Here is a 65,735-nt window from a genome sequence, read left to right on the forward strand (position 1 = left end):
ACATAAGATAGATGAGGACAAAAGGGAAATCTACACAAATGTACGTTAAAACTTTTACATTAAAAGCTCATCGAAAAACACACATTAGTCAATTTCCCAAAAAGTTATGACAACAATGTATGTGAAAAATACGAAAACCTATGACTTTTTATAAATGATCACATTACTCCATCCGTCCAACAAAAACTATAAATAAAAGAATAATTTTACTATATTGTCTTTTGAATATAATAAATATAATATCTTGAAAAATATAATAGAAAAATGATCATAATTAATGATAAATATAAATTAAGAACTAAGCGTAAAAATTATCCATTAATTTCATAAAGTGAACAAGTATTGTTGGACATCCCAAAATAGTATAGTGGACAATTATTGTTGAACAGAGGGAGTAGTTTTTTAAAATTTTGTTTCCTCCGTCCAACAATAATTGTCCACTATATTATTTTGGTATGTCATCGAAAGCTCATCGAAAAATACACATTATATGGTTATTATATTCATGTTTTAGTTTGACTAGAAATAATAAGATAGAAGGATGGTCGTCTTGTCGAAGTGGATATAAAAAGGAGCTCATAAGATTGTGCATTAATTTTATATTTTGTTCCTTATTTTTTCTATAATTAAAGTCACAACTCATAACAATGATATCATATTATTGACATAATATATAAATATGATCATTAACTTGGCTTCAGTTGATAACTATGACCTTTAACTTTGAGTGTGCACAAGTAGACACTTAAACTTGTATAAAATTGAACAAATAGACACATTTGTATGGCGTCCTACATGGCAATTTTGTGTCCTATGTGGCGTTCTATGTGTATTATTATGTCACGTAAGATATGTGTGTCTACTTGTTCAATTTTATATAAGTTTAAGTGTCTATTTGTGCACACTCAAAGTAGAACAATATAGATGTCAGTTCAAACTAAACTAAAGGGCATATTTATGTATTATGCTTTTTTTATTTTGTACTTTATGAGTATGAATTTTATATTGTCACCAATTTATACTTTTGGTTCGATATTATAACTTAGGACTTTGCAGGAAATCGCTAACTACTGACCATATGTTTTCTTCTGCAATATCAATTAGGCATAACACATAAATAGGACTCTTAACTTGGCTTCAAAATTTAACTTTGACCTTAAATTTTCAAAGTGCATAAAGAGACACTTTAACTATCCAACTCTTAAATAAAAAAGCACTTTTTGCCAGTAATATTGGAAGACTATTTGAAAAGAAAAGCATATCTATGTGATAATATATGAATATGTTCAATTATGTTTGGAGACTGAAAAAAACTTTTGTAGTTTTGTATTCCATGTGAAATTTGATTGTGTCTGATTTTGTAGACTAAAAACTTTTGTAGTTTTCTACTCTGGATAAATTAGACTATGCAATTGATTTGAAGAATATGAAAACGTCACATAATAAATCAATGTTGTACTTTTGATTTTCTATAAACTTCACTGTTATATAGAAACAAATTGTACAAATATTTTTGTATTTATTGTTAGTATTTTAAATACTAAGTGGTATGTATATTTGTGATAGAGAAAAAATACCAGTGACTTAGAGTTTGTGATTTTGTGCCTCTATGGAATGAACTTTGACATTGTATCAAAATTGTCAAATAGAATTGAAGCACTATAATTCTTTTGTAGAATAATATTTTCAAAAGTGGTTTCATGTTGCCAATGACACTTTGATAGCAAGAGAAAAACAGATATGTGGAAAAACTATTTTCAAATACTTGAAAAATATTTTTGAGATCATATTTAAAATGTGGGGGGTTCTTTGCATATGACAAAGATAAAATTAGACTTAGTGTCTAATTTAAATTTGGAGCACAAGAAATGAAATTCAATGATACTTTTGTATTATGTTAGACCCACAAAATTCTTGGAGTATATTTGATATTGTGGTCGTTGAGTTTCTCGTTTACTAGTTTACTAGTATATGGTATGACTAGTATGAAACTACCAAATTATATGTATACTTGTTCAAAATGATTGAGTTCTTTTATGAAAAAAGTGTCACTCAAAATGTTGTGATTTTTAAAAATGTGTCACTCAAAATGTTGTGAGTTTTCATGAAAAGATATGTCTATTAAATATAACTATTTGTATAGACATGAATATTGGTGAATAGTCATTTGTCATGTTTTGTAAAAGAAGCATTTGGACTATATTGCCTTTATTGGACCCGATGAAACTTTGTTCATGGGTAGTTCTATAACAATCAAATTGAAAGTTATGGAAAGGTCCTTCCGAAAAGGACATTTGACAAGGTGATGACTCTCAACAGTGTTTGTATCACACAAAATTGTAAGAAAGAGGAACAAAATATTTGTGAGAAAAAGCTACCTCGCGGAGAGCTTTTCAAACTCAATAATCTTATTTGTTCTTACTTGCTTGAGTCAAACTGTTTGTGACATGAACACTTGGGGCATGTCAATTACAAAACCTTGTAAGGAAAACTGATCAACTTAGAAGTTTTGTCTAACTTTGAGTGCAATAAAATAAAAATGTCAAGTTTGTGTGGAATCTAAGTATGCTGAACATTCTTATAAATCTGTTGAAAGGAATTCTAATCTCTTAGAGTTGATTTACACTGACATTTGTGATATGAAGTTAATACCATCTCGTGGTGGGAAAATGTATCTCGTAACTTTCATTGACAATTGCATTAGAAACGACTATGTCTATTTGTTGAATGGTAAGGACGAAGCAATAGAAATGTCTAGACAATATAATATTGAAGTTGAAAATTAGTTGGAAAAAAGATAAGAAGTCATAGGGATGGAAAATAGAAATCTCCTTTTGCAGAAATATGTTTGGAAAGTGGATTTATACATCAAACTACTGCCCTATTTACCTCAATCTAATGGAATTCCAGAATGTAAAAAAAGCCGAACTTTTGAGGAAATGATGACTACATTACTTATAAGTTCAGGTTTACCACAAAATTTGTGTGGAGAAGCTATCCTTACAACAAAAGGGAACAACAAAAAGTTATCTTTTCAGAAAGAAAGCAATAAAAAGTTTTGTTTGTTCAGGACACAATCTATTCCATATGAGAAATGGAAAGGATGAAAATCCAACTTGAAATATTTCAAAGTGTGGGAGTGTCTAGCCAAAGTCCAAGTTCATATTCCTAAAAGGATTAAAATAGGACTTATGACTGTGGCATGTAAAATTAGACTTGAGTAGTCTAGTGAAGGGTCTAAAATACCTTGGAAAGAAAAAAGGAGAATGTACTTAATAAAGAGATTCAGAGGCGTAGTAAATGTCAAAGGACATCTACTTCCTTCGAATATGATTTTGTAATATTTCTTGTGTCTTCTGTAGACTCATCCTTTTGGAAAGATGGTGTCAATAGTGAGATTGATTCAATCTTGAGCAACCATATTGGAAGTTAATTGATTTTCTTCCAGAAAATAAACATGTGGGTTCAAAGTGAATCTTCAGAAGGAAAATGAAAGTCGATGGAACTATTGACAAATACAAAGCAAGAATTTTTGTCAAAGGTTGTAGACAAAAATAAGGTTTTGATTTTGTCGACACATACTCGCCAGTAACTAGAATTATATTCATTCAGATGTTAATTGCATTAGTTGCGGTGTATGACCTCCAAATTCATCAAATGAATGTGAAAATAATTTTCATAAATAGAGAATTGGAGGAAGAAATTTACATGGAACAGTCCGAGGGTTTTGTGGTTCTTGGTAAAGAAAAGAAAGTGTGTGAACTTGTTAAGTCACTCCATTGACTAAAACGCAAGCACCCAAACAATGACATAAGAAATTTGACCAAACCATGTTGACAAATGGATTTAAGAATGATGAAAGTGATAAATGTGTTTGCATTAAAATCACAAGGTTATTGTTTGTTTGTATATAGATGACATGTTGTTCATCAGTAGAGACACTAATGACATAAATGCTACTAAATGTATGCTAGAAAGCAAGTTTGATATGAAAGATCTTGGAGTTGCTGATGCGATCTTACGTATAAGAATTCTTAGAACTCCATAATGTTTAGTATTGTCACGGTCTCATTGCATCGAAAAGGTACTTGACTAGTTCAAATATTTGGATTTCAATATTGTCAAGACTCCCATAAATGTGAGCTTTGCATTTCAAATGAGTGAAGGCGAAAGTGACTCACAATTGGATTGTGCTACAGTATTGGGAAGTATGATGTATATCAAGAAGTGTACGCGATCAGATATATAGTATGTGCTATTAGTAAACTGAGTTGGTTCACAAGTAATCTCAATCAAACTAATTGGATGGCAATGGAAAGATTTTTGGGGTATTTAAAACATACTCAAAACTATGTCTTGCATTATAACAATATCCAGCAGTATTGAAAGGATATAGTGATGCAAATTGGATCACCGGGATCAAATAAAGTAAAATTCACAAGTGGATATGTTTTACTCTTGGTAGAGGAGCAGTCTTTTGGAAATCTTCCAAAAACGACATGTATCGCTAGCTCTACAATGATATCTGAGCTAGGTGGTCTAGATAAGGCCGCTGAACAACTTGAAAAACTTCGAAATTTCTTGATAGATATTCTTTTTGGCCCAAACCTTTGGCATCAGTATGCATACACTTTGATAGTCAAGATGCAATAGATAGGGCATGGAGCATGATGTATAACGAAAAGTCTCGTCATATAAGGCATAGACATGATACCGTTAGAAAACTACTCTCTAGTGGAATTATCACAATTGACTATGTAAAATCAAAGGATAATGTGTCGGATCCACTTACAAAAAGACCTAACTAGAGAGAAACTTGAAAGATCATCTAAGGGAATGGGTTTACGGCTTAGGACAAGTCATCATGGCGGTAACTCTATCTAGCAGACTGGAGATCCCAAGAGCTAGATTCAAGGAGAAAAACAAAGTTGTGACTAACGGTTCAGCATTGTCAACCAACTTAATCCATTCCCAAGATGAAGACAATGCTCAGGAACAAGGATACAACATTAAGGCTTGTTAATGAGTTAATAAAGCTTAAAGTTTTTAATGATTTGCTAAATTTGGCATATTTGACCAAATAGTGTATCTACGTGATAACACGTTTAGAAATCACCTATGTGAGTGTGAAGTGTAAGCTGCTTCAAAGAGGATGATTGTCAAAAGCCAATCTCTCTATACACTCATGAAACCAGGAGGTATGCATGGCTGAAACGAACACAACCGTAAGAACCATAAACGGTAAAGGATTGATTGTGTGACTTATGATTGTCTAGGTATACACCAAAGCTCGACGGTTCAAAGATATCGCATCTACCGATTGACCGAGTATATCCGACATATGTTCATTACGGAAAGTCCAAGGGGAAACCTACTTATCCAGATGCAATTAATTATTGCTTGTAAAGTACACATACTTGTCCGTTTCTTTGTCTTGGAGTCATTCTCCATTCATGCGGGGGATTGTTGGGTTTTAAAAGATGTGAATGGAAAATAAAGATGTCCAACTTTTATGAAGAGTTGTGACTTTTATGAAAAGTTGCGACTATTATGAAAAGTTGCGACTTTTATGAAAAGTTGCGACTTTTATGAAAAGTTGCGACTTTTATGAAGGTTTGTGACCTTTCTGGTAAGGCATAATAAGAACTTTTTCACACTATCCATTGTTTTCTATAAATTGAGGGATTTCCTCTCATTTTAGTTGAATGAATTTTCTTGATCAACTTCTTTTACTACTACTAAATCTAGTATTCTAAGTGTACTTTACTGCCGTTGAGTGGTTTGCTGACACCGTGATTTCAGGTACTGATACACCGGTGAGTAAGATCGTTCTATCCTGGGAGGATATATTTCATTAACCTCGGGTACTTGAGGGGAATAATTTCCTTAAGGGGACACTATGCATTCAGTGGACTCGATTTTCTTCTTCAAGAAAAATATTTTGTATATTGTTTCTAATCTGTTTTTGGTTCTATTTTCTCTACTAGTTTAATTTTCTAGTTTTGAAAATACTCTTTAAACTCTGTTGTTTCTTATCAAGTTCTTCAAAGTTGAAGTCTCTTTAGTGGGATTTACACCATTCACATAGCTAGAGGCTATTATCTTGCAATTTGATCTTTTGATAATCAATTCAATGACAATTTCGTTGCAAGCAATCAAATAATTTGAGAAAATTAGGTGGACTGGCCTCTTTCAATTGTCAATTTAGGAAATTTAACAATCTGATTCAACAGTTGATTTGAAAATTTGGAAACATGTTATCTTCCAGTGTTCTTTGAAAGAATTTACCGGTGGATATGGCCTTGAGACAACAAACTGAAAATACCTAATTAAGTGGATGTTTGAATTGACATACTTTTAGTGACTCTTGAATTTTAAGCTATTTTTTGGTTTTGAAAGATCCCAACTTATAACATTTCACTTTTAACTTACAAGTCACTTTTTTGCCCATAGTTTGAAACTACTTTTCTAACCTAAGTTGACATAGAATTGGACAACAAAATCAAGATTTCAACGCCCCAGTCTACTTGGCCAAAAAAGGAAATTTCAGGTTCAACAACAGAGACATCATACTGATTCATCACTTGACAAAATCTGAATGAAAAAATTAATTTCAAGTAAAAGAGGCAAGAGTTAAAATAGGTACCTTATAGTACCACATGCTGCTATCATCAACGTATCCCCTATAAATGTGAGACGTCCAAAATAATATTGATACATAGTTTATAACTTTATATCCCAAATAATGATAAAATTTACTCGTACAAATGGAGATTGGGTATATACAACAATTAGTAGAGAGAATCACTCCTAACAAAATCTAAGTTGAAGGCATATGCTTATAAGCTCTGCAAGAAAGCTGGAAAATGAATATAGCAAAAAATCATTTTTACTTGATATACAGTTGTATGAAATACCTATAAATGCATAACATTCGAAGTGTTTAGCAAAGCTGAAAATATCATCCAAAATGAGCCGGGACTACATATTTCACAATAGAATTCCTGCAGGAATAACCAAAAATTATTGTGCAAAGAATGAAAAATAGAGTTAATGGTCAAAAACACACATAATATTCTACAACAAACAACTCAAAAAGGCAAAAAAAAAATGCAGAATTAAAGAAGTGTGAAACAAAATACTCTACATATTGAGACCACAAAAAAAATGGAGTAAATATCTCAAAAGGTCACTCAAGTATGTGAAATTATTTGAGAAAATCACTCAACTTAGTTTTGTATCAATAAAGTCACTCAACTTATGAATTACATTTTATAAAGTCACTCAAGTTAAACTAATTTTCTAGAAAATCAATATAACCAAAAGATAAAAATAAATAATTGCATAAACCACCCCCAAGTAGTTTATAATATTTGACTTATCTCTCTTATTTTATTTTTCTCATATTTATTTTCTTAACCTAATTATTATTAATATAAAAATTTATTATTTAACTAAGTTGCCCTTTATCATATATTATTTAATTTAATTGATTTTATAGCATTTTTTATTCAATTTACCAAAAAAAAAATCTAACTTCACAAAACAAATTAATGTTTTACTCCATATAAATATGCACGCCACACTAAATAGGGATGACAATGAAGCGGGGGTGGTTTGTAAGCTATGCGTAGTGATTATGGGTTTAAGGCTATGCAGAGCGGGACGGGGTGGGGCAGGGACGGGGAGGTAGTGGGTTTAAGCAAAACAAAAGTTTAATTTAAAATGAGTTCATAATTTTATTTTTCAGTAAAATTAAAAACGTGAACAGTAAAATTTAAAACGTGAATTTGCATTAACTTATGTTTTTATTTGCTGAATTTCATGTTTGTACACATAAAAACTATTTATATATTTATTTTTTAATGTTATTTGAATTTTTTTTCGCGAAAACTAAAAATTAAGTTTACAAACTCAATTTTTCAAAATTAATGCATCACTGCCTCACTACTACAAAAAAAACTGATTACCATTTAAATCTGTTGGCTTTTGGAAAGATGTGAAATATGATTATGAACATATAATACTACTTAAAATAAAAAGATATTATCCTTAATTACATAATCTATCTAAATTTGCTGGCTTTTGAAAGATGTAAAAATAATTTAGCATTATTAAATTTGATTTAACGTTTTGTTTAAAATAAAACTGTTGCGGGTTGGCCGGGTTGGGTGCGGATTGATACGGAGCAGGGCGGGTGGGTCTAAAACACACACAAAAAAGCGGGGCGGTTAATATTTTTCGGGTTAAGGCTTAAACCGCCTTGCCTCTGCTCCGCTCCACCCTATTATCATCCCTAACACTAAATAATTCATACTCCTATTAAAACACTAGTATCAAATATTCGACCTACCAGTTAAAATGAAATTTCAATTAAAAGTCAAGGAAGCAGGACTATCGAAAGGATTATAGGTTGAAATATTTTTTTTGAAAAATTACAGGTTTATTGTCTTCTTTTATTCATTTTCACTATTTTGTTGTTGTGTTCCTCATTAGTTTTAATAGGGTAATAGTTATTGATATGAATATTTTGAAAATCCAGTTCATAATTTTTTTTTTGTTTGCTATAAGACCAGCTAAAAATTTACTTGACGAGACGAAGCCTGAGCCAAGTGCATTAATGCTTAATGCTTGGACAATTGAGTTAATATTAATTAAGTTAAGAAAATTATAATTAAAAAAAAAGAGGTAAACATAATATTCTTAAGTAAAAGGGAAGAAAGTATTATGAAATTAAACTTGAAGGGTAATTTGTGCAATTATTTCTTTTTATCTTTTGGTTATAATGATTTTGTAGAAAAAGTAGTTTAACTTGAGTGATTTTATAAAAGAAATTTCATAAGTGGAGTGACTTTCTTAAATAATTTCACATACTTGATGACCTAATTTTGAGATATTACTCCAAAAAAATGTGAACTTGGCAAACAAAAAATAGAGAAGTGAGAAGAATAAGAAGGGGAAAACGAATTTTCAAACATCCATGAGTAATTAATTAAACCAAATTAGAAATATGCAATAACAAAATTCTAGAATAACGTACTCAATAATCAGAAAAATCCTTATTCAGCAAGCAGAGGTACAGAAACGTGTCTTCTAAGATCAAATTGGGGATTCAAGTTGAAGGATTGGTTTTCAATTTAGCAGAAGCAAATGAAACATAAATAGAAATAGATTGAGAAAGAGAGTACAAAAGAGATAGAAGGCTGGTTGAGGGGGGGAAAAGTAACAGAAATTGACAGTAATAGACAACAATACATGTTGCTAATGTTTGTTGAGCAAGTTTACATCATGGGGTCTTCAAGATAGATGATCTCCATAAAAAATATTGTTCCACTTCGAGGAGCTTAATTCAATTTGTTCATTTAGAGTGAACAATTATATATAATCAAATAAAAAATGAAGGAATACTATTTAATTCTGTTATCCGAATGGTAGAAGCAACAAAAAATACAACTTTAGAATGTTTAATTTATTGCTAACTAATGAAATGCCCTATCTGAAAAGGTTGTTGCAAAACCTTGTTTGGGATGGAGTTTGCAAGCTTACCCAGGAACAAAAGAGCAACATCTATCTCATACTCAAAAAATAGATTGAGGAGCTTGGGATTGAGCAACGCCTCTAGATGATATGAAAATGCAATAAGGAATCCATGTGTGTTTGTCTATAATAATAATACACCAAAAATATAACAGTTGTTTCATTTAGATCACGAGCATATCCTATTTTAATAGTGGTAGGGCCTTTTTCCGAGTCTTTATAGCTACCAATCTTCTGTATTTCAAAAAATTATATATGGTATAGTAAGAGGTTGAGGTACCTGAGAAAAATATATAAATAATATCAGTCAATCCGGGAAGTTGGAGAATCATGCATTCAAAGCTTCAAACATTATACATAATAAAAAGGACAAATGTAGAAAATAAAATCAATAAGGTAAATACAAGTACAAATACTTACCGTGTACATCTGCAATTTTGTGACTCCTAGATATACAATGTTATCATTCTCACTATATATATTTACCAAGTAATCTCCTTTCTCACACAAAGAGTTTATACAATGCACACTGATGATACATGCAAAAAAGGTGTGTAACAAATATAATGATCTGAAAATAAAATGACCATTTACAGTGTAATTGATGACATTATAAAATCTACAATTGTGACTTCATGTAAATTTTCCTTCACAAGGAAATTAAAAAAGTAATCAAATATACATGAATATAATGCACTGGAAATTGATGATATTTTTCAATCTTGCCTAGAATTTCTTGAACTTCTTATTAATTAGCTTCTCTCATCTCTCAACATAGCATCTATAATCCAATTCAACATCCATTTACTCATAATATTTGCTAGATATATGCATAAGCAAGAATCAATATACATATATAACAGTAATAAGTAAAAGCCATTAAGGTTGTTCTCCAAATTATGAATTTTACTCTAGTAAATGAAGATATATAAAAAAGAATTAATTATACGTACGATGACATAGAATAAAAGGCATTCATGAAGAAATGAGATGAGGAATATCGTGTTCTAACTTAATTAAGAAGAGAATGAAGACAAAAAAGAGTTAAATAGAAGTCTAGCCTTGTCTATAGCATTTGTGTGTGATCCATTCTTCAATACGATCTCATATCCATGCATGTTTAGTCACTTGAAGGTGGCCGACCGACCTCGAAATTGATTAGTTGTGGACAAATTTCATGATGATATATATGCTCACTTCTTTTTATTTGCAACAACTCTCCACTGGTCTGTTCACCCTTGTTAAGCTATATATATATATGGAGAACAAAGCTTACTGCTGGAAATTGAAAAGCAGACCTAATTAATTTTGATAATTACATACATAAACAGACACCTTATATATATATATGATGCAGGATCTCCAAGAGGAACTAAAATCTTTATGCGTTACGTAAGTCATATAAAACTAATTAATTAATCTCTATACATTGTTAATATTATATGTATAATTATGAGTATATATCATAGCAACCATTCCGACATGCATGTGAGAAAAGCTAACATGGAGAAGTTTGAGACCTGCATGGAAAAGTTAAAGGTCATGAACTCTAATATAGGCGCCTAAGTCCATAATATGCAGCTCCGGTCGCGAGTCCAGTAAGAAATAAGCATCTACATGAATCACACTTTTAATATGATGGGTTCTTTAGTAAAGGAAAGCATAAAGTCACAATTACTACATTAATGTAAAAGTATGTTGAATAAGTACTTAATTTACATTGGAGAAATATGTCTTCATAGATAATAATAATAATAATAGGCATTCCACATATCCAAAATAAAATTACACAAATGACGCCTATTAAAACTGAAATTATCCAATCAGACGTACTCAACAGAAATCTTTAAGATTTAGAGTATGCCATGCCATATATAGGAAAGACTGACAGTTGGTTGGTTTATGAAACTAAACCTTTTGGGCCTATGTGGACCAGATATCCAACAATCATTAGTAGATATATAGTTGTTGAACAGATAAGTAAGAGATGCAATGGCACCCAATGAACAAATTATGACAAGGAAGAACTCATAGTATGTTTATATTTGTACTGCAGCAATCTGAATTAAAGGGTTCAGTACCGGTAAATGCCCCCATTATATTATTATGTTTGGACGGTAGTTTTATCATGATATATATATGAATCCTTGAGCCTGATTTCTTTTGGTTCTACTCTGCCAAGCACAATATTTGCATTAGCTAGTTTTTCGATGTTTGCTTGGAAAATGTTCTCCCATGTCCCGATTTGGTTATTTCGTTTACGATACCAAGCAAAGCAGAAGTATAAAAGAATACATGCATCCAGGCGAGCTATTTGGACCGAAGGATATTAAAACCCATACCAGCACATACATTCAAAATATATGTGCTAGCAATATATATGGCTAATGATTAGAAACACTTTTCTCAAACAAATGTATATGCATGTCCAGAAGAATTAAGAAGAATAACAATACACAATCGAGATAAACTGTGCAAAAACGTCTAGTATATATAGCCATAAAAAAATCGGGCATCTTAAGACTCAGAATTCAATAATAAAACGATGAACATTGATGAAGCCTTGGAAGATAAATTGAACTAGGCTAAATACCTGAAAAATATATGAAATGACACCCCTCTTTGAGACTTCTTAGAGAAGTGTCAATGAGAAATGTAAGAGAAACCACAAATTTTAGCAGTAAAGTAGCAGTATGCAGAACAATGCAAACTTATCAATGGGACAAATTTGCGGAGAAAAGAAGGGGAGGGAAATCGCCAGAAATGACTCTCGGCTTCCATATAGTACTAACCTTTACGAATTTTGCTCATGGAGCCTTTCTGTATTCTCATTGAATTCTTCTTTAATACAATCTACATCTAAAAATTGGGACAAAACAGTGAATGAGTAGACAAATATGCAAAATCAGTTAGAATTGAAGGAAGAGCGCCAAGAGCTCACAAGATTTCTGATGAGCTTTACTTCATTCTCTTTCTTTCTTGTTGCACCCATTTCATAGTGATTGGATTCCTGTTAACTTTTCCCAATTCCCAAACAAAAAACGCATAAAAAGTAAAAGAAGATTTTGACTTTAATAAATAAGAAATCAATATCTCATCAAAAAAATAATTAAACCGGGGAACGGAAAGGAAAACCCCAGAAATTTACCAATATAAAGTAGGGCCTGTAAAAGTAAAAAAAGTTTTAAAAAAAAAAGAAACAAGAAACTATTTAGTTAGTTTAAAGTTGGCATCAGTCTGCACAATAATGTATTGGTATGAGCTCAATAGGTAACCTATTTGGCTGAAAATGAGAAAAAGGTTGAAACATCTATAGAGTTGCAACTCATAGCTTAACTCAAGGAGATAAAACAAATAGCTATAATCTAAGTGTGAAGCTCAATATGAAATATAACAGAATGTTATTGCATCATACTCCGACAAAGATAGATTCAATTAACTTAGAGCAACAATAATAATGGTAGCAAAAATAGTATAGCATTAGCATTTTGTTTTTAATCTAAAATTTAATCTTGGATGATGTTTTCCTCTTCTCTAGTGAAGAACATGTACTTAATTGAATAGTTGTGCAGCGGAAGCCTCAACAGGAAAGCTAGTAACCTTCACTGCACCTTTACTCCACTCCCTGCTGAGTTGACCGTTAATTAGGAATCAATTGATTTTTTTACTATATCTCGATTAAAATTTTAATTTATATAACTCATTTCTATATAAACAACCAAGATGCTTAGAACATACATAACATATTCAATGTGCATGGCTTACACTTCTATAAAAATCATAAATAAAATATAAAGGAAAGCTTCAAACTCTACGTAATTAGTTCATATGATCAGCAAAATCCAAAAAAACTTGAAAAAAGAAACAAATTTGTACTCTCTTGCAGAAATAAGTTTGTCTTTTGGAAACAACATCTCCACGAAGTAGGGGTAAGGGTCTACGTACACTCTACCTCCTCAAACCCCACTTATGGAATTACACTGGGTATGTTGATGTTGTTGAAATAAGCACAAAAGAATAGACTCACACAAACATAGCTAAGGCAAAAGATAACTCAAACTCTGTTTTTCAAGAATCTTAAACCTCGATTCACAGCCTCGGGGGGAGGGGGGAGAGTTATCTGATGCCTATGCTCGTGAGAGGTAGCAAGTACCCATAACATTAGTCGAGGTCCATGAAAGCTAGCTCAAACACCAAAATTATCAAAACAAAAAAATCTTAAACTTGGATAACCCCTTGTAGAATTTCTACATAATAAGCCTAAATCATTACCAGAATCCACTAAAACTTCCATAAAGATCAAATTCTTATGTTCATTCTGCAACTAAAAATCTCGAAAATGAAGAATCAGATTACTCACATTGACAAAAGTGGGTTAAAAAATAACTTGAGCTTTGTTATTCAAAACATCAACAACAACTTCTTTAATACCGGAAAGTCTTTTAATTGCCTTTAAATGCCTAGCACTATTTTTTTAAAAGAAATTACTGAACAACCTTAGTGAAAAATCCTAATTCGCCATTGCATCCAACCCCCGTCCCATCCCTGGACTATCCTACACCAGCTACCCCTAAATCCTCACCCATCCATCCCATTGTGTTTTGCTGGATTACAACGCCCCCATCCCAGCCCTTGACTATCCTATACAAAATGGAAAATCTATTCTCCAAGTAGTTAGGAGACAATAATTGACATAACTATGTCATCTTATATAGGGATAAAATGAATACAATCTCACCCTATGGTCTTCCAATCTATAGTAGACAAACAGTAAGTAAAGAGATATTGTGTAAATCCACCCACTATTCATTATTTTAGAAATAATACAGTGAGTACATCACATGTTAAAGAAATAAAATTAAGTTTATTACTTTTATTCATGAACATGTACAACTCTTGAGGCTCCTCTGTTTTGGTTCTCTCAATTAGGTGCTTTAAGAAGCAAAGATGTAGTACAATGAAGATATGTTTAAAATGGAGATTGTTTGCTATTTATATACCTAAACTTGCACTCTATGAAAAATAATTAACTTATCTTACAAAGAATTCTTCATGTTAAAAAAAAGTCTCCCTTGTCATATAAGCACATTATAGCTTATGTTTATCTACATATACATATGTTAGTATTCAACATTATAATCCAACTGCATATCCAACTGGAAAATTAAATCAACTAAAGAGGGAGAAATACTGGACTTTCCACATAGGAGAAAGGGTTGTGAAATAGGGTAACTCTAATAGTTAATCCTTCCAATTATTCAAAGGCCATTATATATATGTTACCTTAGAAGCATAAACTCCTAACTTGAATGTTAATTACTATAATATCCCTAACTTAGATGTGACTTCTTCGATGAATTGTGACTTTTCGATAAGTTGTGACTTTTTTCGAAGGATTGTGATTATTCTATTAGTTGTGACTTTTTCAATAAGTTGTGCCTTTTTCAAAGAGTTGTGACTTTTTCAATAAGTTGTGACTTTTCTAAAGGATTGTGACTTCTCGAAAAGGTCATGACTTTTTAGATAAGACACAAAAAACATTTGTTCATACTACCCTTTGTTCACTATAAATAGAGGGGATTCCTCTCATTTTTCAACCACAATTTTTTTTAATCTTCTACTCTTCTTGTTCTTGCATTTTAAAACTTTTTGTCTGATTTATTGTCGTGAGTTCGAAGTTTAGTGGAATATGAGGTACCACTATTCCGATGAAGTAAGTCGTTCTATCCTAAGAGGATATATTCCATAACCTCAAGTACTTGAGGCGAAATAATATTGATGATGTAATAATATTTTTTTTGCTTAATATATACATTAGTATGTAATGTTCCAATATATGAAGTGTTAGTGTGACATTTTAATATTCTAAAATATATTAAATTTTGCAATATTCTACATAGTCACACAGATATTGATTTCTGGCCGTTGGTTGACTTCTCACTTTTCATAGGTTACAAAATGTTGGATGTAATAACAATCATAATTGTTGCATTACTGTTCAGCATTACTGCAAATGGAGTTAGTGCATATGTTACAAACTTTTTGGTGCAGCAACAAGCCGTTGGTGGCTTAGTGATTCATTATTCCATTCTTTACTCCTCCATTATCCATGTAACCTATGTAACTCCTAAGGCCATTATCTTCACTATTTACTACACCATTATCTTCCTATTCATTGCTAGGAAGACTTCTTCTAGTATAAATAGTGGTGGTCTTCATTTGGTTTGTCACACATAATACAACAAGAAAATATAAAGTGTATAAGGTTTGTCAAAAAGAGAGTTCTTATTAGTTGAAAGGAGGTGTTCTTTTTTGTGGAGCTTTGGACTCAACTCTTGTCCAGATTTGTTGAGTTATACTTTGTGAAGGTTGTTGTATCCTGGAGGGGACAAGTCAAGAGGACTACTGCTGGACCGGTGAAAACATTTGCTGCAGTGGGCTTGAATCTCCTTAAAGAGAGCGAGATATCCGCGCCTCAGTCTGAAGAGATTTATTTCTTCATTTTTATTTTCAATTGTAATCTTGTATTTTTGTTATCTTGTAAGTTTTCACTAACATGAAGTTAACATGATGTAGTCTAAATTCATTTGTTTTTGTCAAAAATTTCTCTTGTGATGTAGATATATGTTTCTGAATATCTTTTAAAAAATTTAGAGAATTGTCACGATTTGTTTTTGATGCTCAAGACAAAAGAATGACTTTATTTATCAATGTTACTTAGTGATTTAGACACTCATGAAGTTTGCTTCAAAATAATTATTATTATATAAACATTGCCCTTTTGTTTTACTTATTTACTATTTCTTAATATTTCAGTATTTTAGACGAAGAAATGTTCATATGACTTGTAATAACACCACTTGAAGTTTGTATTACTGTAATTTTTATTATTTAATTAATAGTTAATTTTATGAGATAAATATTTTCATTAATGCAAATATATATATATATATATATATTTATATTTGGGTAGGTATTTGTATTTAAATTAAAGTATTATATATGTCACAAATGTATTATCAAGTTAACAAGATCTTCTAACTTCAAAATATATTATTTTAAAATGTTCCTAAAAAAAACTCACAACAAATGTGTAAATATGTGAATATATAAAATGTAGTTGTTCTCTTCACATGTTCATATGACATCTAAACAATTTAACGTGGAATACACATGCAAAGAACATCTGGTTAGATGACAAGAAAAATACAAAATAAATATTGTCTATAAGGTAATATTAGTGAGATAAGATTAATTACATGATTGAAACTCATCAAATTGAAATAAATATATACATTATTGCATTTAACTAATAAAAAATTTCATTAACCATCTTTATAGGTTTGCATGAATAAGAGATATATAGGACGATCTACGTTGAACATTCACAAAAGAATCTGCAATATTATTTTTTGCTAAGCTTAGTATTCAAATTTTCGCTTAAATAAGCAATATTATTTACTATAACATATATTTTTGGAATTGCTAATCACTTGCAACGCAGCATGAACTCCTAACTTGAATGTTAAATTACTATAATATCCCTAACTTAGGTTGTGACTTTTTTGATGAGTTGTGACTTTTTCGATAAGTTGTAACTTTTTTCGAAGGGTTGTGATTTCTGGATGAGTTGTGACTTTTCCAAGGAGTTGTGACTTTTTCAATAAGCTTTGACTTTTTCAATAAGCTTTGACTTTTTCAAAGAGTTGTGACTTTTCCAAAGGGTTGTGACTTTTCAGATAAGACATAAAAAATATTTGTTTATACTACCCTTTGTTGACTATAAATAAAGGGTTTTCCTCTCATTTTTCAACAACAATTTTTTTAATCTTCTACTCTTCTTCTTCTTCTTGCATTTTAAAATTTTTTGTATGATTTATTGTCGTTGAGTGAGTTCGAAGTTTAGCGGAATATGAGGTACCACTATTCAGATGAAGTAAGATAGTAAGACATTCTATCCTAAGAGGGTATATTCCATAACATCGAGTACTTGAGGAAAATAATTTTGATTATTTTTTTGCTTAACATATACATTAGTATGTAATGTTCCAATATATGAAGTTAACATGATGTAGTCTAAATTCATTTGTTTTTGTCAACAATTTCTCTTGTAATGTAGATATATGCTACTGAATATCTTTTCTAAAATTTAGAGAATTATCACGATTTATTTTTTATGCTCAAGACAATAGAATGACTTTATTTATCAATGTTACTTATGTGATTTAGACTCTCATGAAGTTTGCTTCAAAATAATAATTACTATATAAACATTGCCCTTTTGTTTTACTTATTTACTATTTCTTAATATTTCAGTATTTTAGACGAAGGAAATTTCATATGACTTGTAATAACGCCAGTTGAAGTTTGTATTAGTTTAATTTTTATTATTTATTTAATAGTTAATTTAATGAGATAAATATTTTTATTAATGCAAATATATATTTATATTTGGGTATGTATTTGTATTTAAATTAAAGTATTATACATGTCACGCATGTATTATCAAGTTAACAAGATCTTCTAACTTCAAAATATATTATTTTAAAATTTTCCGAGTATTTTTTAACAACAAATGTGAAAATGTGTGAATATATAAAATGTAGTTGTTCTCTTCACATGTTCATATGACATCTAAACAAGTTAACGTGGAATACACATGCAAAACACATCTGGTTAGATGACAAGAAAAATACAAAGCAAATATTTTCTATAAGGTAATATTAGTTAGATAAGACTAATTACATGATTGAACCTCATCAAATTGAAATAAATATATATATTATTGCATTTAACTAATAATTTTTTTCATTGACCATCTTCATATGTTTGCGTGGATAAGAGATATATGACAATCCACGTTGAACATTCACAAAAAAATCTGCTATATTAATTTTTGCTAAGTTTATTATTCAAATTTTCGCTTAAATAAACAATACTATTTACTATAACATACATTTTTGGAATTGGTAATCACGTGCAACGCACGTGTCATAAAACTAGTTACCTTAAAAACATGAACTCCTAACTTGAATGTTAAATTGCTATAATATCCATAACTTAAGTTGTGACTTTTTCGATGAGTTGTGATGAGTTGAGACTTATTTCAAAGGGTTGTGATTTTTCGATGAGCTGTAACTTTCCAAATAGTTGTGACTTTTTCCAAAGGGTTGTGATTTTTCGATGAGTTGTGACTTTCCAAATAGTTGTGACTTTTTCAATAAGTTGTGACTTTTCCAAAGGGTTGTGACTTCTCGGAAAGGTCATGACTTTTCAGATAAGACACAAAAAACACTTCTTCATATCACCATTTGATGACTATAAATAAAGGGTCCTCCTCTCATTTTTCAACCACAATTTTTTTTCTGGCAAAAGTATTCATTACCCCCCCCCCCCCCCTAAACTTGAAGCTTTTTATACGGTGTACACCTAAACTAAATTTCGTTTTAATTACCCCCCCCCCCCGAACTTGTTTATTCCTCCGTCGCGTACACCTTTATTGTTCACCTGGCGTGGAAATTGACAACACACTCTACTAGGCGCGTGAGGAATTGATTTTTTGCCACATCATAACGCTACAGCGATAAAAAAAAACGTAAAATCTTCATTTTTCTTTAATATTTGGCATATTTTAAACGAAAAATAGGGCAAAATGTAAATGAAAAATAAAGGAAACAAAGATTAACACTTACTTGGTAAGAATTTCAAACAAATTTGAAATTTAATCGACCAACTTCACGTCTAGAAAAATCCAAATCCAAAAATAACAATGAATAAATATTATTCCCAACAATAAAAGTCTTGTTCTGGCATTTAATCTGAGTTCTCCGGTACTAAATATTAATTTCTTGAAGATTTTCGGGTTTAGTCTGGAAGTTTTAGTGAGAAGTTTAGTTCGAAAGTTTTAGGTGAGAAGGTGAGAAGGTTTGATATTTATTTTTGCCATATTAATTTATCTAGGTGGCTATTATTTATCCAGGTGGAAATCCACGTTACCAGCTGTCGTGCGCACGTAGTCACAATAGGAGCAGGTGGACAATAAAGGTGTACACGACGGAGGAATAAACAAGTTCTGGGGGGGGGAGGGGGTAATTAAAATGAAATTTAGTTTAGGTGTACACCGTATAAAAAGCTTCAAGTTCAGGGGGGGTAATGAGTACTTTTGCCTTTTTTTTTAATCTTCTTCTTCTTACATTTTAAATTTTTTGTGATTTATTATCGTTGAGTGAATTTGAAGCTTAGAGGAATATGATGTACCACTATTCAGATGAAGTAAATGGTTTTATCCTAAAGGTTATATTTCATAAGCTCGAGTACTTGAGGAATTTTTTTTAATGATATAGTAATTATTATTTTTCTTAATATATACAACATTATGTAATGATCCAATATATGAAGTTAACATGATGTAGTCTAAAAATTCATTTGTTTTTATTTACAGTTTCTCTTGTGATGTAGATATATGCTTCTGAATATCTATTTCTAAAATTTAGAGAATTTTCACGATTTGTTTTTTTATGCCCAAGACAAAAGAATGACTTTATTTATCAATGCTACTTATGTGATTTAGATTGTCAGGAAGTTTGTTTCAAAAATAGTTATTACTATATAAACATTGCCCTTTTGTTTTACTTATTTACTATTTCTTAATATTTTAGACGAAGAAAAGTTCATATGACTTGTCATAATACCCGTTGATGTTTGTATTAGTTAATTTTATTATTTATTTAATAACTATTTTTTATGAGATAAATATTCTCATTAATGAATATAAATATTTATATTTGAGTAGGTATTTGTATTTAAATTAAAGTATTATATATGTCACGAATGTATTATCAAGTTAACAAGATCTTCTAACTTCAAAATATATTATTTTAAAATGTTCCGAGTTATTTTTTTAAAAAAAACTCACAACAAATGTAAAAATATGTGAATATACATGAATCATTTAAAATTTATCATTTACAAAATAATTTTTATATTCAGTAATATGGAATAAACATTTATACTAAATTAAAATCTAATAACTATAAAAAAATAGTAACATTAATTAGAAGTCCTATTTATTTATGTAAGTATAAAATTTATTAGAAATTCAGCTACTGCACCTTAATTCTTTAGTTATAACATTATAAATTCTCTTAGTTATTACTAATTACTGCAAACGGTATTCAAACTCTTTTACATTCTTAGTTATAATATTATGAATTCCATTGTTATTACATTAATTATTTCTGTCTTTCATCTTTCCTTATATTAAATTTTGACCAATAATTTTTCATATTATTATACCGCCCCTATATATGTGATAACACGATTTTGTTATTTTTCCTTTTGGCAAATCATGCTTGGTTGAATAAATTGAAAAATCGTTTACAAGTATATGAACTATATCTCTTGTTGGGTGTAAGATGAACAAGTGATTATAAAAATGATTCCACAGATAGAATATATTCTTTAATTTTAATTTTAAGTTTTTCCGATTAAAAAAAAAACCTTTTAATAGTCAGATAACTATTAACTATATGTATATAAAATACAAAATATATAGAAAATAATTTTAAAAGATAAAATGTTGTTGTTCTCTCCACATATTCATATGACATCTAAACAGTTTAAAGTGGAATACACGTGCAAAGCACATCTGGTTAGATTACAAGAAAAATACACAACAAATATTGTCTATAATGTAATTTTAGTGAGATACGAATAATTACATAATTGAACCTCATCAAATTAAAATAAATATAAACATTATTGCATTGAACTAATAAATTTTTTCATTCACCATCTTTATAGGTTCGTGTGAAAAATAAATATATATGACGATCCACATTGAACATTCACAGAAGAATCTACAATATTATTTTGTGTTAAGCTTATTATTCAAATCTTTACTTAAATAAGCAAATACTATTTACCATAACATATATTTTCTGAATTGGTAATCGTCAAAAAACTAGTATATATATATATATATATTATTATTATTATTATTATTATTTTATTTTATTTATTTTCGTTTTGATATGTCAGATTATCATAAGCAGATCAAATGTGCTAGTTATTCTTTCAATCGCATATAAAATTGTACCCATAAAGTTCAGCAACAAATCCTCAATTTACCATGAAACTCAAACTGACTCATCTACCATGCCAAATTGTTAGTCATGGACATGGATCTCCATCAATAAAAATTGTTAGAATGTCCAATTCTATCTTCTCCTATTCCACTGATCTTATGCTTAAAAAGACTCATTCATCAACCAATACATTAACAACAAAGTGTTCCACAGTAATTACCACTTTCAAATAAGCAGACTATGTACTCCAAAAATGGTTGTTATTAACAGGAAAAATATGTAATTTCCAGGTTATGCTACCAATCAACTATTCCGTCAGCTCTATTCAGGTTCAAAATTAAGTTTGATGTACATGTTCCCTGCATCGCATCTTTTCAACTTCTCTCCTTTCCTTTCTTCTCCAAGTACCTGTAAAGTCCTATTTATGAAAAATTAACAAATTGAGAAAACACCCACATCAAGAACAAAAGCGGAAGAAACACTACATTTCAATAATCAAAAGCACAAAAAATTGAAATACGAAGCTATAAATAGGGACATGGAGACGAAGAGGAGTAAACGACAATAACAACAACATCCAATCAAGTTTAGATTCAGTTCATGCAACATTACCATGACCTAAACACCAAAATTGATAAATAAAAAAAAGTCGAAACTCATCGAATGAAAAAATCGACAAAACGGATCTAAAATCAAAAGGCAAAACAAAAAGAAGAAGAAAGAAGGAAGGGAAGAAGCAGTGCATACCTAGGAAGATATGCAGTTTAACTGAGAATTTCATATGAGGGCTTGCAAAATCCTTCCATTTTGCAGAGCATTTTTTTTTGGGACAAAGAATGGATGAAAAGGAACGGGGATATCACGTAGCTAGGACACGTGTTTCACAGATGAATATACACATTAGTCAGAAAGCCATAAGTCAAATTACTAAATTAACCCTATTGGTACAATTCACTTTACTTTATATTATACTAGATATGGGACCCCGTGTCAGCACGAGGCCCAATATATGTTATTGTTTCTGTTTCAATTTATATGGTACATATGAAATTTGAAGTTAATCAACTTTTTAGTATGCTTTTATATATTTTAAGTTGCTAATTATTTTTATTTAGAGTATGTTTTATGTAAATATATTATAAATCACAATAATTAACAAGTTAATATAAAAAAACTTATAAAAGATTCATTGACTTTTGAAATTTCATTTGTATCACATAAATCAGGACAAAGCGAGTAATATATATGAAAATTACATAAAATGTACTATAACTCACAATAATTAGCAACTTAAAATATCTATATATCTATATTTCTCCCAATTTATGTGGTATAGATGAAATTTTGAAAGTTAACAAAAACGTTTTATATGTTTTCAAATATTTTAAGCTATTAATTATTATGATTTATAATACTTTTTACATAAAAAATTTATTTATATAAAGTATAAAAGAAAAAATTTAATAAAAGGAAACATAAATGTCAGCACGAGTCAAATCTATGTTAATTTCTATGTTTTAATTATTGTAATACCGATTGAATTTGGAGAGCCAACTAAATTTTTTTAAAGGATTTTTCTTTATAAATTTTAAGTTGTTAATTATTATAATTTCTAATATTTTTATTTATTTTAAACCAATAGATGTTTTTCTCTGTCTCAATTACATGAGACATATGGAATTTGGAGAGTCAACTAAAATTTTAAAATATGTTAAGTTGTTAATTATTATACCTTATAGTACTATTACGTGATTTTCAAATAAAATATGTAATTTTTTTATTTCAATTTATGTGTCATTGATATAATTACATATATTAAGTAATAAAGAATTAATGTCTAAATTATGTGACACCTATGAATTTTGGAGTGTAAATCAAATTAGTTATATGATTTTTTAAAAAATAAAGCGGTTAATTATTACAATTTATAATACTTTTTATATATTTTTTAAATGATATATATATATATATATATATATATATATTTATGATATTGATATTAGTATTATAATAAATTAAATTTTATTATTTTTAAATTTATGATCTCAATTGTCAGCCTATGCCACATTATAAAATGTTCCAAAGTAGATATCAGATTTACAAAAATGTCGATGTCAGTTAAAGTAATAAAATAACATCTAAGGCATGAACCTATATATGTATATATAAAGCTGAATATAGACAATCTGATGTGGCATCTCTATGGCCAGTATTTCTATTCATCTTTTTCTCCTTTTTTTGACATTTTATCTTTGTTTTGTATTTTTTATTTGTATTTTAAAAAAAAGTATTTATGTCATACCCAATTAATTATGCCCTTTATAACATTCATTACACTAATATAGATTTAAGTAAATGAAAATGGAAGATGAAAAGATAAAAACTATTCATTTTTCATAACTGTTTATAATTATTTAGCCTATAAAATAAAATAAATAGTTGAGCATTTGTAACAACTAAGAACAAATTTCTTCACTTTGGCTCTTCTTCTTCTGACGATGATGATGAATATATGGTATCAACTTCTGTCGCTAAGATGCCATCAAATTTCTAGGTCATGTGACTTTTTTAACAAAAGAGAAAGAGAGAATATCTCATGATTCTTGTGAAAACATTGATGTAAAGAAAGAGATCATGTAACAAAAAGTTCTTTTCAAAATAAAAGACTTTTTGAAAAAATGTTTATTCCTCCTACAAGGAGAGAAAATTCATTGTGGTTGAGAAATTTATAAGAAGGTTGATTAGTGTTTCAAAGGGTAAGAAAAATTATTTGGAGAAAAAATCATTCTATTTATGGAATTCGTATCAAATTAGGAGGAGAACAAGCAAAAATTTATTTTGTAATTTAAAAAGAGAGAAAATTAGATATTATTTCTTTCAACCTCGTTATTCTTCTAATTTCTTTCTTCTTTTATTTTGTCTTGATTTTTTGTATCTTTAATTAAAGTTTTTTTTTCTTATTTATCTTTAATTAAAGTTTATATATATTTTCTTAAAAAAGAATTTAAAAAGATGATCATATTTAGTTCCTTTCCTCATCAATGCTATTAATCTCATAATTAGTGTTATGTATATTATTTTCTTAATTACTTTTTTTTCTTTCTTTTAATTATTTATTTGAAGAAAATAGTTATTATAACTTTATAAGAATTACACATGTATTTTTACATAATTGATTTGTTATTTTTAAAATTTTTGGATCATTCTTCATCTTAAATTTTCTATCTATATGTAATAATAAAGCTAAAATAGAAAATGTGGGGTGACACCTTCTTAGCAATAGATACTTATTTATTCTTATCAATGTTTCTGACATTTTTTGTTATTTTTTCCTTAAAATAATTGTTGCCTCGATTTTTAGTTTTAGTTTTATTTTTTTAGCATTTTCTAATTTTAAAAGACTGAAAAATTTATATTGAAAATTTACAAAATATAAAAAATGATTTATTTAACTCCTATCATCATCAATATTATTATTAATTTCTTTTACTTCTTTTCTTAATCTTCATTTCATCATTAATGTAATTTATATCATTTTCTTAGATATATATATATATATATATATATTTGTGACATTTCTTAGAAGTTAGGATTACTATTTATTTAATTTCTAAAAATTTTGAATTCTTTTGTCATACTAAATACAACATGTTTTATTATAATTACATTCAATATATTAATCAATATGTTCTACGAATGAAAAGAAAATTATCATTTCACAAAAACAAAGTTTAAAATATAATTTATTATGATTAAGGAAAGATAAAATTATTATTCCAATATTCATAACCATATTTAATACATTAAAAATTAATTGAAAAGTTGTAAATGGAAAATGAATCACCATTAAAGGAATCATTATTTTTAAATTTTTGGATCATTTTTTCTTCGAAAAGTTTCTATCCATATGTAACAATAAAGTTAAAATAGAAAATGTAGTGACACCATTCTTAGTAATAATACTTATTTATTTTTATCAATTTTTTCTGACAATTTTGGTTATATTTTTCTTTAAAATAATTATTGCGTCGATTTTTATTTTTATTTTTAATTTTAAAAGATTGGAAATTTTATGTTAAAAATTTAAATAATAGAAAAAATGATTTATTTAACTTTTATCAGCATCAATACTACTAATTTATTTGACGTTTTTTCTTAATCTTCATCTCATCATTAATGTTATTTATATAATTTTCTTAAATCACTTATTTTTTCTTGTTTAACTCTTTTATATATATAAAAGTTGGATATGTAAATGATGATGTGACATTTCTTAGAAGCTAAGATTACTATTTATCTAATTTCTCCAATTTTTGAGTTCTTTTGTCATACTAAATACAATATGTTTTATTATAATTACATTCAATATAGTAAACAATATGTTCTAGGAATTAAAACGAAATTATCATTTCAGAAAAATAAATGTTAAATTATAATTTTATTATGATTAAGGAAAGATAAAGATATTATTTCAATATCTCATAACCACATTCAATACATTAGAAATTAATTGGATATAACTGTAAATGGAAAATGAATCACCATTTAAGGAAAATAAATGTTTGCAATACCATAATAATTAAGGAGAGAGTAAGATATTATTTTAATATTCTAATTCGGAACTTTTAATCTACTACTCAATTAAAAAGAAAATGCATTTAATAACATTAAAAAGTTATTAGTTTAATAATTTTTTCTCATTGTACTAATTCAATTCAATCAAACTTAATTTTAAAGATAAAATAACAGCTTCATTTTAATTGTTATCAATATATTTCAAAAAATTCGTGAAAAGGCTTTTCTTGCACCTTATTTTAATTTTCATATACTATTATTATTTTTTCTGTCATTTTTCAATGATTTTTTATTTCGATTTAAAATTTAATGTTTATTGTTAAAACTCTGATGGTACAAATTAAAGTGGAGTAGAATATAATAAACGATGATTCTTCTACTAAATAAGAAGATATAACGAAATTGAAAGGGTGAAATTTTTTTAAAAAATGGATAGGAAATTCTATTAAGGTATCATTACGTCATTATTCAATATATTTTTAATATAAATTTCATTTGCTGATGCATTTGTTTAGTACTCCCTCTATCCCTAATTACTTGTTCACTTTTCCTTTTATAGTTGTCTCTAATTACTTGTCCATTTTGACAAATCAAGAAAGAACATTTTTTTTACCTATTATACCCTCAATTAAATGACTAATTACTTTGAAAATTGCAGAACTTTTCATCTACTTCATAATTAATAGGGGTAAAATGATAAACTCACTATGCCATTAATTGATTTCTTAATAAATGTGTCAATTTAAAAGTGGACAAGTAATTAGGGACAGAGGGAGTATTACAGTGTTATTTGACATTACGAGATATTTCTTAGACATTTAAGGAGAATGGTACACCGGAATATATATTATATATTAAAGGATCAACTTCATGCAATGGAAGAATTTGTTATTAGCAAATATATTTTAACTTATTTGATAAAAAATATATTCTTCCTCATTTAATAGATGTAAAATTTGTGAAGGTTTTCACAATCTTCATATTATTAAAACAAATAATAATATTACGATTAAACAACAGAGTAAATATAAAATTAATCAAAAATATTTAATTTTAATGATCGCGCGAAGTGCGGCCAAGTTCTCTAATTTAAAACAAAAAAGTAAAATTTAAATGGGTCTACTATAGAATTCCTAGAAATCCAACTTGAAAAATTATGTTAAAAATGGAAAATAAAAAGTGAAATAAATTTAATTGAGAGTTATCATTCGTCTGTCCCATTTTATGTGACACTTTTTATTTCTCGAGAATCAAATAGTTTAAGTTTGACCATAAATTTGCGTATGATATCTTCAATTTTTTTTAAATGAAATTTATATATTTGTAAACTACGTAAAAATCAAAATATTATAATTCACAATAATTAATAATTAATGATTCAAAATATTTTAAAGATCTATCAAAAATTTAAGATCAAAGATAAACTAAAGAGAGTAAAAGGGGAGAATGAAAAGTAGAAAAAAAGAAAAAAAAAACGAATATATAGAGAGAGAAACTGAGGAAAAAAAGTCAGAAAAGTAATTATTCATGTGGGTTATTATATATGTAGAAAGACACGTGTACAATTAATGAGCCACAATTAATTTTATAGTATAATTTGAAATGCTTTGTGTACAATTTGGTAGTGTCATGTTCGTCCTCTAAAGTCTCACTTCTAATAAGGAGTAAAATGAAGCGGGTCCACCTATGGTACAACTTGTATGACTTTTGGAATCATTCCTTATTGCTTTTTGTACAACTCTTTAATTTAATGAATTGGGTCTACATATGGTACAACTTGTATTAGTTTTGGAACTATTCCTTAAGTGTCATTGGTACAACTCTTTTATGTTGTGTTGGTACACCCTAAGTGTCATTTCTAAATAAGAGTAATATAGAGAGAGAGATATTTTTATTTGAATTGGATCGTGCCAATTGAAACTCTTCTTTGTTGATTAGATCATCGTCAATCATTACACTACTAATTTTCTTGAAGAGTTCGGAAAAAGCTTCAATCTCACCAATGCTAAAAACTGTCTCTTATATATACAAAATACAAAAATGCAGGACCCATTTGTATATCGAAATATACAAATGCAAGACCCATTTGTATACCGAAATATACAAATGCAGGACCTATTTGTATACCGAAATATACAAATAAACCCAAATACATATTTTTTATGTATATGTATACCGAAATATACAGATTAATAGCTATGCAACAAACAAAAATTTCATGAGAAACCAAGCTACTATACCATTTGATATACCATAACAGTAAGTTTCAAAAGAACAATAATTTATAACATGAGAAGTTTAAGGTTTGGGATTGCATGAAGTTGATCAAAAACTTAACACAAGGGAAAATTCATGTATCCTGAGACAGAAATACTTGTAGTCTAGCTATAGAAAGCTCACTGTTGGAAGATAATCACAAAATCAGCAGAGGATCCCAGTTTATTAGCCAATTGCGATAAAAATCGAGGCATACACTTGATTCCACATATCTCACACCTTTGTCTATTTGATACGATAACGAACTTCTCCAAAACCATTGTATTCTTTAGCAAAAAGTTTGAAAGTTTGAAAAGCTTCTTGGCATGCTCCTAATGGTCCGTGCCAGCACAGGCTCAATATTATTATGTAATATTCTTTTTTTTTTATTAAATTTGTTTTTACGTGAAATTGGAGAAAAAAAATTGATGAATTTATCGGTGTGTTCTGTAAAATGTTAATTTTCTATATTTGATGAGCTAAAATTTTTGCAACATATTTCCTCTAGAAAAGAAGTTTTTTTTTCTTTTGAAATGAGGAAATGATTTCTATAATAAATATCATAACTTGATATCAATTAAAAGTTGTACTGTAAGATAACCTTGCATATTAATCGTTTGTTGATATTTTAAGGAACTAAGTTTTACAAGATAGTTATGTACACTTATTTTACAAAATAACAAAATGTGATACATTGTATAAAAAGCTAGCTGAGATGCAGATTGAGTTGTTTTGATCTTTGATCAAAAGATTAAGACTTGATACATATATGAGAGAAGAAGAAAAAATATTATTCACAAATTACAAGATTGGAAAAAGAATCAAATCACAGTTGCTTGAAATAGGAGGTATGTACATATATGAAAGCAAGTACAATTACTTCAATATAATGACTTAAGAACCAAGTGCAAGGCTGATAAGGCTAGGTAGATAGCTATTGATTCGGAGGTCGGTCAAAGCAGAGACAAATTCATAAACACAAATACAAGTAAAGTTGTCAAGTTTATTCTTTATGTTCACAAAAAAAACACAAGCACAAATCTTCTTGTGAACATCTAGGAAAATCACCGCAAACTGGCACTACTTTGATTTCAAATTCCTTCATCATTCACCTCTTTATTGCTAACTAAGAAGTGATTGACTGTACAAAAAACTATCTCCAATGCATCGATTAATAAATGAAAAGGACAAACGTAGTTGTTTTACACAATTCAAGTAGCTCATATATCATAATATACTCTGAAAAAACTATATGAGCTTTAAGGCAGTATATTGATCACAATAATCAAACTACTTTCACTACTAGTAATATAAGTAAATGCAACAAACTATCAACCACAACTACAGAAAGGCCAAGATATATATATAAATATGGTCCCATCAAAATCTATAAAATGGAAGATTTTTTGTACTATAATGAAATAGTCTAGTTTTGTGACTTCAATTGTGGCTTAAGATTTATAGTCTTTTATCATAGTTTTGTGCTCTTTTAACCCAAGGCCTTTTGAGGAATAGATTATAATGCCCAAAGTAAAGACACCCTGCACATACCGAGAATCACTTCAAATGATATATTCAAGAGTTAAAAAAAAACTTACATTGAACCGCTGTTGAACTATGTCTTGAAGTGTCAAACACTTTAGCCTGTTTTACCTCTTCTCAAATCTAACTCGAACAATGGAAAAAAAATTATGTGGGACATCCCAAGAGCTTAGAATCAATAAGTTAAAAGGAGTGATATTACTACTTATACGCAAGTACAACAATGATAGGCTTATTGTATTCCTCCGCAATTCTCAACTCTCCTTTTGCCCCAATAGAATACAAAAATAAAACATATAATGATGAAAGAAAGTAATTAACATTTTCATGGTGCAAGTTTATTGATTAGACTAACTAATAGTGTATATGCAATCATTTACGGTGCTCACTTGTTTTTATTAAAAATCAACGGCAACATTGAAAACAAATTTGAGGCGAAATAGAGAAGCAAAGAGCATCTCAAATTTCTGAATTCAACAAAGACACAATTCTTATAGTCCAACTGGTAACCCTACAGATCTAAAACAGAAGAATCGAATTGGGTCTTGATTTTCATTAAATTTATGGAAGATGGAGAGAAATTTCAAAACCACAACCCAAAAATATAACCAAAAAGCAGAAAAAGATAACAAAAAACTGCACATTTCTTAATAATACAATCTAATCATTTACCTATTCAACAACACATGCAGGAAAGCCAGGCAAAAAAACTTGATTTTTTTTGCTTTGCAAAATAAAGAAGAAGAGAGACAGAGCATCAACTCTCATAGAATGTCCTAAATACACATCAGTTTGGCAGCATTGCTACGTGTCTCTTCCAAAGCAGTATTAAGACACATATGCAGCCTTTATTGATCAGTTTGGTAGGGTAAATGACCAAAAGACCCTTATTCTTTTATAAAAATGGCAAAAAGCAGTCATGTTGAAACTGCTCAAAACTTGAAAATTGTCTCTTCTATATAAGTAAAAAGAAATAATTTAAATTAATTTGACGTTTTTCTTAATAAATTATTTATTAGGAGTTTATAAAAATATAAATATGACTATTAATAATCTTATATAGTTATTTAATGATATATATAATATTAAAAGATAATTTGTTTTGAATATAAAAGCTAAATAATAAAATTTTATTAAATTATTTAACTATATTAAATTTAAACAATTTAATATGTAGAGAATAAAAATGGAAATATATAGAAACTCAATAAAGCTATCATTGTATACGTGTCAATTGTAAAATTAAATGGACCCCACTATACTCAATGATAGAAGGCATAATATGTAATTTAGTAGAAAAGTGTAGGCTTTTTTCTAAAAATGTTAACAAAGTCCAAATAATAAGGCTGATAGTACAATTTTTTCTATGCAATGCTTATCACTTTGAGAAATTGGAATGACAAAAATATTACCACTTGCCAATTGAATGACCAATAAGCAGCCTTTGAAACTCTCTCTTCTAATATATACTAGATGGGGGAGGCCTGTGGCAAGCACGGGCCCAATAGTCAAAATATTATGCTTGTAAAAATATTAATACTAATGAATCAAGGGTGATATCTTTTGCAGAAGATGGATAATATCATATATTATATACTATTAGAAATATTTAGAATATGTACAACAGACATCAGTATGATGCCAACTTAAACGATATGCAAATACTAACTAATGTAATACAACCAAAATAATGACCCTTACTTAGAAGAGTGATATAACAGATGTTTCAGTTTTGATATATAAGATTAGCATGTCATTGTTTATCATATGTAGAGGATACAAATTGTGCAACAAGCTAAGAAATGTCTACTTTATAGTTTATACTTGGATCCATATGTGACTATTTAACACGTGTTTGCTCTTTAGTTCCTTATTTCTCTTCATCTTCTTTTGGGTAGCCCCATTTTGTATTCACAAATTTTTCTGGTGCTTCTCTCTCTTCTTCACTCTTTGCATGTATCATCTCTCTTCTTGTGTGCTTGAAGATTTTGGGGCGTGACACTTTCAAATGAAGTTGAGACGGTCCGCAACCCTATTGTCATTTCCTCTTAAACTATATATCTTGAATTTCACTTATTTAAAGGAAAAGTTGAACAAGAAATTTTTAAAGCAAAACCTATCCTACATGCATAATGACATAAAATGTGAAAACTTCTTCATAAAATATTATGTGTGTCAAAAATACAGATAATAACTCATTAAGGAAATGAATATTACCTAAATCATTTCCAAACATCATTAGTCTCCTATTGTATGATCATCCTCTCAATTCCACAATTGTAATTATGAATACGATAAAGTATGGTGTTTTGGTATCGTCTGCCAGTCTGCTAATAAATCAGAAGTAGCAATTCAAACAATACAAAAATAACGGAAGAAATTTAGATGATACTAAAAGCATAACTTCTATCTAAGAATAACTACTAAATACTAATACAACATCATCCAAAATAGAACACTATGGTTCCCTACAAATCTTAAAAGCTTGAAAAGGGTGTGAAATTGTACTTGAAGGCTTGAAAATTAGAGAATCTGAAATCAATCATTTTTCAAAGCAGGTCTATTTCTAGAAGTTGACTGTTTTTCTCGGTCAATTGCCTCACTCAGCAACACAATTGTTTAAGCGAGTGAGGATCCAAAAGTTCTAATTGGCAAGTGTATGAAACGTTTTTGAATTAGAGAGGAGTCAAATAGTACTTCCAGGAGGACGAACAACTCATTCACGTTTCAAAATTCCTATTGACATTGATGAGAATTTCACTTGCAATATTAGTAAACAGAGTTCATTAGCGACTCTAATTCAAGATTCAAAGTTAATGTTTGGGATGAGCCTTCATCTTTTCCCTGTTGACATGTGTATTGTTATTTAGTTTGTAAGCAAACCACGTGCACTCTTGAACACGGCCACAAAAATTGTACTATGTGCTGGGATATTTTAGTCATTGAATAAAAGTTTTAATATTCCAGCCAAGTAGTATATATGTAAAATTTCCTACCATTTATAAAAATTACAAAAATCTCCTCTTGGATACATCCCTCCCATTATGAACCATGTTCATATATAGTTATGTATCCCACAATACAGAAATGGATCCAACACAACAACATAGTAGAAACAAATGTATCCAACAATAGAGGAATGTATCTCACACAACAGAATCAGTAGAGATCAATGTATCCGACAATAGAGGAATGTATGACAGAACAACGGAGTAGAGACCAATGTATTTGACAGTAGAGGAATATATCCGACGCAACTGAATCTTAAGTAATGTATCATTTACAATGTATCGAACAATTGAGTAATGTATCTGAGAGCAATGAAAATTTCAAAATTATTGTAATTAAGAAGACTTCCGGAATAGGATGTAATTAGCACGGTATGAAATTTCTCTATTTTATACAAATTTTAAAGAACATTTTACCCATCAATTTTCTTTTCTCTTATTATTTTACTCCTATATTATATATTTATTACCCTTATTTAGATGTGGCACTTCTAAAGGACTAACACAGCTTAAAATAATTGTACCTTGTGCTGAAAATGTGATGAGACAAATAAGGGCAGTTTTGGTATTGTGAGATAATTTCATAATTCATAATTCTATATCCTCATGTTCATTTTCTTAGTTTAATATTTCAGATGAGTTGAATTTTTCAGTTCAAATTTCAAGAAATTGTATCCCTAAATTATGTATTTTCACTTCAAAACTTCTAAATGCAACTTATAAGTATAAAGTATTAAATATTAATCAAAACTTAACATTGTCAATTTTGCTATTCTAAGTTTGGATTTTTCAGTTCAAAATTTAGAACATTATTATCCTAAATTTCAGTTTCCAATTCAAAACATCATGGCACTGTCATAAATATTAGTTTTCCAATTTAAAATTAGTATATTATATCCTTATGTTTGGTCTTGAAATGTTCATCATGTAGCTCAAACTTGATGATTTTAATACCAATCTTCCAACTTGTATATCTATGTTCAACAATAATTATATATGTACAAAATAAGGCTACAGAATAAGGCTTAAAAGGAGGAAATGATTCAGACAATGATTGGTTCACATATAAGGTGAAAGGACGGCCACACTGGTTCAGGTGTAGAGGAGGTGGGAGTGAATAAATTATAATTGAGAAGCCAATAGAGAAGGTGATGTGGCACCTCTCTATTTCTTGACCTTTTTTTTTTCTTGCAAAATCATCTTCTTAACTTATACCTCTTCAATTATATAAATTCTATTCTTAAATTAGAATTAACAATATTCATAACTCCCAAACCTTTCATATTCATAACCTCTCAAGCCTTTCATATTTGTAACCTCTAATTATTTAATGTAGAAGGTTATATTAACACTATAAAATCACCCTAAAATTGTGTGTTATACTGTAGTGATCTTCAATTAGAGAATTAGTGGTAGACATGTTACAATATTTTTAAGCTTTAAGGTGCATTATCTTTTGGAAATATGATTTCATATATTACTTTTAATTAGCAAGTAAGGCTAATATGTCAAAGCATATTTTTGTTTCTTTTGGATAAATTATTTGGTTTGTTATTTTTATGATTCTCTTTATAACCATAAAAATGGAGATTCATTTTAGGAGTAATAATTTGTTATTATTTTTCTTGACTCTTGTATATAGGATGAAATGAAATCATCCAAAGATGGAGATTAATGGATTTTTAGCTATATAGATTGATTATTCTTTATTTTTTTAGGTGCTTAAGAAGTAATGTATCTATTATATTATTTCCTTTTGGATTATTTATGTTTTTTCAAAAATGATTATATGTGTAGGAGGACTTATGATTAAATGTAATTTTCTCCTTATTCTTTATCTTTTTCTTCTTTTGCTAGATAATTTTTTTACTTATTTGATTATATTTTGCAAATTATAGGAGATATATCTATAATGAAAATGGTTAGACATTCTTACATAATTTGATTTTACAAGGTAAAATAATTTGATATGTCTAATATAATTACAACTCTTTCTTTGTTGAAATCATACATTTAATATTATTTGTTTGTGTTCGTGAAGATATAAATCTTGAGTTTTTTTTAAAAAATTATTTAATTTAGGGAAAAGAGTCTGATATAACCCTCAACTTTGTCATTTGGAGCTGATATGCCCCTCGTTATGATAGTGGCTCATATATACCCTTACCGTTATACAAACGGCTCACATATACCCCTACCGTTACAAAATGAGCTCACATATACCCTTAATTTAACGGAAGTGAAAAAAATAGTTTTAAATTTATATTTTTGACTTTTAAATTTAAAAAAAATCATGTAGGGGTATATATGATCCTTCTAGCGAATTTCAAGGTATATTTTAATCTCTTTTATACATAAATTATTTTTTGAAGTCTTTGATTATCATTTTTTGAGTTTCTTATTCTTATTTTAATTTTTTCTTTCGTTCGTTAGTGTAAAGAGAAAATTTTAAAACCAATTTTTTTTTGTGGCTATATTATAATTTAACACAAATTTTTTCCACTATATTGTTATTTAGTTTTTGTATTGAAAAAAAATTGGGACATCTATAATAAAGTTTACCATAGTGAGGGGTATATCAGCTCTAATTGATAAAGTTGAGGGGTATATCAGGCCCTTTTCCCTTTAAATTATTCTCTTTAGACCTCTATGTAACTCTTAGATAATTTGATTATATTATTGATAACACTCTTCAAAAAATTTATTTCTTAATGTAAATTTATATCTCACTTAAAGAAATACGTACATATACTTTCATAGTTTGGTGGAGCAATTTTTACTAACAAAATGATAGAACATGAAAATGAAAAGTTAATTTATAATTTTGAAAATACAATTGGTTTTATTAAAAATAAATTATTTATTAATGTGTAAAATTCCAGTCTTTAAAATTTTCATTTTGTTGTTTTTGAGGAGATTTCAAGTTGTTTATTAATAAGTGAAGTTGCAGTCTTTATATTTTTCATTTTTGTTGTTTTCCAGGAGTTTTCAAGTTATTTCAAAATTGCGTTAATTTATAATTTTGAATACAGTTAGTTTCTTTGCTTTCTATTTACTTATAATAGAATATTTGTCTGAATAACTCTATTTTTATTGTCTTCATTTTCTATAATTAATTTCTTTATTAGTGTAAGAATGTACAAATATAATTCCTATTATGTTATAGAATTTATTATATTGAATGTAATATTTATTTAAAACGTGAAATATACTTTTTAATATTTTTTGTTTAAGCCAAGCAAAATTAAAAGAAATAGGAATTTGTATGTGTAATTTTTTTGAATCTTTTTGCGTAGTTAATTCTCTTTTTTGTTCTGTTTTATGTTTATTTTTGAATTTATTTTCTTATATTCTTTTGTTTTCCCAATATAAGTTGTTCCAAAAAGTAACTGGATATCTGAACTTAAATATAATAATATATTAAGATATGGAAACTAACTAATTAAGATTATTATTTTTCATCATTTAAATATGTAAACTTATTTTTATTTAAAATGCTTTGTGTACAACTTGGTAGTGCCGTGTTCGTCCTCTAAAGTGTCACTTCTAATAAGGAGTAATATAATAGTAATTTTTAATGTTTTATCGTAACGGTAAATAGGGTTAATGAGAAATAGTTTTTTTATCTCTAAAGTAGAAGAGATGAGATCTCTTTGCACTTTACCATCTTCAGATTCTACTTTATAAGACTACACTAAATATATTTATTATTGTTGTTCTTCACTATCACAAACAGAGATCTTCGCTACCGTGAACCAATTAAAAAATTGTGTTAAGTCCCCACGCGTCTATAAACTTGGTCCAATCTGATTGGCTATTCAATATCTTTCACTTTTGTATAAATACCTATACTATAGTTCTTTCTCATCAAACCACATCTACTATTTAGGCAAATTTTATTTTCTTGATTTGCCTACCACTGATTTCTTCCATTGCTTTCTAAATTTTTATTTAAATCTCTGTATGGTTATACATTTTTTCTTTTTAATGGTTTTCAAATTTTGTCATCTGATAGTGAAGAATTTATCGTTCAAATTCTTTATTATTGAATTTTTGTTATCTGTAATCACCATTTGTTTTTTAGGGTTGTTTTTAATTTAAAACAAAAGGGTAAAATCTATATGGGTCTACAATACAATTCCTAGAAATCCAACTTGAAAAATTATGTAAAAAATGGAAAATAAAAACTGAAATAAATTTAATTGAGAGTTATCCTCCGTCTGTTCCATTTTATGTGACACTTTTTATTTTTCGAGAATCAAATAGTTTAAGTTTGACCGAAAATTTGCGCATGGTATCTTCAATTTTTTTAAAATGGAATTTATATATTTGTAAACTACGTAAATATCAAAGTATTATAAGTCACAATAATTAATAATTCAAAATATTTTAAAGATCTATAAAAAATGTAATATCAAAGATTAACTAAAGAGAGTAAAAGGGGAGAATGGAAAGTAGAAAAAAAGGAAAAAAAACGAATATATAGAGAGAAACTGAGGAAAAAACTCAGAAAAGTAATTCTTCATGTGGGTTGTTGTATATGTAGAAAGACACGTGTACAATTAATGAGGCACAATTAATTTTATAGTACAATTTAAAATGTTTTGTGTACAACTTGGTAGTGCCGTGTTCATCCTTTAAAGTGTCAACTCTAATAAGGAGTAAAATGAGTAATAATAATAATTCTAATAAGGAGTAATGAGTAATAATAATAATTGGAATGTTAGTCCTTGTAAGTAATGAGTAATAATAATAATTGCAATGTTAGTCCTTGTAATTGTCATTTATAAAAGTTATTGTACAATTCTTTTTGCACGTTGTACAACTAATTTAATGCAGTCAAAAGTTAATGTACAAAATTCTATGCATGTTGTACAACTAATTTAATGCAGTGTTAGTCCTCCTAAGTCTCATTTCTAAATAAGAGTAATAATATATATATATATATATATATATCTTAGAATTGTCAATGTCCTTAATTCTCTTAAAATAATCATACAACACCTCAAAAAGGTAAAAATCTAAACACCACAACATAATAGAATATTTAGGACAAAAAATAGAGCAGGAAGAAGCTCCTTAATCCTTTTTTCACTCTTTTATAATTTGCAATGAACAAAAAAGAACTAAGAATACTTGTCAAGAACTTTGTTATCTTATTTGTCGACTTTAATTATCTTCTTTCTACAATAAAAATATAATATAGAGTAAATGAATTGTTTTGTAAATATGACTTATTTTTTATTTTATTAATTACAAATTAAAGAGCCATAGTCCAAAATAAGTTAGAATACTACTTTGACTTTTCTTTTTCATACTTATGTTTTTTGGATTAGGCTACAAATGTGCTTTAGCATACTTCTTTACCTCATGAAATTTCTTTGGTATTATTTATTTTTTATACAAATTAAATAAATTACTATCCAAAATAAATTAGGATATATATTGAAAAAATTACCTAAATACGCATCTTATTTTACCATAATTTTTAAAATTCTCTACCATTTAAAGAAATTTAAAAAATCCCCTTTCGGATACATCACTCTCCGCTCGCTGATACATCTCTATCACCTTCTTGGATACATCCCTCCCCTATGTATCCAGATGTCTCATCCCCTCTCTAATACATCCCTCACCAATGTATCCAGATGTCCAGTGATATATTCGGAAGTTCAATGATGTACCCGGAAGTCTAGTGATGTATTCGAAATCCATAAATTTTAAGGGATTTTTGTAATTAAAGAGTAGGGAAATAATGTAATTAGCTCTTAAGACTATGTGATTTATGTAAATTATACTTTTTTATATATGCACTTTTTTTTACAATTTCATCCTGAATTAAATTTTTAAAGACATAAAAGTTGATAAATATTTTAAGAATATTTTGTTTGATTAATATTTAGCAAAAAGATAGATAGATGAATACATTATTGTTCAAAATAAATTGAAAGGTATTTTTTACTTTTTTTTTTTTATAAATCACTTTATCCTGATTTAATTTAATTTTTAAAAGCTTGAAAGTCTATCAATTTGAAATGAAAATTATTTTGATACATCAACATTTAAGGAAAATTATTTGTGTTGATATATAGATAGATACATTAAATGAATACATTATGGTTTAAATAAATTAGGATATTTCTTTACTCTTTTTTTAAAAAATAATTTTGTTCTGATTTGACTTAATTTTTTTAAAGCATAAAAGTCTATCAATTTGAAAATTATTTTAATTTATGAACATTTAGCGATTTTTTTTTCTATTTATAATTTATAATATATAGTAAATTTATCAGATAAATAGATTTGACAAAAAGAGAAAAATTGTTCAATAAGTTATAATGAGATAAGTTATGTTGGGATAAGTTATGTTGGGATTAGTTATGATGAGATAAATTGTGCTGGATTATTTCTTATTGAGTGTTTGGTTTGTTGTATTCAAAATAATATATATTGATACATTTTAAGAACAAGTTGTTTGTTTACAAAATTACCCTTCACTTTATTTAATTTTTTAAATTTTCTTTGCAAGCTTTAGTTATTTATTTTTTAAAATAAAACTTTTATTTTATTTAACATAAATATTTTTGTTTATGTATTCCCATGATAAGTACCATGTGTATTTAAAAATATTACTTTTTTTTATTTAGCTTAAAAATAGAACTTTCCTCTTTAGTTTGTTAAAGAGAAGAAAAATTATGAGAAATCAAAATAAAATAAACATAAGAATTAGTCAAATAAAAATTATATTTATATAGTGTAATTTTTTAATAAAAAAATATTAATGATTATCATAAAAATAAGAAGTAGTAAATATTATTATACATGATATTAAAAATAATGTAAGTATAAATAAATGTGAAAAATGATGTATAAAAAGGATTTAAAGGGATATATTTGTCATTTACCTATTTTATCCTGGGATAAGTTATCCCGGAATTACTATACCACCCAATATGAGGGATAACTTATCCCGGTACTAATTCATAATCCTGGGATAAGTTATGTTATCCCAAGCTTTCCAACCAAACAAGGAAATAAAGGCTACTTAAAATTTATCCCGGGATTAACTTCCCTTATCCATTACACCAAACGACCCCTAAGAACTAAGAAGAAAAGAGGAAAAAAACACAAAACCAGGTCTTGTGTATCATTAATTACAAACAGATACTGATTAATTAGAGAGCCCCTGTTTTAATAAAATAGAACACACAGAGTTTCGCTCAGTTCTTTACAAAATTTGAAGTTTTGAACTTGTCCAAATTGAAAGCTCTTCTCCTTCTTCTCCACAAAGAAACTTAGGGTTTTGTTTTGTTACTGGTTGAATTTGAATCCAATGGCGTCTGTGTACATTCCAGTACAAAACTCGGAAGAGGAAGTTAGGGTAGCATTGGACCAACTCCCTAGGGATGCTTCTGACATTCTTGACATTCTTAAGGCCGAACAAGCTCCTCTTGATCTCTGGCTTATAATTGCTGTAAGTTTCACTTCATATATACAGATGAGATTTATGTTGCTTAGTTTGTTACTGGAGTTTCATTTGACCTTTTTGTGTTGTTGAATTTTGCTATTGATATATGTCTTTACATCTGTTTTAATGCGAATGTATGGGCATTGACAGGGTTTTTTGTTTGATTATACATGTAGGAGCCATGTCCTATGGTTTTTTGTGTTTGGTTAACTATTGAGCCCATGATTTAGTTTTGGTTGATGATATTAGAGTAGTTTTTACAAATTTAATAAAGATAACATGCATGATAAGTCTCACGTTTTACAACATTTGGTTGTTGTTTTTCTAAAAGTTCTCTATTAGATATTCTCATCTAATGTTTCTTATGTTTAGGTAATCACACCTTGTTGTTGATGTTACATTTCATACTTCACACTGCTTTTCTATTTGTTATTATGTTTATCTTCACTCCTATTTTCCCTTTCCATCTGAGCCGAGAGTCTTTTAGAAACAACCTCTCTACCTTCAAGAAGTAGAGGTAAGGCCTTCACCTGAACCCACTTTGTGAGATTTCACAGGGTATGTTGTTGTTGTTGTAAAAGTTCTCTTTTCATCCCCTTACAAATGTATGCTGGTTTTTTCTCAGAGGGAATATTTCAAACAAGGCAAAGTCGATCAGTTTCGGCAAATCTTGGAAGAAGGGTCTAGCCCAGGTACTTATTTGTGTTTATACTAGTTGATTGACTCTGATACATTTCAGTGCATTGAATGGTTATTTATCAAGTCTCACTGAAAAGTCGGAGAACGTGTAGTTTCTGTCTTTCTTTCTTGAAAAAGACTAATTCCTATTGCACACTGTTATGGTGCAGAGATTGATGAATATTATGCAGATGTGAGGTATGAGAGGATCGCCATTCTAAATGCATTAGGTGCATATTACAGTTATCTTGGGAAGATTGAGACAAAACAAAGAGAAAAGGAAGATCACTTTATAATGGCAACTCAATATTATAATAAAGCATCCAGAATTGACATGCACGAGCCCTCTACGTGGGTTGGGAAAGGTGACCATTATTTCATTTCATTAATGTGGATATTACTGCTTGAAACAAGTAAATCGATGCCTTTTTGCAGTTGAGATTTAAAATCATTTTTCTGAAGTGGAGCAATTTACATTTAATTGAACACTTGTAACAGATAGGACATTTCTTTTGATAAGGCTCTAACATATTTAAGATTTCACTGAGATGTGATTATCCTACTTAATTGTTTTGGTTAAGTAAACAGCCTCTCTACCTTACCAAGGTAGGGGTAAGGCTGCATACACACCATGCTCCCCAGACTCCACTTGTAGGATTACATTGGGTATGCTGTTGTTGTTGTTGTTGTAATTGTTTGGTTAAGTCTACAGACGTTCCAGGGGCTGCATGGATGTAATTTAACCAGGGTTTTCAAACTTCTGATTTCCCCCCTCTATTCACATTGGAAAAAGAGTTGCCTAAAATTACTTCTTTTGATAAGGAGGGTTGCTTGATATTTACTAAAAACATATTGGTTATCATGTAAAATTGCTTCATTAACTTTTTTGATGAAGAAAAAAAAAAAAACATCGAGTTCCCCCCCTGCTATTCACTTTGGTAAGATGGTTGCCTGAACTTCTTAGGAGCTTGTAGGCTCTGCCAAGCATATTTGTTGAGTTTCTGACCTGTGTTTGAGGGAGTGAGTTTTTCATCACGGTTGTAATAAACCCTACTTTTGCAACACTTCCGTAGAATATAAGGTTGTATAAGCTGGAAAAAAAAGGTGTAATAGTATCCGTGTAATTATTTACCAACCGGATGAGCATTCACATGCTTTACAGGTCAGCTTTTACTTGCCAAGGGCGATGTAGAGCAGGCATTTGCTGCTTTCAAGATTGTACTTGATGGAGATCGTGATAATGTTCCTGCTCTCCTGGGTCAGGTAAGCCTATTCCATGCTTGTTTTCTTTTCAAAAGCATTAAATATGTCAATTTTTTTACACGTTATGAAGTTAAGAACTACCTAGCTTATAACATGATGCTGGTTGTTCTGCTTAAACCCTTCAATATGGGTGGAAGTGAAATTAATCTACTGCTCAAGAACTGTGATGTTGATGACCATGGTGACATATTAAGGATAATTAATTGAAGAACTACAGCTTTTGGATGATATCATGTGCTCTGCTGCACAAGAACAGTGATGTGGATGACTATGGTAACATGTTATGGATAGTTAACTGAACAGCTGCACCTTTTGTATGATGTAATTTTTTCTTATAAAAGAAATTGTTTGAAGATCTTTTTTCTCTTTGTGCTCCGCTGCAAAATCCTTGTAAGGATATGCTAATTCCAAGTGTTATAATCTTGTATCGACTCTCATAGCAACCCCAATCTTTTGCAGGCCTGTGTTCAGTTTAGCCGTGGACGATATTCTGATTCACTGGAGCTATATAAGGTTCATCGTCGATCCATTACTTATAGGCTAATTTGTTGGCTTTGGATAGGAGAATGGGCGTCGCTTCCCCTTCTTCATGCCAAATGAAAAAAAAATCCAGTTGGGAAACATCATAACTAATCTAGCATGTATAATGTTAAATAGCTCTCTAGATATTGTTAGAAGAAATGATATTGACTCTATGTTGCCTTTTTTTTTTTTTTGGCTCATATGTATTTGGTAGAGGGCCTTGCAAGTGTATCCTGACTGTCCTGCTGCGGTAAGGCTCGGAATAGGTCTCTGTAGATACAAATTGGGCCAATTGGATAAGGCAAAACAGGCATTTTGTCGTGTCTTGCAGGCAAGTGTAGAATTTTGCGTTGATAAGTTTATTATAATTCTTTTTGTCATGCTTAACTGATGAACACCCCTTTGGGGTGCGGCCCTTCCCCGTTCCTTGAGGGAACGTAGGATGCTTCGTCACCAGACCCCCCTTATTTTTATTTTCAACTGATATGACTTTCTTGTAACTACTTCGGAATGTATAGTTGGATCCAGAAAATGTGGACGCTCTGGTGGCACTAGCAATTCTGGATCTGCAAAACAATGAAGGTGCGCTTTTCCCTTAGATTGATATGTCGAGTCTGTATATGTGATTGAAGTTAATTCTGCACCTTCTAGGCAGGCGATACACTTAAAAGCCAGATTGCTGCACAACCTTCTAGGAGAAAAAAAGTGACCCATACGATTTAGTTTGCTTCTTCAGAGAAAATTAATTCTGACCCGTGTATCTGGAAAGTGTCGTTATGATATTACTTATCTTGTTTAGAAAGCTCTACTTGAGATTTCTCAGGAATTATAGTTGTGCTAGTATCCTGATTTTAGTTATGTGAAAGTAGAGTCTATAGCAGTATTTTTGTCTAACTTAATGTCAGCACTGCATGTACAGCTTCTGGTATTAGGAGAGGAATGGAAAAGATGCAAAGAGCCTTTGAGATATATCCTTACTGTGCAATGGCTCTAAATTATCTGGCCAATCATTTTTTCTTCACTGGCCAGCATTTCCTTGTGGAGCAATTGACTGAGACTGCACTTGCTGTAACTACTCATGGGCCAACTAAGTCTCATTCGTACTACAATTTGGCACGCTCCTACCACAGCAAGGTCTGAAGATGCACAACTCTTTAATACTTTTCGCAGCAGTAATTGAGTGATTCTTGTTTATGATTCCCCCTGAAGCTTTATTCTGATGATATTTATTTTGTTTCCCATGACTAAAGGGTGACTATGAGAAAGCTGGAATGTACTACATGGCGTCTGTGAAAGAAAGCAGTAAGCCACATGAATTTGTATTACCCTATTATGGTAAGTGATTTTCTTCCTGCTGTCTGTCACTAAATATTTGAAAAACACCAAAAAACTGTTTCGTTCCAGTTTACTCACAAAAATTCAAAAACAACTCAAATTTGTTTTCATGGCCAAACACAACTTATTTTCAAGTATTATTTTCCACATTGAAAACAAAAACAACTTTTTTCAAATACTCACAATTTTCATGGCCAAACAACGTGCAACAAAAGCTTTAGGCTGTCAATTGGGAAATAAAACTTGCCAACTAGATCATTCTTTTTTATCTGTTTCACCATTTTCTTTGCTTGTCTAAGTTAGGATTGGGACAAGTACAGCTGAAGTTGGGAGATCTTCGGAGTTCGTTGGCGAATTTTGAGAAAGTCTTGGAGGTTCATCCTGAAAGTTGCGAGGCAGTGAAAGTGAGTTGATACTTGATACAGTACTTTGCTGGGACTGACTATTGTCAACATTTTATTATTATTAAGAAACTTGACAACTATTCTGGTCATTGCTTTAAGTTCTGACTATTGTCAACATTTTGCTTTTGTTATTTGAATAGTTTATCTTTTTCTTTTTTTGCAGGCTCTTGCACACATTTATGTTCAGCTTGGCCAGGCAGAGAAGGTTCAGGAATATTTGAAGAAAGCCACAAAAATTGATCCTCGTGATCCCCAGGTATTTTTATGTGTATAATGCATCTAAAAAAATGCCAGTCACTCTCTGAATGACTAAACAAGTACCAGCTAACGAACCAAACCTCCACTAATAACTAAGATTGCTCGGTGCTGGATAATCTATCAAATGCTGATAGGTTGTTTAAGAAAGGAGATTCGTTTTTTTTCAGTTATTTTATATAATATCTTTTGAAAGCCCTTTGTAGGAACAGGGAACTAAAGAAAATAGGGGAAAAAAGGAAAAATGAACAAATAAAGATAGTTTCTGAATAAAGGGCATGTGATGCTGATGCGATCCTCCTATAGTTTCTGAAAAAAGGGCATGTGATGCTGATGCAATCCTCCTAGTCTCTTGAGTACTAGAGGGGTGGGAGTTTTAAATCTATTAGAATGTGATTTGAAGTGTAATACCATTGTCCTGCTGTTTTTGTTTATAAAATGAACTCAACGAACTCATTGTTTTTTTTATAAGAAATTGTTGGTTTACAACATCTGAATAGCTATATAATCCTTATGCAATGGTGCTGTGAGTAACACCATGACTAATGGCTTTGTACATGTAACCGTATTAAAAGCTGGAAAATTATCTCTTTTGCGTCTTAATAATATTCTAATTTTCTGTTTATGTACTAGATTTGGTGAATTTATTAATTTCCGTTTATCCTAATTGCCATATCAGATAACCTAATTTCTCAAAAGACTGAACATTCACCCCATCATTATTGAGACAATTTTTACTTTGCCATATTTTTCGAAAGAAATGCTAGTAAGGTGAATTTGGAATGTCTTCCCTGCTCCTTGAAACACTAAAAAATATTCTTTTCCATGTCTTCTTTTCTTGGAGCTTGTCATCCCCTCTTTTCATATATAATAACTCTTGCAATGGTACATTCATATAGGAGTGTTTATAGTGTTCAAGTTTTTCATATATAGTAACTCCTCTATTTTGGGTCGGTTTGATTCAATTTACCAATGTCTAGGAAGTTTTCTTTTTCTCTAATATCTCAATTTGTATGAAAGTTGATCCATCTGTTTTGTTTTACATGATAATATTTGATTGGATGTAGAGTTAAGAGGTTAATTTGACTTGTGTATTTTGTTGGTGCTAGTGGAAGAAAATATTTTTCAAAAGGCCAGAAGAAGGTAGTCTAGTGGGTCTGTTTGACTCATTTATCGGGATTGTGTAATATCTCTTTATATCTGAAAGCTTATAATTGTTTCCATTTTTTTTTAAGGGTGGTAACTTTGGTCTATTAATATCCACATGTATACTACAACCAAAAGTGTAGCCCCCCTTCAAAAAAGTATTACATCTTACAGAAGGTTTGAGCTTTATCAAACTGATGCCTATAGACAATCTAGTACATCAAAGATGTCTTTTGTTCTAGCTAAAATATCTTGTTTACACCAAAAATAGAAAAGAGCTAAGCAATTCATTCACATTCTCAAAGCTCCTATTGTTCATCTCTTTCCAAATTGTCCACCAAATGCATGCTTGGACAATCTTCCATATCTCCTTCTTCTTTGAAGCATTGCCATCCCTATTCCAGCTACTTAGAACTCCTTTGATGCTTCCTTGTTTCACCCACCTAATTCCCTTCAGGCAAATGAACATTTTCCATAGCTCCTCAGTCCACTTACAATGCAAAAAAAGATGGTTAAATGCTATTGTTCCATCTTGTATCACGGGGTGTAATGCTTTCATCCATTTAAAAATTAGACTACAATGGTGATCTAGGTGTCTCTACTTTTTGGTATACTACTTGTATTATGGGGACTTCTCCACTATTAATAAAATCATTTTCTTCGCCAAAAGATTTTGTACTAAGGATGGCATGACATCTTAAGTGAGATACTATTCTCTTCCTGAGTACCTGCTTTAATTATATTTTTTCATGCTTCATTGCAGGCCTTTTTGGATATAGGAGAGCTGTTAATTTCAAATGATCCTGCTGCTGCTTTAGAGGCCTTTAAAACAGTAAGGGCCTTGTATATTTCCATTTATCTCTGTATATTTGTTCAATTCACTTGCTTATGCTCCCAGTAGCAGAATGTACTTCTGTATTATTGAAGGAGTGATGAGGATAGCATGTAGAACTCAGTTGAGCATAAGAAGTTTCTTATTCTACTGATGAAAAAATTAAAGAAAATCGGTGTTCTTGATGGAAACATTCTCAAATTAGGCAGTCTTTCTGATCTTCAATACTTTGAGGATCCATCTTATATTGCTTTGACTTCAATATCAATCTATCTTTAGTTGAAAGGAAGAGTTAAAAATTATTTTCTCCCTAATTTTTTCTGATCGGTAAATTTGATCCCTAATTTTCCGTCTTCCAAAATTTGGAAGTTGCTCAAATTTCATTCATCCTTCTCGTTTCTTTGTTTCTTCTTAAAATTTCTTTCTCTTTTTGGATTGCAAGTCTACTATTCACTTCCATCTGTTCAATAAATAAGTCTTATTTTCAGGTTACAGATGTTTTAACTCTTCCCTGTAGTAGTTAGTTGTTGGTTAACTTGTTTATTAAAAGGTCGGTTGTTGAAAGTACTTGTTCGTCTGACTCAAGGTATTAGAGTTTCACATAGATGAGATGCATATATGGCATGCTTACATAGCGGCAACATTGGGCATCCAGAATTCTGCTTTGTCTAGCATCAGTGTTGTAAATTGCTCTTGATGGCCATGAATTTCTGAGGTTGATGTGAAATTTGCACAACACTGTTCATTATACTTTAACCTCTAAAAGAAGATTATTGTACACTTAAGGTAAGACCTCTCTAATTTTGCAGGCGCGTAATTTGCTTAAGAAATCAAATGAAGAAGTACCAATAGAGTTACTCAACAATATTGGCGTCCTCCATTTTGAAAGGGAAGAATTTGAGGTTTGTAAAGTTCCTTTTTGTTAGTGACTTCGAGTTGCTTGCATGTTTAGACCATCTCCAACCCATCTCTATTTTATCCTCCATTTTCTATCTTTGGAGGGTAAAATAGAGAATGCCCTCTCCAACCCACCTCCATATTACTCTTTATCCTCCATTTATAGAGATGTACTATTCACCTATCTATTTCACTTTTTGATTAATTTAATATTATTTCTATTATATCATTATTTAAGTCTTTATTATTTATAATTATTTTCTAAGTAATATAACATCTAAAAACATATTATTGATAAGTATACTACTTCCATTCTGTTCTATTTTATTTTAAAAAAAAATTGTCACTTTAAATACGTAATTTAAAATTATTTTAATATTATCTATATTATATAAGACTATTAATTAAGTCTTTAATATTTGTAATTATTTTTAAGTAATATATCATCTAAAAACATATTATTGATAAACCTTTCGGGGTGGCCCAGTGGTTTGGGCTTCCATGTTGGAGGTCTCAAGTTCGAAACCCCTTGCCAGCGAAAGCAAGAGGTTTGCCTTCTGGGTCGAGCTCGTCGCACCGGGCTTGCCTAGTGCGGGTTACCTCTCCTATGTGGTTTGCGAGCTATTGCACCTGTGCGCACCCAAAGGGTAGCGGCTGCAGGTTTCCCTTGTCATAAAAAAAAAAAACATATTATTGATAAGTATACTACTTCCATCCCGAATTAACAATTTTAATAAATATTTTTAAAATATTTTTTCACTTTAAATATGTAATTTAAAATTATAATTATTGTTCACTAAGAAGAATGCACAAAATTTACATGATAATTCAAACAGTCTACTTTTATGTTATAGTGATAAATTATTAAACTACACTTTTTAATGAGCGTGAAATTACTTGATGCAATAGTTCAAAATGGAATAGGAGAAGTAAACTACTACATGCATGAAATAATTGGATACAAGATGATATTGTTAATTTAAACAATTTTTAGCTACACGTAAAAAAAATAAGGACAAAAAATTGCTCATTTGAACTTCGTAATGCATTAATAGAGCGTTTATGAAAGCGACGTAATAATCTTGAAAGTTGAGATTTATGTAAAATTTAAAATAAATTTTATGAATGATGCAATATGTATTATGTAATTGCATTTCGTCAATGATTTCACTTTTATTTGAATTGTTCGTTAATATGTATTATATATAATATTTGTTGCAATTTAAGTTATTTAGAAATTTAGAATAAAATATAATTTTATCTTAAATGAAAAATTTGAAAAGAATAAAATTTTATATTACATGAAGATTATAATCTCGGGTGATTATTTGCAAAAAGAAGAAATGATTTATATTATGAAATAAGAACATAAGAATGAAATAGAAATAATAATATAATATTGAGGAGAGAGAAGAACATTTTTTTTTAAAGAGTAAAATAGAGAATTGGATTGGAGTTGGTTCTCTTAAAAAATAGAGAACTCTATATTTGGAGAGTAAAATAGAGGGTAGGGTTGGAGATGCCCTTAGATTTATCATTGCATTCTATAATGCATATCACTAACCTTTTCTGATTACTGATTTCCAGCTTGCTACACAAAGCTTCAAGGAAGCTTTAGGTGATGGCATATGGATTAGGTTCCTTGATGCTAAAGCACGGTCTGAGGATCCAACTTCTGGAGGGATTTTATATCCCAATGGTGAAGCACAATCTGATCTGTTAAAAAGTGCACAATATCCAATTGATGCCAGTGCATCTGTTCGACAATACAAGGACTTACAGCTATTTCATAGACTTGAGGAACAAGGAAGTACTGTGGAACTTCCTTGGAACAAAGTTTCGACACTCTTTAACATGGCAAGATTACTGGAGCAGTTGCATGACACAGAAACTGCCAGCATCTTTTACCGGCTTATCTTATTCAAGGTATGAAAACATGTCCAATTGGCACTATCACATTGATTATGAACTGACTTATTGGTGACATCTAATATTGATGATTTTTTTTGTTCTTGGTTGTTATATGATTAAGATGGTTGGACTTCTAAGAAGTAGTGCCCTTCAATGTTTTCCATATGCATTCCTAGATTGTTATTGGAAGGTCTGGGTATTTACAAAAGGGGAAAAATTGTAACAGTATGAGCTGCGCAGGTAAAAGACAGAAAGAAAACCTCAATCTAACGATTTATTAATAAAGCATGAGCTGTCACATCAAGGTCAAAATAATGTAAGACTAAGATAGTATTAGGATATGTTGATTAAGATAGTATTAGGATATATATAGATTACCTACATCACACCCCTTGGTGCGGCCCTTCCCCGGACCCTATATTAATGTGGGGTATTTTGTACTCCGCGCTGCCCCTTCTAATCTTCCATTGCTGTATAAAATTGTTAAACAAAAGACTATTGAGTTATTTATCAAAGAGATGTAAAATGGAAGATCCAAAATTAAAGAATATGAATACATTCATAGATTCATCAATTTTGTTTGCTGAGCCAAAAAAGGTGAATTCAAACATTGCTTTCAATTTTGATGGAAATGAAAAAGTAACCTTTTTAAAATTTGATAATCTTCGTTATAAAAAGTGAATCATTTAACAATTCTTGTATAGAACTATTACTAATTTATTTAGAAAGTTAATTGATGTTTATATCTTGCAAGCTTAATGAGAACCTCTCTCCAAATAAAAATGGTATGATAGTCACATGCTTTTGGTTATATTGTTGTCTAATTGTTTCTGATATCCTGTAAAAAAGATGGTAGATATAGGGTGATTGCATGAAGTCAATAATAATAAGCCGGAGAATCTCCCTATCTAAATGGAAGGGGTAAGTTTCTTTACCTCAGCTGCTTCCTTTGCCACTACCTGCCCAATGTAATCAGGAACAAAGGTAGAGAATAGTATGAAGAGAAAGACAATCCCTCGTCTTAATCCCTACGGAGTGATTGAAGAAAGGAGAGTGGTGGCTTGCTTCTCCCAGAGACATCATCAGAAAACAACTTTAGGGAGGGGGTGAAAACATTCTGTTGATTACACTCTTTAATTGTCAGTTCTCCACATTTGGATATGAGTTATATAATATAGAGATGCTGATCTTTATAGCCATGGATAGATCTGTTATCTTACTATATATAATTATCTGAAACAATAGATTTTTCAGTAATAGATTATTGATAAAATATAGTAGAGTCATAGTGGGCTAATATATGACTTGAATCAATCAGGGCCTTTTAACTTTCTAGAACTTAATTAAACCAAAGAGTCGGGACTCTATTCATGCCCAATACAGATGGCCTTGTATAACTCTGTTGATGGTGCCTCATTACCTGTAAATAACACCACTGAAGGCTGAAGGGTGATTTTACTGTCCAAAAATCAATTAAAAGATTTCCTCTGTTTACAGTTTGAAAGCCAGTCAGAAGATGCAAATAACATGAATCTTATGGAGATTTTATATAACTGTTGCATCTCTTTGCACTTTGGCTTTATGTCATCTTTGGCAATCCCGTATGTAACCTCTTTTCCTAAATTTCAGTATCCAGAGTATGCAGATGCTTATCTGAGGCTGGCGTCCATTGCAAAAGCCCGAAATAATGTGCAGCTAAGCAATGAGTTGGTTGTTGTTCTCTCCTTGTATCGTTATTTGCAAACTGTCTTCTATTAACTCTCAATTACCCAAAAACCCCCTTCTACGAAAGATTTTCATTGACCATGAATTGTTGATGCGACCCCAACTCTTTTGGGACTAAGGCGTAGTTGTTGTCTGTTTACAGATTAGTGATGCGCTAAAGGTGAATGAGAAGTATCCAGATGCACTGCTAATGCTTGGAGATTTGGAACTTAAGAATGATGACTGGGTGAAGGCAAAAGAAACTTTTCGGGCTGCTAAGGATGCAACTGATGGAAATGATTCTTATGCTACTCTTTGTCTGGTGCATATGTTTGTTTGAAGCTGATTAAATTTCTCATCTCATGATTTTTGTTATTAGTTTGTGATTTGCATAATACCCATCTTGGACACGTTTTTTCTTGTCACCCAATTGTTTTGCTTGTTCCTTGATTTCTAGAAATTATTGACTTATCACTACAACTTTTATCCTTACTATTTAACCTTATAGTAGAACCTGGGACATCAGCTTATTATTAAATTTTCCTGTATTTTAAAGGGAAATTGGAATTACTTCGCGGCAATTCGGAATGAGAAAAGAGCTCCGAAATTGGAAGCAACTCATCTGGAGAAGGCTAAGGAACTTTATACAAAGGTATTGTTCTTCTCCCAGTAACTAGTTCAAATCTCAGGTTCCACCCATCCGTCAACAACCCCACCCAAGAGGATCAACACTATTCCCACTTACCCTCCCACATGACTGCAACTTCCACCTACAGTTTGGTGGTAGAGGTCCTCTACCAACCTCACTCATATATGACAGTTTACCATATAATTTGTGTGCTTTCCAATTCTTTGTAAGTTGCTATCTGTTGAAGCCACGTACTAACTGATATGTTTTGACGATAGGCTTAAAGTAAGGTTGTAATACCTTAGAGGAAGATGGACAATAGGCTCAAAATGAGACTAATATAGCATTGAAATGATTACCAAATTATCCAGCTTTTATTTTCAAGTTTCTCTATTTGAGATCTTTGGATGTCCCATGACTTCTCAAATTTGTTTGTCCATGAGGCATGGTGACCTTTCCCAATTCTTTTTTTGGTTGTGAATTAGATGGTTACTTTATATAATTCTATGATTAGTGTCCCACATTGGAAAATACGTGTTTAGTGTTGTGTAATGTATGTATATATTAAAGGCTTAGTGTAAGACAGTTAAGTAACGTATCTCAATAATATTTTTCCCATGCCTTTATTTCTCACATGGTATCAGAGTCTTGGTAAGGAATTCTTGCTGTGCAGTAACCAGCAAGTATGGGACAATCACCGTGCCTTCTTTTTGGTGATTTTTCAGGCAGATCACGCCACTCTTTCTCCAATGGGTCCACTAGTTGAGGAAACTCCAGCGAGAAAACCCCAGATAAACAATCCGCCAGATTCACCATCATGTGCTGGTGGAGCCTCCGTCTCCAGCGACGTGTCCGACACGCGCTCCAGGCGCATGAGACCTTTCTAGACCATCTTCCAAAACTGATCTTTTTTCCTTGGGTCGTCTAAGATTTCCGAGTCATCTCTCACTATTGTTCTGTAGATTTTGGTCATACTTTTCCGGTGACTTTTCTGAATTTCCCCTACACTGGGGGAATCAGTTGAAGCTTCTATACCTTGTCCAACTTGTTTAAAAATTCTTTCAGCCTGCTTTAGTCAAACAGCAACTTAGTAATTTTGGCAAGTTTTTCAGGCAGATCTGATAGTATTCTCTCCTCTGGTCAGCTTTAAAATTTGTGGTTATTTGCTAAAATCAGTGTTATCAAAAGCAAAAAGCGCAAAAAAGCTCCAAGTTCTTGTGGGGCTTTAAGTGCAAATAAAACATGCGCTTTAATGAAAAAAAGGTGCAAATGGAGAGAAATACAAATATATATATTTCGTCCAAGCCTAATAATTTATAAGCATGAATGACAAATATACGAACAAAAAAATTGAAAAATAATTACCATAAAGTGAAATATTAATTGTTTAGTGTCGTCTCCTCAGAAGAGGTTCATTGGCAAGGAAAAGTATGTCTCTGAACCTTGATGACGACACTGAAGCACACATTAAGCGAGGCGAAACGCTCAACACGTTTTGAGCTTCGCTTCAGGGCTTAAGCGTACTTTGATGACGACACTGAAGCACACATTAAGCGAGGCGAAACGCTCAAACATGTTTTGAGCTTCGCTTCGGGGCTTGAGCGTACCTTTGATAACATTGACTAAAATTTGTTTAGATTCTCTTTAATCCAAATTTCTTTCGAGTTTCATGCTTTTGGCTCCAAAAACACGGGAAGGGGATATCCAACTTTAGGAGTTCATTATGATATTTGGGGTCCTAGTAGAGTCGGATCAACTTTAGGATTTCATTAGTTTGTTGGTATGATGGATGAATATTCCAGATGTATTGGGGTTTTATTAATGGAAAATCATTCTGAAGTTTTCTATACTCAAGAGTTTTTGCTGAAATATAAAATCAATTTGGTGTTTCTATTCATACTTTTGTAGTAATAATGCCATAGAATACTTATCCTAGTTTAGCCGTTTATGACTTCTCAATGCTCTTTTTTTTTTAACCCCTCCCCAGGAGCTCCCACCCATTTTGCTCTCTTGGTGACTCGAACTCACAACCTTCGGGTTGGAAGCGAGGGGTGCTTACCATTTGAGCAACTCCTTCTTGTCCTCGTGCTCTCAAGAGTGTCTTACTTGGTTATTTTTGAGTTTAGAAAGGGCTTTATTGCTACTCATCTGGCCTTCATCGGTATCTTATGTTAGCTGATGTTAGATTGTTTGAGCTCAACCTTACTTTACATCTTTTGATCATCTTATATCTCTTAGGTATTGCCTATACCAACTTTTGAGTAATCTATTGTTACCCGTGTTTTGGGAAGTGAGAAGCAGAAAAAAGAGACGAGGGCTCACTTCACAGAAGCAAGAAGCGTGAAGCGAAGAACACACTTTTTCCAAATAAAACGCTATTTAGTATAAATATAAAATATATTAAATATGCATAGATAAATAATCAAGAATTTAATAGAGGTAACATATTAAACAAATCTTTCAATTCTTAGATTAAAAAGTAAATAATAGATTCTAGAAATAGATAGTCAATAATCCTCATAAGTCTCAACATATAAAGCAAATGCATAACCAAATCACAAATGGAGCAAAATCCTATTCTTCAACAGGATCCTCAAACTCTTGAAGTGCCATCAACTAGGGTTCTACTTGGTCCTCATCTTCTTCATCATCAGAGGGCTCATCAACAAGGGGCTCTACTTGAATTGGGACTTGAAACCCCCCGTCCCCAAAAAAAAAAAACAAAAAAAAACCCATAAATATTCTCCTCAACACCCCTTGCCATAGCAACATCACCATAAGTGAGACATTCTCCTTTGTATGCTTCTTTATCTTCATGATTTTGGGTGCTCCAGTTAACCCTTAATTTTCATCATCAATATTATCCAACAAAATTGGATCAATGGTATTGCGAGCATTGTAATGCCGCACCAATGTTCTACTATATTTGATGAACACTAGATCGTTGAGGTGTTTTAACTCAGGCCTATTTCTCTTTTTAGTATGGATTGCTCGTAGAAAGTAATTTATAGGAGGACATAGGACAATTAAGATACCATTTAATTTAGTAATTATGACTTAAGCTTTTCAAGAAACTTCTCAATTAATAAACACCTTACACATGTAGAATATTCATAAGAAAGTACAAGCAATTCCTTTCGTTAATCAATTACCCAAAAAGGACATTCAATTGAGATAGAGTAGTCAAAGTTCTAACATCTAAAGAATTAGTTTTATACTATACTATTTTATATATTTGTTAGAATTATACTAATATATATATGAACTTTATATGTAACTATACATTCGACAGGGTATTCGGTATTTCAGCATTTTTATATAAATATTGTACCTAATTCCAAACTTTTTAAAAATGGATACCAAGTACCATAATACCAAAACTGCGGTATCAAACATTTCGGTTTTAATATGGTATTCGGTATCTAGAATACCATGCCCACCTTTACTTGTATTAGTTACATTTGCAACAGCTTGGTACAAATGGCATATATGCACCGGCTTGAGAGGGGTAGTTAGATAATTCGTCTATAAAATACTATGCTTAGTGTCCCACATTTGAAAATAGGTATATAGGACGGTGTAAAGTATGTATATAAATAGGTCTTGGTGTAAGACAGTTAAGTAACACACCTCAACAATAATTTTCTGTCCGTTGATTTCTCACAAGTTGCTTGTCCAATGTAGTCTTTAAAAGTGCATCAAGTGTGTGAATTGACTTCGTCAGTTATTTGCTTATTTTATTAATTTTTGAATTTTTGGAGATAAGGTTATGGAGTTTTGTGTATCTTTACAGGAGACCATAAAAAATTACTGTAAATGTGCTAAGTAGGATAATGGAGCAACTTAAATTTATGTGTATATTGGATTTCTTTTTTTAGCGCATGTGTCTAGGTGTTCTTAGTGAGATAATTGTATACGTCAAAAGAAGTTATTTAACGTGTCATAAGTTTGTTTTGTATGCCATACAGTCTTTTGAAATGGACTTCATTTTGTTTAAGCTTCAAACTTCCTTTTTGGGATTTTTCTGTTTGCATTTTGATAAGACTCTTGGTTGAACATTTTCAGTTGTCTGATGTGTAAAATACTGTTCATTCCATCAGGTTCTCTTCCAGCATAATGCAAATCTCTATGCTGCAAATGGTGCTGGTGTTGTTTTGGCAGAAAAAGGTCAATTTGATATTTCAAAGGATCTTTTCACACAGGTCTGTTAACTTTTTCTACTTCTACATGGTTGAGGCAAAAGTCCCAAGTTTATGAAGTATCTGCTGGACCTTAATCTTGTAGGTTCAAGAAGCTGCCAGTGGAAATGTTTTCGTCCAGATGCCTGATGTGTGGATTAATCTTGCACATGTTCACTTTGCTCAAGGCAGCTTTGCATTGGCTGTGAAAATGGTATGTTCTTGTGATCTCTTCAATTTTTAGCTATTTCTCAGGGTTGATATTTCCACAGCACTGAATATGTTGATGCCTTGTTCTTGCAGTATCAAAATTGCCTGCGGAAATTTTATTATAATACCGACAGTCAGGTGCTTCTTTATTTAGCAAGAACACATTATGAAGCTGAACAGTGGCAGGATTGTAAAAAGACTTTATTAAGAGCCATCCACTTAGCACCTTCAAATTATACGTTGAGATTTGACACTGGTGTAGCACTACAGAAATTTTCAGCCTCAACGTTACAAAAGACCAAGCGGACTGTTGATGAGGTTCACTGCAATAATCTTCTCCTTTCTTCCTCTCCTTCCTCTTTCATCCTCCCCTTTGTCAAACTAAAATGAATGGGTTTCTTTATTTTAGTCCCGTTAACTGCTCTTCCTCGTGGACATTTTAAAATATATATCATATGTTGTGATGATTTCATGATTTTCTGATAATGATTTAGTTCCTTTTAACTGTTCTTCCTTGTTCATGTTCTTAATATGTGTGATACGCTGTGATGAATTCATGATTTTCTAGATAAGATGCAAGTCCATCATGTGTGCATATGATACCTATTCAATAGGCCTTTAATGACATATTTGTGCCACATATCTATATTGAACCAGCATAGTCTTTGAAGCTGAAGCCTTGTGGTGGACAGGATGAGGGAAGCAAGGCTGAGCTGGTTTGGGCATGTGAATAGGAGGTGCACCAGTAAGGAGGTGTAAGAGGTTGTCTATAATAGGCTTGAGGAGAGGTAGAGGTAGGCTGAAGAAGAATGCGGGGGGTGGGGATAATTAGACAAGACATGACTCATCTTCAGCTTATTGAGGAGATGACCCAAGATAGGAAGGTATGGAGGTTGAGGATTAGAGTAGGTGAGTGGTGTTGTACTTTGGGGGGGGGCGCGGTAGTCCTCTCTTCTCATCTTTTCATTATTTAGCTGTACTAGTTTGTATTCGCGTATACCTTAGGCTTAATTTTTACTACTATGTGTTGTTTTGTTCATCCTGATCTTTGCCATCTTTATTCCTTACAATCTATTGTTGTGATTACACTTCTTTCAAGCCAAGGTCTACCGGAAACAACCGCTCAACCCCACACCCTATACAACCGCTCTACCCCACACCCCACAAAGTAGCGCTAAGGTCTATGTACATCCTACCCTCCCAACACCCCACTTGTGGGATTACACTGGGTATGTTGTTGTAGACTTGTAGTCTGTGGAGCTGAAAGAGAGATGCAGGGGGAGTAGCACTACTAGGTTCAATGAAGATGTTACTAAAAAGATATGTACATACTACATACCCAGATCTGAAAGAAGAATAGAGCCTAGCTGAATACGAGGAAGAAGAGTCAGAATAATATTTGTGACAGCTGAATCTTAACTAAACCCAAAGCTGTTTAAGTTTTAGTTGGAGAACCAAGAAGGAGGACCTTTTCAACTCAGGTTACCTGTGCCTGGTTGGAGTAATGTGATTGCTGCACGGTCTATTATGTCCAACTGGTTGATCTTAGGAAATATAGTTGATCTATGCCAAGATTGGCTTAGCACCACCTAGGTTCGCATATATTGATACTTTGGCTAAATGTATTACTACCTCCCTTTCAATTTGTTTGTTTGACTTTTCTTTTTAGTCTGTTTCAAAAAATGCCTCTTTCCCTTTTTGACAACTCTTTAATTGCAACTTTCTGCGTGGCTTGTTTAAGACCACAAGAGTAAAGGACATTTAGGTACATTTTACCTCCCTTTAGTGTAAGACCACAAGATTCAACAATTTTTTAATACTTTCTTGAACTCTTGTCTGTGCCAAGTTAAAAACCGGACAAACAACAGAGGGAGTATTTGCTTACTTACTTTACAGGTAGTTTGAGAGTTTGAGTGCTATATTTTATCATACATTCTATAATTAGATCACAAACAAAGAAATAGGGGCATCTCCAGTTCTTATGTTTGTATCTTTTTTTTTGACGGTGTAGGTGAGGGCAACAGTTGCAGAGCTGAAGAATGCAGTTCGCTTATTCAGTCTATTGTCTGCAGCTTCAAATCTTCATGTTCATGGATTTGATGAGAAAAAAATCGAAACTCATGTTGGATACTGCAAGCACTTGCTTGAGGCTGCAAAAGTTCATTGTGAGGCAGCTGAGCGGGAAGATCAACAGAATAAGCAGAGAATAGAACTTGCTCGTCAGGTCACATTGGCTGAAGAAAATCGTAGAAAAGCCGAGGAACAGAGAAAATATCAAGTTAGTTCTTTATAGCACTGCATCTTATGCTTATAGCTTTTGTTGCATGCTTTTTTACTCACATGCCTTGTGGAAACAGCTAGAGAGACGAAAACAAGAGGATGAACTCAAGCAAGTGATGCAGCAAGAGCAGCATTTAGAGCGTATTAAGGTATATTTTCTCATAGTCACTGCTATAACAATTGTTGCGAGGTCACATCATCTTTATACTTGGAGAAGTTATTGTAATAAATTTCTGAGCTCCAAAAGAAGAAAAATTTACACTATCTTCACATTAGTAGCCTCACTTTCTCCACATGGATACCATTTCAGGTTCTAGTCCTTGAACTTTTCAATTTGGGATATAGAATTTTTTTAAGAATTTTTCACCTGAGTACTTTTGAATAAAAGAAGTCAGTTGGTTTAAGATTATTTAAAAAATGGCATTTACACTATTTTTATTAACTAAGGATTGACAGGTTTATTTTCTTGTTTAGTTGATGGCATAATGTCTGAAGTATGATAAAAAATACTAAAATAGAAGCTATAGCAGTTATGTGGATGGTGTAAACTTGTCAAGGTTTACAGAGCCGTTGAAGGTTGTGCTTCATTGAGTATATATATGCCATTAAGATGCATAAGAGAATATAATCTGTTTTAGGAAACAGTTGTTGATCTCTAAACTGCAATGTGAAAATTGTACTTTAGTTGGTTTACATATCATTGCTCTTCATCTCTCTTCAGTTCTTCAAGAATAGGAAGTTCAGTTGCACTAAGTTTAATACTTACATATTTTGCCTCTAGGAACAATGGAAAAGCAGTACTCCTGCCTCTAAACGGAAAGACAGGCCCCAGAATGAAGATGACGAGGGCGGGCATGGTGAGAGGAGGAGGAAGAAAGGTGGGAAGCGGAGAAAGAGGGACAAGAAATCTCATTACGAATCTGAGGAAGCAGAAGCTGAGATGGATGATCAGGAAGAAGTGGAGGATGTTGACCGTAACAGAAATTATGAAGAATCTTATGATCAAACAAATGATCATGATGATCAAGCAGAGAATAATCCACAGGATCTACTTGCAGCAGCTGGGCTTGAAGATTCTGATGCCGAGGATGACACTGTAATCTCTCTCTCTTCTCTTGGTGCATATATGTTTTCTCCTTCCACTGTTACACGTTTGGTACAAGGGATGGAGAGGGTAATTTGGAGCATGCTTGGTCATCTTATTGGGCAAATGTCTTTTTCCTTTAAGTGGTTTGGTAGAACTGGAAGGGATGTAAAGGGCATTTACTTCCTCGTTCCTATCTAAACTTGAGTACTTGGAAATTCTGATCTGTCAATAAAAACAAGAAAATTAACCCTTGTGACTCCTCTTTTACTTGCCTACCTCTTCTCTTTCCAACCAACCAAAACATTATGTTTGGCTCACATTAGGTTTCCTGAAAAATAGAGGAACCTTTTAATTTTTCATCTTCCCATATGAACGGTGCTCTTCTGTTTATATCACATTCACTCTTCCGAGTTCAAAGAAAGATCAAGTCATGCATAGAATGTTTTGGTTTACTGATTCTCTTTTTTTTTGGATTGCTGAAGGTTGCACCTTCATCAAATGCAAGTCGGCGAAGGCAGGCACTGTCAGAATCAGATGAGGATGAGCCATTGCAGAGGCAGGGAAGTGATGGAGAAGATGGAGAAAATGTTGCTGCAGATGATGATGAATGAAGATGGAATACATCTACAATTTCTAGTTTGGTTGATGACAAGATTGTCAATATTCCTTCCTTTTGTGTAAAACACAGTGGGATTTCTGTTGCCTCTTTCTAGGCCTGGCTGCGTTATAGTTTTTGTTTCCTGGGGTAGACTAGCCTGGGTTATTGGTAGGAAGAAAAGGTAAATGTAGCTCAAGTTATAGACAAACAGCTATACTGTAAATGCACAAGCTTAACAGCCACCCATTTGTGTTGATGGGGTTGTTTGATAGGGTGTATAAGAATAATGCTAAATAGAGTGTATTAGTAATGCTTGCATTAATAATGTTTGTATTATTAATGTTGGAATTAGTTATACATAGACTATTTCTTATGCATGGTTTGTTTGGTCATTGGCGTAGTAAAAATAACATTCATTGCATAAAAATATTTACTTACAAAAATACTTTTCACAATTATTGTGGAAAAGATGTAAAAAAGATTTTGAGGGGTAATGGGTCTATAGCCATGCTAATGCATGTATTAAAACCCCTTGTATTATTGATACCTATAAATTCATGGTATTAATAATACACAGAAATTTATGATATTAATAATACATACTTTAATATACAATATAGTGCATGCATTATTTTTACTAATAAATTCTATCAAACAGTGTGTTGTGATCCCCTAATCTATAGAATGGATATGATGTGTTGTTCTTTGATACCCATATATTTTAAGTGAGAAGACGTAGTTAAAAGGAATCAACCAGAACACCAAAATGTATCAAGTATTTCTTAATTCCAATGAGATGTCTGTTTCGTTTTGTATTAATATCATTCTGATTTTCTGGATACTTTTTTTCGGTTCAAAAAGTTATACATATCACACTTATGGTCATATGCTGGGTCATCTCAACCATAAGGTCACTAAAGCAATAGCTTGGAGTTCGGACTTTTTCATATATATATAACCTTAAAAGCATGAACTCCTAACTTGAATAATAAATTACTATAATATTCCTAACTTAGGTTGTGACTTTTTCGATGAGTTGTGACTTTTCCGATAAGTTGTGACTTTTTTCGAAGGATTGTGATTTTTGATGAGTTGTGACTTTTCCAAAGAGTTGTGACTTTTCCAAAGGGTTGTGACTTCTCGAAAAGGTTATGACTTTTCAGATAAGACACAAAAAAATATTTGTTCATACTATCCTTTGTTGACTATAAATAGAGGGGTTTCCTCTCATTTTTCAACCACAATTTTTTTAATCTTCTACTATTTTTCTTCTTGCATGCATTTTAAAATTTTTGTGTGATTTATTGTCGTTGAGTGAGTTTGAAGTTTAGCGGAATATCAGGTACCACTATTTTGATGAAGTAAGTCGTTCTATCCTAAGAGGGTATATTCCATAACCTCGAGTACTTGAGGCGAAATAATATTGATGATGTAATAATTATTTTTTTTGCTTAATATATACATTAGTATGTAATGTTCCAATATATGAAGTTAATATGATGTAGTCTAAATTCATTAGTTTTTGTTAATAATTTCTCTTGTGATGTACATATATGCTTATGAATATCTTTTCCAAAATTTAGAAAATTGTCACGATTTGTTTTTGATGCTCAAGACAAAGTAATGCAATGCTACTTATGTGATTTAGACTCTCAGGAAGTTTTTTTTTTGAAAATAGTTATTACTATATAAACATTGCCCTTTTATTTTTACTTATTTACTATTTCTTAATATTTGATTATTTTAGACGAAGAAAAGTCCATATGACTTGTAATAACGCCAGTTGAAGTTTGTATTAGTTTAATTTTTATCATTTATTTAACAGTTAATTTTATGAGAAAAATATTTTCATTAATTAATGCAAATATATATTTATATTTGGGTAGGTATTTGTATTTAAATTAAAGTATTATATATGTCACAAATGTATTATCAAGTTAACAAGATCTTCTAACTTCAAAATATATTATTTTAAAATGTTTCGAGTTTTTTTTTTTTTTATTAAACCACCTCACAACAAATGTGAAAATATAAAATGTAGTTGTTCTCTTCACATGTTCATATGACATCTTAACAATTTAACGTGGAATACATATGCAAAACACATCTGATCAGATGACAAGAAAAATACAAAGCAAATATTGTCTATAAGGTAATATTAGTGAGATAAGACTAACTACATGATTGAACCTTATCAATTTGAAATAAATATATACATTATTGCATTTAACTAATAAATTTTTTCACTGACCATCTTCATAGGTTTGTGTGAGATATATATAACGATCCACATTGAACATTCACAAAAAAATCTGTAGTATTATTTTCTGCTAAGCTTATTGTTCAAATCTATGCTTAAATAAGCAATACTATTTACTATAACATATATTTTTGGAATTGGTAATCACGTGCAACGCACGTGCCAAAAAACTAGTATATATATAGTAAAACCTCACTAAATTAATACTCGATTAATTAATAACCTCTCTAAAATAATAGTTTTCTCCGGTCCCGACTTGGGCAAATGAAAAAAATCACTCATTTTCTAAGATGATAAGATAATATATTCTCTGAAGACCCTTATATAAAAATATGGTCCCATTAATATTATAAATTAATAATTCATTAAAAGTACAAATATATATAAGAGAATTTAGTGAAACATGATTCTATTGTGTTCTATTTTTTGTTAATATTTAAATCTTGTTGAAGCTCATCTCTGACTTTTCTTTTGCATCGAAAAGTTTCGGTGTTGTTTTTTTGAGCTGCACCATAAAATTGTGAAGGTTTCTAAATGTAATAAGTGTTTCCTGACCGTAACTTGTTCCAAATGTATACCTTCTACTTTATAATCAATATTTTTTTTTTGTAAAATGGTATCCACAATTTCTTCTAAGCTATGGATCTATGAACATGTATCATTTTCATCCATCCAACAGGTTATTAACGTCCATTTTATTGCTGTAACCGAGATCATTAATCATGATCTCAAGTTCATGAATGACGTTTTCACAAGTGGATTCATTTAAATTCTCTGAGATTTCATCCCCAAACGAATTTTGCAGTGTCGAAACACTCTTAAAATTAATAAATATTAATTTATTGATTAAATAATATCTCTATAAAATAATAATATTTCATGTCCACCTATATTAATTTAGTGATATATATATAAATTTCTTGATGAATTTGAAAATGTTTTTTTGGTTAAAAAATATAATAATATTTTACCTCATATAATATAGGGATCATTGAGAAATGTATTAGTGTTTAGTTAATTGTGACATCTTTTTTATGTTGTTATCTATATTGTCACCTTATTTATATTCTGATGATTATCATGAACAAGCATTATTGTTTTTATATTTACTTTTATTCTTCTTTTACTATTTTGATTCTCTCATTATTGAATATTCTAAAGCCTTTCAAATGGTCAAATCTTCTACATTATATGCAAAATCTATTGTTGGGTGTTCATAAGAAGATCAAATTTATTTTTTGGTGTTTTCAAATTTCAAGCATTAAAACTAAACAATACTATATTAATATAAATTTTTGAGCCAAGTTTTATTATTCTAACCTTATATTATTATTTTATATATGATAATTTGCATTGTTTATATTCTTACTTCATAATTTCAGCATATATTCTACCTCTTCAAACCTTATTTACAGGATTATACTGAGTATGTTATAATTATTCAACTTATGTGTATCAACTAAAATAAGGCATCCATATGAAGTTTGACTTTAGGCCCCCAAAGTTGTTGAGTGCATTGCTCAAAATCTAATGAAATACAAAACAAAGAGAAAAAGATTAATTAGTCTTATAAATGAACAAAATAAGTTTACTAATTTTGTATGACTTTTAAGCTCTGTTATATACAACCGTTTTCCCTAATTAGGATTGTCTTGTTTAGCTCGAGTTATTATGGAGTTAACGTCTTTGATGTTACTCAACTAATAATTCTTTTCGACTTAACTTTCTTTTATAATCTCAAAATTATTCAATTTAGGATTATTCTCGTAGAAAGTCTCTCAACTAATAGTTCTTTTAATCGAAAGTCACTTAACTTTCTTTTATAATATCAAAGTCACTTAACTATGAATATTTTACCCACAAAATCACTTAACTATTGATATTCCATTTAAAAAGTCACCCAACCAATTTAATTATTTATTCATTAAATTAGTTGAAAATACAATTTTTGTTTTAAACTATTTTTTAAAAAAAAAAATGAAATGCTCATTTAATATTTTACTAATTTTTGTTGAAATACTATTAGTTTTGAATTAAATTTTTAAAAAATAAGAAAATGTCCATTTTTTTTTTGTGGAAATACAATATTTAGTTTAAGCTTTTAAAATACTAGTTTCACGGCACGTGTGTTGCATGTGTGTATCGTATATATAGTATATGATGTAAAATATAATTAATATTACTAAATTAAAGCTTTTCAGTAAATAATTATAATTGAACGAACATAGGACAAGTGTTTTTAAATTATTAATATATATTGTCATAAAGTTACTTATATTTTGAGATCAAAATGACCAGATATCATTAAAACATTTCAAAATACATTCAAAGTTTAAATATGGGAGAAAGTGACATTTCTTTAATAATATTATTTCTTACTTCACTCAATTTTGTAAACAAATCTAACCAACAAAATAGGAAAAAATATCCATTAAAAAATGTCACAAATAGCCTTTCCTCTTAGGTTATGAACATAAATGATGTGCACCATTTAAGTACAAATTTTGTCTTAAATATTCATACTTGAAATTTAGTATGTGCATGACACTAATAAGGATTACCATAATTATTTCAATATTTTATATTTATATGTAACATATCTTTTACAAAATATTATTACTCAATTAATATTTGAGTAAGACTATCATAGAGAGGTAATTTTACCAAAAAGTGTACTTGGTTGTTATAATGAATGATGGTTATATATACTTCGGTAGAATAATTTAATTTTAATATATGAATAACATCACCTATGGTGAAAAATATTTCATTTCATTAAGTTTCTACATTATCTTTGTCGAATTGTAGTCTTCTGCTTTTTTTTGGCGCATACATATCATATAGTTATTGTCTAATGAAAGTATCTAGTATATATCTTATAGAAGTTGTATCATGATATAAAATGTTTAAATTTTACGATAAAAAAATTTAAAGTATTATTTATAGAATCATTAATTTGATTTAAGATCATTTTATGACCAATCACTATTTTCTTATCATTTTTATATAGCTAGTAAGGAGTGTATCTTGTGATATTAAGAAAAATTATATGGAACAATACATAGCCACTGAAGA

At 30.4% G+C, this 65,735-nt stretch overlaps 1 protein-coding gene across 1 annotated transcript; it reads left to right on the forward strand.

Annotated features, from left to right (window-relative positions):
• Nucleotides 1-40,223: 40,223 nt before the first annotated feature.
• LOC125811287 (protein CTR9 homolog) lies at nucleotides 40,224-60,737 on the forward strand. The gene is made up of 24 exons (XM_049490792.1): nucleotides 40,224-40,478; nucleotides 41,098-41,164; nucleotides 41,321-41,515; nucleotides 42,313-42,413; nucleotides 42,873-42,926; nucleotides 43,150-43,266; nucleotides 43,454-43,517; nucleotides 43,855-44,069; nucleotides 44,186-44,270; nucleotides 44,574-44,674; nucleotides 44,838-44,930; nucleotides 46,839-46,907; nucleotides 47,717-47,809; nucleotides 49,392-49,730; nucleotides 51,345-51,425; nucleotides 51,583-51,741; nucleotides 51,976-52,071; nucleotides 56,148-56,249; nucleotides 56,332-56,439; nucleotides 56,529-56,753; nucleotides 58,447-58,713; nucleotides 58,793-58,864; nucleotides 59,497-59,811; nucleotides 60,285-60,737. The coding sequence occupies exons 1-24, from the start codon at nucleotides 40,338-40,340 to the stop codon at nucleotides 60,411-60,413; spliced, it is 3,288 nt and encodes a 1,095-aa protein (XP_049346749.1). The 5' UTR covers nucleotides 40,224-40,337; the 3' UTR covers nucleotides 60,414-60,737.
• Nucleotides 60,738-65,735: the final 4,998 nt, after the last annotated feature.

This window comes from Solanum verrucosum, unplaced genomic scaffold (genome assembly GCF_900185275.1).
Source record: "Solanum verrucosum unplaced genomic scaffold, falcon-dt-bn FXZP01000109.1, whole genome shotgun sequence".
Lineage (NCBI taxonomy): Eukaryota > Viridiplantae > Streptophyta > Magnoliopsida > Solanales > Solanaceae > Solanum > Solanum verrucosum.

Excerpts from the sequence above, each read along its gene's own strand:
- LOC125811287 (XM_049490792.1), top strand. The coding sequence starts at position 40,338 with ATGGCGTCTGTGTACATTCCAGTACAAAACTCGGAAGAGGAAGTTAGG. Across the intron at positions 40,479-41,097 it reads ATCTCTGGCTTATAATTGCT|AGGGAATATTTCAAACAAGG; the intron begins GTAAGTTTCACT and ends GTTTTTTCTCAG. Across the intron at positions 56,440-56,528 it reads TTGCATTGGCTGTGAAAATG|TATCAAAATTGCCTGCGGAA; the intron begins GTATGTTCTTGT and ends TTGTTCTTGCAG.